We start from the raw sequence: 72,089 nt of genomic DNA on the forward strand, positions 1-72,089 counted from the left end.
GATGACCTCCTGAACAGGCCTTCCTATATTGATCAGGAGTTTGTTAGGTCGATTCCTAGCAATCCAGTCAAGGATATCTTGGCAGAGATTCCTTCTCTCCAGGAGGTTGAAGTAGCTGTCCATAAGCTGAACAATGGAAAGTCTCCTGACCTGAATCGTTTGCATGCGGAGATCTTTAAATGTTCTGGATCCAAGATGATGCAACACTTAGCGGACTTGTTGCAGACTGCTTGGCGGGATGAGTGTATTCCACAGGATTGGCGGGATGCATTGATGGTGGTGCTATACAAGGGGAAGGGTACCAGAGATGAATGTGGAAACTATCAGGGCATCTCTTTGTTGTCAGTAGTCAGTAAGGTGCTCTGTAGGATCATGCTAGACAGAATGCTGGAGCACATTGCTGACGATGTTTTGCCTGAGTCGCAGTGTGGTTTCAGAAGATGTCGAGGAACAGTGGATATGATTTTTACAGCCAGGCAACTGCAGGAGAAATGTATAGAACAGCAAAAGGGTCTGTGTCAGGTGTTCATCGATTTAACCAAGGCCTTTGATACAATCAATAGGTATGCTTTGTGGGAGATTCTGAAAAAGCTTGGCTGTCCTGATAAGTTTGTAACCATCTTAAAGCTCTTCCACGATGATATGAAAGCTGTGATCAACGTTGGGGGAAAGCTGGCTGATCCTATCTCAGTAGAAAATGGTGTTAAGCAGGTAGACATTCCAGCACCCACCCTCTTTGCGTTATATTTCACCATGGTCTTTTGGATGGCATTTGAGGATTGCTCTGATGGTGTCTATATTCGTTACCGAACTACTAGGGGTTGTTCAACATTAGGCACTTCAATGCAAGTACAAAGGTACTCACCAACACGATCCATGACTTGCTCTATGCAGATGACTGTGATCTGGTGGCTCATACGGTGGCTGATATGCAGCATCTTGTGGACGCCTTTGCAGTTGCCTGCAGCACGTTGGGCCTGACTATCAATCTGAAAAAAACTGTCTTAATGTAGCAGCCTGCTCCAGGCATGCCATACTATGAGCCATCAGTTTATATATGATAGCGGTTGTCACTAAGTTTGTATACTTGGGTAGTACACTAAGTATGTCCAGTGCCCTGGATGATGAGGTATCGTTACGGATCAGCAGGGCAAGTGATGCCTTTGGAAAGTTGGACAGGCGTTTGTGAGCTGTCATAGGATCTCGCTGCCAACAAAAATTAAGGTTTATGCTGCATGCATTCTCTCTGCTCTTCTCTATGACTGTTAAACTTAGACAGCATACAGGAAACATTTGAGGCGTCTTGAGCGGTTTCACCAGATGTGCCTACGGCGAATCTTAGGTGTGGGTTGGCAAATGTGTGTCAGTGATGTGGAGGTGCTTGAACGAACCCAATGTCTAAGCATTATCAAACATAGACTGAGATGGAGTGGACATGTGGTGAGGATGTTAGATAGTCGACTCCCCAAACAACTCCTTTATGGCGAGCTTACTGAGGGAAGATGTCTGGCTCAAAAGCCTAAAATGAGATTCAAAGATTGTTTGAGGTCCACCGTAAAAAAATGTGAGATAGATGAAAGAACCTGGAAGAGTCTTGCCTTGAATCGTGGAGAGTGGAGAAGGACCTTGCGGAAAGGTGTGGGGCAACTTTGAGGCAGATCAAACCCAGTATGAGCGGCTGAAACATGATATCTGGAAAAGGAGGGCAGTGGATGGGCGGGGGCGCCAAATTGGTCTGGAGTATGTGGCAGAGTTGGGCTGATAAGCCACCAGACTACTCATCAGCGCAGTGGGCCACAAAACAATCTTGTATTGCCAGATCTAATCTGTGTCAACGGTGTGGGGGGGGGGGAACGTACAAAACAGCAGGTGGTTTGAAGCGGCATTTGATTATACATAGAAGTGACCATCAAGAACGTGCTGCTAGTAGCGCACATGTCTGCACAATGTGTGCCAAAGAATGCCAGAGTTTGGCAGGGCTTAAAAGCCACCTTCGCGCGGCCCATCACTGATTTGTTTTTGTGTTTCTGTATATCTTCTTTTTTTTTTTGCTATATCAAGTAATGGCAATGTTTGAAAACGAATCTGCTGCCATCATCATATGTATGTATGCATGTATGTATTTATGTATGTATGTATGCATGTATGTATTTATGTATGTATGTATGTATGTATGTATGTATGTATGTATGTATGTCTAAAACTTTCGACTTTTGACAGAGGCGACGGATTTTCACAAGATTGGTATCCTTTGGAAGCTCGACCCTTTGGACGATCAACCCCTGGTTAATAACAACTGAAAGATTCCACAGCTAACAAATCCAACCAACAGAAGAAAAAAAATATGGTAAAGAACCAAACGTACATTGAGTATTTGTGACTTTCAATTAAGAAAATGCGTTTGACTTGACAAATAGATGGCGATTCATCAGCAACAACAGAAAGATAACAGCTGAGATGTCACAAAGACGAACATCAGTTTAGGATATTCAAAAGTTTATTTTCTTCTGTTTAATTTCTCTCTTTTATTCTTTTCGTTCATTTATTGTCATTTTTCAATTTTTAAAGTCAGAGAGGAATCTATCCGCTATTATGTAAAATGAACTTTTGTGTGTGTGTGTGTGTATGTGTGTGTGTGTGTGGGAGTTTGTTCACGATGATCTCCGAAACGGCTGGGACTTTTGAGGTTTTTATGAAATTTCACACAAATGTACTTTATGGATCTGGCAGTGTTCTTAGATATGTTTTGTATCAGAATGTCTTTGATAAGTATCGATAATTGAAAAAATCTGATGAAAGAAGGAACAGGCGAGTTTGATTAAAGTTAACATCTTATACGGCCTAACATCTTAGCATTAGTCTTGAAAAGATCAAGATTATAGGTAGGAGGAAAACAATCAGCAGGAAGAGAGTTTCACAACATTGCAGTTCTTGGAAAGAAGTTACTGGAGTAGGAAGGTATTACAATGAGGTATCAAAATAATGACTTGATAGAGATCACTAGACCAAAAAGTCAAACAAGCTGAAACAAAGGAAGCAGGGAATAGATGACAATTCTGAAGAACACATTCTATAATAGTATTTATAAAAAAGACTGAAACCAGCAACATCACGTCTGTGAGAAAAAGGTTTAGAGAAGAAGAAACGAAAGGGCCGGTCAAATTACAGATGCATTGCTCCGCCTTATCAAAAAATCTCAAATAAGACAGAAATTCACTAATCCAAATATAACTATAGTACTACTTCATACATGGTATGACATTAGAGACTGAGACTAGCATAATGTGTGAGAAAGTGTTTAGTTGAACAGAGAGAACCGACTTTATAAGAAGCGGAAAGAGCAATGGATCTATTGTATGGACTCCAAGAAAGATTTGATGGAAAAGCTGTGCAGTTCTAGGAGGTCCATTTTCTCAGACTTTGCTTTCTTTCTTTGAGAATGGGTTAGTTTATTGCTTATTGCCTGAGGCGCCTCTATCAAGGAATGCTAAAAGCTGCCAAGGCATTTTTTTTTTTTACAAATCAGAGTGCTGTTCTAGGGTGCTGGCTCTTTAATCCCACTTTTTGACTTTTGTATCACATCTTCCTGTCGTGAAATGAATAACCCATCCTCCAAAGTGGCCACTCCCCACTTTTATTTTTGGCTTTGACCTCCCCAAATTGTATTGATATAGGAAGGACACCGTCTATTCTCAAACTCCACCCCTATTTCATTTCCTTGCATTTAAGTCCCACTCCCACTTAGTCTTTGGGTTTTTGGTTCTTAAACTAGTAGGAAAACCATGGGTAATATATAGGTCTATGACATAAGAATATTCTTATCACTGTTTTGACTCTCGAGTATATATCCGATACTGTTAGGCACAGTTAATAAATCGAGAACCACATCACTATATAAGAGCATATAAGATATTAACTGATATATACTCGAGAGTCAAAATAACAAAAAGAATATTCCCTAGTAATATACTCTTAGAAAGAGTTGAAAGAGTCTTGTTAACCTACCCATGATTTTTTTAGTTTTATTGAAAAAGAATAAAAAGCCGGTTTGGATTTATTTATTTTTGTTTGCTTTTTCTTTTTCGACGGTGCCGGACGGCGTGGGGATCCGGTTCAATGTTACATTTCATCTAAATAACATCCATTTAAAACCATTGTGGATAATTTGAGTAAGTTTGAATTGGAACAAATACACAGGAGACATTGCCAAGGCTGCTGCAAAGAAGTTGCGCGCTCTCTCTCTACAGTACTAGAAACCTACTCACACCTGCCAAAAATCCCTACAAAAATCACCATCCGCCTCTGTATGAAGTATCGTTTCTACATCTGGGTTGGTGCATCAACCACTAGCTTCTCCCTATTAGACAAGGTTCCAAAAAAGATTGTTTCTAATCTAATACGTTTCGCACTGTCTCTTTACTGCAATGTTGCATCCCGGTTCTTGTTTTACAAGTACTTTAATAGAATCTGTTCTGATGAACTTTTAGCACTGTTGTCCCCTCGATGTAAATACCCTCAACTAACCCGACAAGCAAGAACATCCAACCTCTTCACTCTTGAGATCCCTGCATGCAACGGCCCTGCTGTTTTAACAGCTTCGATGACCATGGCTCTCCAAATTATAGAATTATCGAGAAGACAAGTAAAGGTGGTAGTTTTCTGTTGTTTTCCGTCTTGATTCGGTGGTGTATTTCCCCTCCCCCCATGAGCTAAACACGGCCCCAGATATCAACCAGGAAATTTCTACGACTCGGCATGGTACATACAGCGCCTAGCCTTCCCAAATGGTCACTCATCTGGTACTGGCCATACTTATCATCGCTTAACTTCAGTGATCTGGTGAGAACAGGTGTATCAATGTGATTGTGCTATATTTGTGAAGTCCCTAGATGCCAGAAAACCTTCCTCTTTAATATTTTTCCCCCCTTGAACTGCTAGACTTTGGAATTCCCTTCTTGGTTTCTGCTTACCTGACTGTACTAACATACACAGATTTAAATGTAATGCAAACAAACATCTTGCTGCTCAACTCCCTATCTAGAGTGTCTCTGATTTACAGTAGTCCCTTATGTCTCAGTGGAAATGAGTCTTGTTTGAGGTAAAATGAGAATAAAAATAAAATTAAAAAAAAAAAGATCCCATAGAGTAAATGTGGTATTGTGGTAAATACTGAAATAAAAGTGTTAGACAAATGGTTAAAGGGAGAAAACAGAAGTGTTTCGACGAATAAGTCAAAATGTGCCTGTTTAAGAGTAAAATAGACAGAAGATGACCACTGACCCATTCTCACAGCCCACACTTCTGAGAGCCTTGTGCCTTACTTATAAATTATATTCATTCTTTTTGTAAAAAAAAAAAAAAAAAAAAGCATTCAAATTATAATATTTATTCCTACTTACAGGAAACCGATTGATCGTTATTCAGATATTAGCTTGTATATCAACCCTCGCGTTGGTACCATATCAAATTTTTGACCCGATTTATTTTCTATATGGCAACAGGGTGCTTGTTGCTGATAGATTAACTACACTCATCTATATGATCAGTTGCATTGATTATAACCCCCACATCTTCATCCGATTGTTTGACTAACTTCACTAATTCTGCCGTTGACATAGTCTACTCCTGTTAATGTTATGCCAACATTGTCCAGCCGCTGATTAATTAACTGCACATGTCCAGCTATTGACTCGACCAGCCCAGGTGCCATTTAACTGTGGACGCATCTTGATCATCACGCTTGACAAGTCCTAATCCAAAACCATGAACCACCTAATCAGTCCCTTACGATTTATCTGTTTTACTCAGAACAAACTCTGTTCTTTTCAGGACAATTAATAAATCACGACACAAACCATCTATTTGTTTTTCTCAGAACTAATTCTGGATTTTCACAAAGTTAGAATACATTGTGGTGTTATAATATACAATTTCTCTTATTTTTTTACTGTCCCCCTACTCTCTCTCTCTCTCTCTCTCTCTCTCTCTCTCTCTCTCTTTCAACTATTTACATCATTCCATTGCTCTTACCACTTCTCTTATCATTCGCTCTTTACTTATGTTATTCATCATTCAATCTCTTCCAAATCTGTTTAAGTGGATGATGTCATTCTTTGTGATGTCATCCAAAGTGCACGAATACAAACAGACAAGATAACAACAAGATCCACACAATTTTGTGTTTACCCTCGTCACCAAAGCTAGACCATTATTGAAATAGTTTTTACCCTGTTGACTGAGGTTGTCGCTAGTTCTGTGCCGTTCTAGGAGGTTCACTACCCACTCAGGCCATTACCTTCTGCCTTTTGAGTGGAAATCCCGACGGGGCTGCCCAAGAAATTATTTAGGCCACCGTGCTCCTCATTTAGGGGTGTTGGCTTGACTCTCCCTCTCCCCCAACCGTCCGATCTTCCGACCTTGTGTCACATCTTCCTGTAGCGGAAAGGAAGTAAATAATGGTTTTATGGAATAATAGGTTATTTTTAAAACGTGACGATTCCCATCCCGTTAATGCTGACCAACATTGAAAAGAAAGACCAGTAATGAGTTTGCTTCTATGTATAAATGACTATTTAAAGTAAATTAGCCGCTATCTAAAAAAAAAAAAAAAAAAAAAAAAAAAAAAAAAGCGGAACATTAACCGGGATCCTATTTTGTGACCTTCTGTAGTAAGTGTGACGTCACAGGAAAAAAAAGAAAAAAATCTAGGAGTGTGTAAACGTATAAACATCGAAAGCCGGTGGTCGCAGAATAATTTTCAATCAGTCGGCTGATAACGAAGCTTTCTCTTAACTTCGTAAGTATAACATATTTTGTTAATATCACTCTTTATTTTAAACAAACTCGATAAAAAAAACAAAAAATACATTGTATAGTAATGCCGACTTAAGATAATTTTTAAAGTTTACATCAAAACTTGAGAAATGGACCAGGAATCAGGACCAAACTAGTAAAGTTTTCTTGTGCAGAAAGGCTCAAAACCAGCTTCGAAACCTAGTAGGTGATGCTCCCCCCCCCCCGCAACTTCTTTCCCATAGAAGAGATGCTGTCTCTGCTCTATCATGAGCGGTTGGTGCTCTCGTCTGAGCTTTAATCTATTGTCCCCACTTAGCCAAACAATTACGAAAAAAAACAAAAAAAACACTCGTCTAGTTACAACCACTATCACCAATTTCCCCCTACTCTCTGTGTCTAAATCTAAACGCAATTTCTATGAACAAAGTTTCTTTCCTAGAACTGCCGACCTGTTGAACTCTATTCCGCTGGCCTGCTTTCCAGATGGCTACAATCTGGTCGTCTTTAAGTCCAATGTAAACAAGTTCTTGTTGAGCAGCCTCTCCCTAAATAATCCGCTCCTACCCCATTTCCACCACTATTATGTTGTTGTCTCTGTGTCTACCGTACACTCATTAATCCTTATCCTCGAATGGCCTCCGGGCATAAAACGTTTATTCGGTTCTAAAAACATACAGTGTGAACAAGAAAAATGGCAGCGAATTGCCCCATAAACATGTGAAGTTTGGAAAATGAGTTAAAACTAAAAATACACAAAATACGGCAATCTTGACTAAAGTCGTACGCTACGTGTATTTGGCTATAGGGGCCTCACTTTTGTACGTCAGCCTCTTTTGGTTTTAACTCCAGTTCCGTCTCTTTGTTTAAATTCTTCGTCAGCTGATGATCGTGGTGTCGGTGAAAAGTCCCTTCTGCTTAATGCTGACTAGTTTTACAATATTCTGTTATTCTGAAAAATAGCCAAGTTCGTTTGCATATTTTAAAACTGGTAAACATTAATCAGAAGTGACTTTTCCAGGACATGCATCGTGAAGCAAGCACAGCCACAGCAGCGATCAGCTGATGAATAACGTAAACAAAGACGAACAGAACTTGATTTTCAACTGATTTTAAATTTAATTTTGCTAGTAAATTCCTTTTAATATTTTTAGAAGAAAACTATTAAGTAATTTTAACTGAAGGATTAATTCCTATTTTAGTCACATAAATTAAAGTGAAATGAGTTTTAGCTTTATCCATAAACATTTTTGTTATTTAAAGTAAAAATAAATAAAATAAATTACAAGGTAGCAAGTTTCTTCATACACGTGATCGTGAAATGCCGAAATAAAAAAAAATCATCTGTGAAAATGTAGTTGACATTTTGGTACAAGGAGTGGAGTAGTACTGAAGTGGACATCCAGAGGATTTTAGTTCTATTTACGTAGTCAGTCCCGATTATCGATGGAAATTTCTGGGTCAATCCTAGAAACGGCCGAAGCAGAAGCACTTGAAAGCCAATTTTAACCCTAATCTAACGGTTCACATGCTTAGTGTCGTCTGCCTTTTTACATTTTTTTTCTCTGCTTTTAAATCGTAAACTGTTTTTTTTTTGTTTGTTTGCATTTCTGAGACTAATTTGGGATTCTCTGTCAATACTAGACTGAGTGACTATATAAACACTGAAATTTCATGGGTCGTTATTATAAATACCCAACTTATTTATTTTACGTAAAAACATGGTATACGTCAAAGTTACAGACAGCACGTTTCATTGTACACACGAAACGCCAAAATAGAAACTAGTACTGGAAAACATAATCACAATCGATAACGAGTTTAAGGGGAACATAATTGATGTTCATAATTTCTTAATTAAAGCTCTTGGTACTCCTTGGGCATTGAGTTCCATGGCGACCAGCAGAAAAACTTAACGAGTAAATGTTTATTTTAACTACAATAGAACACCGACCAATAAATTTTTTTTTTTTTTTTTTTTTTTTTTTTTAATAGGTTTTCGGAGTCGCTGACAACGAATCTGATATTCAAACCCGTCGCAAATTTACCGTTTGTAGTTAAAGTAAACATTTACTCATTAGCGTTTTCTGCTGGTCGCCATGGAACTCAACGCCCAATGAGTACCAAGCTCTTTAACTAGAAAATTATAAACTTGAATTATAATCTACTTTTCATTTCGGCGTTTCACATGTACGATGAAATTTGCTATTATAAATTGGTGTTTGTAATGTTAGTTTCTACTAAGGCATGGTTTAAGTGAAAATATTTTTTTTTATTTATTCATTTTATTTTATTTTTTGGGTTTGTATTACTGTACACATAGATTCAAAAAAGTTGTCAAAAAAACAAATATATAACAAATAAATGTTATCAAAGGCAAGATAAGTTACTTTTCTACCAAACTGGATATATTTTTTGTGTTTTTATTCAATGTAACATGTTTATTCAGCTTGAAAAACGTACATTGTTTACCGATGTGTTGGAAAATTCAAAATGGCGCCCGAATCTCTCTTTAACACGGTAAGTTTGGGAAAATGTGTTATTAAATTTGACAAAATACTATTAAAAAACCACCGAATATATGTCAAGTTATGTCACGGTAACATATATTGAGTTAATTTTTAACAGTATTTTGTCTAGTTTATTATTTATAACACTTTTCCCCAAACTTATCGTGTTAAAGAGAGATTCGGGCGCCATTTTGAATTTTCCAATACATCGGTAAACACTGTATGCTTTTCGAGCTGAATAAACATGTTAAATTTAATAAAAACACGAAAATTATATCCAGTTTGGTAGAAAAGTAACTTATCTTGATTTTGATAACATTTATTTGTTATATATTTGTTTTTTGACAACTTTTTCGAATCTGTGTTTTTAATATAACCCTTCGTTCCGTGACGGGTACATACATCAAAGATCTGTTTGTATTATTTTTTAATTTTTCTAAATAAGAACCCGCTCTTTTTTCTTTTCTTTTTTTTTTTTTTCTTTTTTTTTTCTTTTTTTTTCTTTTTAATTCAAGATTCAAACTGCCCATTCCCAACTTTTATTGTGACATTTGGTATTCCCAACTTATTTTTTTTAGGATTCCATCTACCCCCAAACTCCACCTCTATTTCATTTCTTCAGAACAAAGTCCCCGTTCCCATTTATTGACCTACTTTTTCTACTATTGACCTACTTATTTTCTCTTTAAAACAAGGGGCCACTTAAAGGGTTGAGAGGGTTCTCTAAACTGATTTTATTTGGTAATTTTTTGTGAATTCAATTAAAATAATTGAGAATTCTTTTAAGTTGGGTAATCTATAGTTTATTTGCTTGTTTTGATTTTATCTTTTTAACAAAAAATATCTGAAAAAGATATTATGCAAAGCATTTTTGTTATTTTAAACAGTTTGCTTTAATAAAAAAAAACTGCTGCCTAAACACACACACACACACACACACACACACACACACACACACACACACACACGAATGATAAAAAAGGAAACCCTAAACTATTTGTAAGTTCAACGTTTCGTCTCCATTTAATTTCACGTCACCTAGATACCAAATATTTTCAAATACATTTGTGTTTTTAATTTGTTTTCTTAAAATCAATCCTTCTGAAAAAGTCTTAAAGGAAGACGAAATGTTGATAAACTAATAAATAATTTAGGTTTCCCTTTTTATGTCCATATATAGGGTATGTATACGAGTCCCCATTTTTGAAGATTTAAAACGACTCTAGGATACCGGTTAAGAAGATGGATAGCTTTTCAGTTAAATGATGAAGAACGTTATAAGAGGATTGAAAGTGATGGACAAAATTTAATTATGGAGACAGTTCAGGACAATTATTTGTTGGCATTAGATTTAAAGACTATTAAGTTATAGTTCACATGGAAGCAATCTCACAGTAATGTGTTTCATAGGAAGTTTTTGGAAAGTAACTCTGTTCATGAAAATCCCATTTGATGTTAGGCATGCAGAGAAAGAAAACTGCCCTTTGACTCTGTTGTTGCACCTCCTTGCGTTGAGTCTGGCAACGGTCAGAGAATGTGATCAGGGGAGTCTAGTCATTGAAGCCGATCGGCTGAGTGCCAACGCCCCCCCCCCCCTGGTGAGCTAATCTTCCACTGAGGGGTTTAAGCAATGGTTCCAAAACAATTATAAGTAGGAAACTCTCTCCTGACCCGGGAATCCTGCTACCCTCAGAGATTGACCGGTTCCATTGATGAGTTTTTGTTTATTATTATTTTTTTTATTTTCTTATTAGTTTGTTCAAGCAATGTAGCCTCCTACTGGATGTCAAACATACATTCGCTAACTCGGATATTCCAACCGAAAGATCTTTTTAAGATTTTGATCGTTCCTTTAAGTGCAATTGTTTGAATCTCTCTTGCGCTTGGTTCACTAGATATATTTGCCAGGTAGTTTTTGAATTTATTTTTCATGAGTCCAGTTGCTCCTATAATAACTGGAATGATAGAGACCTGTAGCAGTCGAAACTTGCTACAATAACAGGTAGGAGCAGATTCTCGAGGCTCGAGATTTGAAATCCATTTTCTCCCTGGCTTGTCCAATCACAAGCCAGCTCTCAATCACGTGACCAAGTACATAAAAGGCGAAATCGGTAACTTTTCCTTCTCTCTCTCCCTGACTTCAGCTGGCAGCAGACATTCGCCTGGCCCTTTGGCCCCAGGCCTAATGTGAGTACAACAAGCCAACATGGCTATCGTCAAAACTTGTTTCCATGTGCGCTTCACACACGTGCTCTTTCCTATCGCAAGGCACAAACCCTTTGCCCCGTCTCTACTATCGGAAGCACGCTTCTACACCATGTAAACACATTAAACATTTTTCTCTCTCTTTCAACAGGCCTGACCTATATCTAATCTTCGTCTTCACACCGGGAACTCTTTTCACAATAACTATAAATACAAGTGCGCACGAACGCTGAACTCTCCTACTGACCTGCTTCTCTCTTGAACACACTACTAACGAGGATGACAAATAAAGTTGTTTTTTTAAATGATAAAATGAAACTTCCTTTCGGTGTATTCATTTTTAACTAAAGGTCTTAAGATTCTGGTTTCTTTTCATATTGTACATAAGGCCTTGATGTTTCGTTTAAGTTCTGCTTAACTCGACGTCATTGCGGACACTAACAGTTGTGGTAGCAGAAGTTTGTAGTGAGATCAAGATGCAAGATTGTGATCAGAGCGAATGACAGAATATGACTGTCTTTAATGACCATCTGTTTTCTCTGCTTCATTGAAATACGGTTTCCTCTTCACTTCCAAAAGCAAGTTAGTTCTTACAAGAAGGGATTCACTTAATATTTTTCAATGAATGAAAATAGTTTTAAACCTAAAATCTAGCAAGTCTTTGCAAAGTTAGAAATTCCTTTAAAACAAGGAAATAAACAGCCAAAAATAAAGGATTAAACATGACACACCTTGGCTAAAGAAAAAAACTATTTCAAGGTTAAAAACCTTTTCTTTTTTGACAGAGGAATCACCACTTATCAAGGCCCGGAGACCACTCGAGCTCGAGGATAAGGGTCTGTTTGTCCGGTAGTCACTGGAACAATAGCATAGTAATCGTTAGTAGTGGAAATTTGATATAATTTATTAAGAGGACAGTTCAATAAGAACTTGTTTATGTTAGACTTGATGATGACCATGTTGTAGTCAGTTGGAAAGCAGACCAGCGGAACAGATCCACAGGCATGCAGTTCTAGGAAAGAAGCTTTGTTCATGGAATCCTTTGCTAAAAAAAACTACTTCAAGGTCAAAAATTTGCCATGATAAGTGTTAGATGGAATAGATTTTGACCCAGAAAACAGCAATTCTTCCCTCTTTGTCAGAAACATCCCTCATGGAATGTGAGGACTAAATAAGGGGAACAAGAGTTACACAGCTGTCAAAAGTAAACCCTGGCTTCCACTTTCTATTCTCCTTTACAAACGTATTTCTAAAAGATGTGAAAACTTAAATCTTATTTTCACTAAAACTTGAAATGTTGCTTTTCTATAAAATAACAAGTTTGTATGACATTAAATACAAATCATATTTGTATTATTTAGCAAATATTTATTGCGTTGGTGAGAGATGTTGGCTTGCCATTTTGTAGTAGGGTTGCTGCATCGGTATCCATTCTACTGATCTTGATATATAATAAAGGCTCACCAAGTTTTTATTAAAATAACAAACGTCTTTTCTACAATTTAAATCCATTTTATTTGAAAAATTTCATCTAGACAAAAAATGGTCCCTTGATGAAAACAAAAATAAAGTAGGTTGGGTTCGTCGACGTATATGTAATATAGAAATGGAATTCAGCTGAGATCTTTTCTCGCCCGGATCCGAGTACGTATAAATAAGTATAATAGTAAGCGACCCTGTTTCCTTTGGAGTATATGATCTGCTTGGATTAGATCTGCTCTCTACTTGCCGGAATTTAGAAGGCAATGATTTGTCACCTCTTGGACGACGGGTCCCTAGTGTTTGCCGGAGTTGGCAAGGTTGTCTGGTTTTCTTATGCATCTATAGTGTTGAGCCATCAGACATATACTTCATATTTTTTGCCGCAACCATGTTCCCTCTGGAGTATATGATCTGCTTAGATCTGCTGTCTACTTGCTGGAATGTAACAGTTGCTTAAAGATTATTTCATACTCCCACCACAATGCTTAAATACCGCCCTGTGCTGTGACTGAACAGACCAAACCTGCGATGATATACATTTACATTAGACCCTCTGCATAATCACTTGCTCAGAGCTGTAGCGACGATCTCTTTTCACATTGTGTTCTGCAGTCTTGAATGTGCTGCCTTAGAATCGTGTGAATGAACATGTATCACTGTCACATTTTCGGAGTTCTGTATTAGCTAACTATTGTGATGTTCCTAAGTTTGATGTATTCCCTAATTAGTTTAGTAGCATTTTGTCTATTGCTGACAGTTTTTATGACCATGGCTTAATAAAGGGGAAAAGAAGCAAGAGATATGAAGTCTTGTCAACATGAAACTCTGACTCTAACTGTTTGTAAAAGGTGCAAAAAAACGGTTGCCATCCTGCATAAAGGTATTTTGTCTGAACAATGCATTAATCACTCTGCAAATGAGAATATGTGAGTGTTCTAGTTGAAATGAATGGCTCTTGTCTTGATGAAGCACCTGGCTTCGACAAACTTCTGGGACTGACCTTTACCCCTGACCTGAAATAGAAGACCTACATCAGATCTGTTGCCAAAGTCACTGGAAAGATGGTGCCATCATTCTATCCCCCCAAAAAGTATCCCCCTTCCAACACCATTCTTTACCTTTACAAGAGTCAAATACAGTGAAGTATCGTTGCCGCATCTGAAGTGGAACTCCTAAGAGCGTCCTTTCCTGTCTCAACAAGGTACAAAACCGTCTTCAAAATTTAGTAAATGATAATCTTTTCACCTCCCCACTCATTTTTCACAGAAGAGATGCGAGTCTATCTCCAATCTATCGATACCTTTATAGTAAGTGTTTGACTGAGCTCCAATCTGATTTCTCTTCGTAGAATGTTCACAACAAATACTCAGCTGAAACAACTACCAACAACTTTCTGCACCCAAAACTAAACAGAAATTCCATGAGCAGAGTTTTCTTTCCTAGAACCGTCCATCTATGGAGTGCAATACCATTTGTCTGCTTCTCAACTGGCTACAACATGGTCGTCTTGAAGTATAATGTGAATAAATTCCTACTGAGTTGTTCATTTAGATAATTTAACTCTATCCAAGTTCCACTGTGTTTGGTCTTGTCCACCATATACCTAACACTTAACCTTTATCCTTGAGGGGCTCCCGGGCCTTGATAAGTGGTGCCCCTCCAAGTAAAAAAAATGTAACTGTTACAGATTGTCATGTCAAGAAGGCTCCAAATAAAAGTTTGTCCTTTACTTTTTTTCATGTGTAATCGCATTTCAATAAATCTACAAGTTTCGTAAACATCAAAAATGAATCTGTACCTTTTTGTTATTTATAATCGGCTTTCAACCTATTGTATTCGACATATAATGTTATTGTTTACGGGGACACAGGGATTAAAAAGCCTGTTGCTTCTGTCTTTGTCTCAATAACGCTTATTGTCAGTAAACGCGTTTAAATAAAACAGTAGTAATTTATCTTTTTTACTTGGTGTGTCATTTTATTTTTCTGTATCTCTGCTATCGAAAAAGCTAACTAGACCAATGGAGTTTATCATGATGGAAGGTTTTCGACTATTCACTTTTTTAAGCAATCATGAACAACTTCATGAAAAAACACTGTTAATTCAATCTCATTTTCAGGTATTTAAACTTTTTTTTTTTTTTTTTTTTTTTTTTTTTTAACAAAATCATGAATTTCAAATAAATTTATAGGGATCATTTTGTAAACGAACACTCACTTCTCTTTCTCCTCCATTAATAACTCTAGCTATACATGCGCATACACTATCCATTGTTTTTTCTTTTCAAAGCTAATTTTTTCTGCAAAACAATTGCAAAAAACCTTGATTCATGTTAAATTCTTTACCTTTATTCGTATCGCTAGACGTCTAAATTCAGATGCAATGACACGTGACCATGAGAAATTTGGTTAAGCTTTTGACATTTTAAATTAAATGCTTCTCTTATGTTGTCCTTTTAGCTCTCTCAATCAATGAATGATATTTATGACAAAAGGTGAAGAGTTTTCTGAGTCAGAACTTATCCTTACAACATTTCTATTTGGATAGTTTTTGACCTTGAAATGCTATTTTTCTGCCCTTAAATGAAGTGGATTCATGCCTTGTCTGAAACAATTTCCATAGAAAAAAAAGTTGGAAAATATAAACCTCGGTTATTTGGTATTTTGTGTGAAGAACCTCACAAAAGAAAACTCTTGTAATCTTGGCACAAGTCTTGTATCATAGATTGATTGCTTTTTTTTGCACATGACTGGTAGACATTTTTTCTCTTATTGGTGAAGCTTTTCTACAAAAGATGTCATTGTAAAAGAAGTAAACCTGTAATCACATCAAAATTGATGGCGGAGGGGGGGGGGTATTTATCTCCAAACTTCTAACCAGAAATGATATAGAGAATTTAGTTCGACGTTAGACATCTTGAATAAAATTGTATTCTTACCAATTAAATTTGGTAAATATACATGGAGAGATGAAAGAGGAACAAACCAAGTAATTTTTTTTTTCTTTTTTTTTTCTTTAATTCAATTTTCACCCCCAAACAAGGTGCAGTGTCACTTTGAAGCAGGGGGTTACTATCGGGGACATAAGTTGCAGGAATATTATGAAGAGAGATGAGTAGCAAGATGTCTGTTCACATTACACTTGAACTTCTGCATGTCAGTACAGTTGGGAAAGCAGAATCCTGGAAGGGAGTTCCAAAGCCTAGCAGTTCTGGGGAAGAAACTATTGTAGTAGAATACTTTCTTACACATAGGGATCTCTACTGTGAAGGGGTGGGATTTAGCTGCTTGTCGGGTTTGTCTGGGGTATTCACGTTGAGGGGAGTACACGTGCTTGTAGTTCGTCAGAGCATTCACCATTAAAGTACTTGTAGAACAGCAGAGGGATGCAACATTTCGTTGATGGGACAGAGGCTGAAGCCTAGATGACAGTTCAGGACCTATCAGGCTTTTGAATCCTGTCAAGGAGTGAGAGACAAGTAGCAGATGCACCAGCCCAAATGTGACAACAGTACTCCACACATGGGCGAATGGTGGCCTTATAGAGGTACAGGATACTTTCAGGCGTAAGTAGTTTTCTAGCACGGTAGAGAGAGCCCACCTTCTTCATAGCAGCCTTGGCAATGCTCTCAATGTATCTATTCCAGTTCATGTTCCCAAGGAGTTTAAAGGAAGTATTTTCATCAACATTTCATCTTTATTTCAAAATTTCCTCAGGATGATTAAATTGGAGAAAATAAGATACCAATACAATATTTGAAGATACACTTGTGAAAAGGATGTCTTTGTTCCATTTCAGAACGAACAAGTCATTGGCATTTCAAAAAATGTATAGCGTTGTGGAGTGAACGAGAATTTTTAATGTCATATAGCTGTTTAGATATTTTAAAAGATATGATGCAATTTCTGTTTTTTTTTGTTGTTTTTTTTTGTTTTTTTAAAATAAATATAGTTGTTGTAATTCAAATGTGGATGCGCAATTGAAATTAAATGAGTGTATTTTTGTTTTGTTATCTATTGACTGATTATATATTTTAACTGGCCTTGGTGCCCGGCGTTGCCTGGGTATTCAGAGTTGTGTGTTGAGCAAAAAAGAAAAGTTGTAGTTAGGCAGGCAGAGTCAAACCCGTGACGTGAAAGTGTGTGTTGGTTGAGCAAAAAAAAAAAATGTGGTAGTAAGCAGGTAGGTTCGAACCCGTATTGCAAAGGAGGAAAAGAATGTGAAAAAAAAAAAGTGATTTCTTTGCTGTTGCGCCCATCACCAAACCGGAAGTGCCTTAGGTTTAAATTAAGGCTAGACAATCGAAAAGAGACGATGACTTTAAAAAATATTGGCGAAAAAGTAACCCCTCCCCTCCCTGTAGAAAAGCGCCCAGTTGACCATTAATGTTTTTGGCCAATTTTTCGATATTTGTCATCCCAAGGGTCAAGTGTCCAAATGATACAGATCTCATGAAAATCCGTTGCCTCTGTCGAAAGGTTTTGCAAACATACATACACTTAAACAGACAAGTGAGATTTATATTATAGATTCTTATAGGTAATATTTTTTTTTTTGCAACATCTTTATATCGAAGCTTCTATTTTAGTCCCTCTCTCAACCCATTTTTTTATCTGTTGCTTTCCCCCCCTCCTTCCCAATTTTTCATATCCCTCTTTCACCTTTACCTAGCTCATTTCTCCTTGCTCAAAATAGATTCATCTCTTTATATAATTAATAACATTGTAAATGGCTGTAGTAAGTAACTTGGACCAGTTGAGCCACAAATAATTTTTTTTTTAAATCTTATATATTACTAGCAGTTCAGCCCGGTTTTGCTCAGACCCTATATACTGTTCATGTATGTATGTGTATATATATATATATATATATATATATATATATATATATATATATATATACACACAGTACATAGGGCCTGAGTAAAGCTGAACTGCTAGTAATATATAAGATTTAAAAGAAATTATTTTTTGTGGATCAACTGGTCCAAGTTACTTACTACAGCATTTACGATGTTATTAATTATATATATATATATATATATATATATATATATTAAAAAGTTTGACTCTTGTCCAGGTAACCTACAATTTCAAGTGTTTAGACCCAAAATTGGCGAAGGAGTTTGGGAAAGTCTGCAAAGGTCAACTCTTTCAACTTTGACTTCTTGGCAGCCAAATTTTCACCCCAAAACTGATTAAAATGCTTGCTGCATGTCTGAATCTTCTTTATGTAAAATTTTAAATGTTTAGACTCAAAATTGGCTGAATTGTTTGCTAGAGACCGCAATGGTCAAATCTTTTGAACTTTGATCCTGTAGCAGCCAAATGTTTGGCCAAAAACTGATTAAAAACTTGCCCTATGTCTGAATACACTTTATGTAAAATTTGAAATGTTTATACCAAAAATTGACTAAGTAATTTGGTAGAGATCGCAGAGGTCAAATTTTTTAAAACTCTGACTTGAATTTTGACCTTTTAACATTTATTGTTTTGGGCTTAAATCAAATTAAAAGTTTGATTCATGTCCAAGTAATCTACATATAAAATCAAGTGTTTAGACCAAAAATTGACTGAGTTTGGTAGAGTTTTCAAAGGTCAGATCGTTGAACACTGTTGCTGCTGCTACTACTACTCTCTATTCTATTCTATTCTGGTACTAGTTTGCCCCTTTGTCTGTCCTCCACCCACCGTCTTTCAGTGTAAACAATTATCTAACAAAACTTCTAATTTTATTTTTACTCTTATTTATTTTTAATTTCTTTTTTTAATTTTTTGTTTTCAGATTCTTATAAATTCGAAATTCATGATGGCTGAAAACAACCCAGTAGAAGAAGCAACACCTGCTCACGAAAACAACAGCAAATTTGTAAAGCACTTGAAAAGCATCCCTGTAGTGGACTCTACATGGGTCCAGTTGTCTGCCTATTACGCAATGGCTAAGGACTACAACAGAGTGTTGAGATTTGGTTTGACCACGGCTGAAAGCGGGGCCATGAAGGTGCTTCACACTGCCCAACCAATGCTTGACAAATATCAGGATCAAAGTAAGCAAGAATATTTTTGTTTCAAAATCTTTCAGATGAGGTTCAATCATTTCTATTTAGATTAGTCTGGGTGCCCGGCATTGCCTGGGTGTTTGTAGGTGTGTGTTGAGCAAAATTTAAAAAAAAAAAAAAGTTGTAGTAGGCAGGCAGGCTCGAACCCATGACGCAAAGGCAGAAAAGAGGCTCGAACCCGAAACGCGCCAGAGGAAAAAGAAGTGAAAGAAAAAAAAAAGTCTTATTGATGCACCTACCACTGTTGTGACATCCCGTGCAGTCGAAATAACATCTTTTATGCAATGTCATTGACACAAGGTTTGAATAACTTGCAAAAATGTCAGCAAAAAAAAACAACTTTTTTTAGCATGCTCTTGTTTTGTCTGCCATGATCAGGTGGAAGCTTTAAGTAATTTGTAATTGTATTCTTAGGACAACACAACAAATAAAAGTTGTAATAATCAGTCGTAAGCTGTCATATTTAAGGGTTCTTGATAAAGTGCAGAAACGTATCTGTAATTTGATTGATTTCCCCCCACCCTTTCTTCTTCTTTGCAACCTCTTTCTCACAAACGTGATGTCGCTAGTCTCAGTCTTTATCAATACTATTATGACATATGTTCTTTAAAATTGTCTGATCTATTTCCTGCTTCCTTTGTTCCTGCTCGTTTGACTTGTTGGTCTAGTGCTCTTCATCAATTCGGCTGTTTTAATACCTCATTGTAATACAGCTTCTGATTCCAGTAGCTTCTTTTCAAAAACTGCAAAACTTGTGGAACTCTTTTCCTGCAGACTGTTTTCCTCCTGCCTATAACCTTGGTCTTTTCAAGACTAAAGTCAATAGGTGTCTCTAGTTTTTACAATAATCATCTTTTGTTCTTGCTAGCTCTTTACATGAAGTTGCTTCATGCTTTGTCTGGGGCGATTTTCATTTTACAAAATGTAATGGTTTTCTGAAGGTTGAAGTGTCAAATTACAAATGACTCGAGACTTGTGCTGAATGTATGCATTTTCTCAGTTTGATATGAGCAGAACAGTTGAAAGCACCAACAGGGTAAGCAAATTTAATGTAGATTGTGTTCTCTATTGTGTACCTTCACTAATTGACAGTTGCTGCCAGATGGAATGTTCAGCAACAATGTTGGGTTCAGGCTGCAAGATTAGTGATAAACAATTTTTTTTTTAACATTTTTTATTTTAGTATACTGCCTATGGAAGCGAAGCCACCACTGTCAACCTAGGCAAGGCTCTATCAGACATGCGTGATGTATGGAAGCGAAACACGCTCAATGAGGGTTGAGGAGATGCGTTGCATGGAGAGAACTGATATGAGAATGCTATGATATAGATGTGTAATGTGAGTCTTAAAGACAGGCTTAGATCTGAAAACCTCAAAGAAAGATTGAATCTGGGCAGTATAGGGAGATGTGTTCAGAAGAATAGATTTTGATGATAATCCCACATTAAGAGAATAGATCAGAGGTGATGAGTTGGATGTAGAAGAGTTGAGGTAGCAGAGTCAGTTCAATGGTAGACCAAGGAATAAAATGATAAAAAATTAACTTGATGGATAAAGATCTGACCAGAGCTAGGTGAGTTTGGAAGTCAATTTCATAAAACTGTCCAACACATGCCAGCATGTAAAACAGATGTTAAACAGAATATGATAATGATAAATGTAGCCATATAACACTTAGCATAGCAAACATTTCTTCAGCATCGTTTTGATATGAACAAACAAGTAAAATCGGTGATGGTAGCCTCCATACTGATACAGCCTGTTGTGTAGTATACTTCTGTAATACAATCCTCTATCTGTATAAGAGCCAAGTACGTCCTAAAATGGAGTACTGTTGCCACATCTGGGCAGGAGCTGTTCAGCGCTCCTTATCCAGCCTTGTTAGAGTTTCAAACCAGCTTTGAAATCTAGTAGGTTATGCCCTTTTCTCGTTCTTGCAACCTTTTTCCCTACAGAAGAGGCGTTGCGAGTCTGTCTCTGCTCTATCATTATTTTCATGGCAAGTGCTCGTCTGAGCTTCAATTTATGGTCCCTCCTTGCCGAACTTTCACATAAAAACACTCAACTAGCTACAACCACTATTAACAATTTCCCCCACTCTCTATCTGTGCCTAAATCTAAACGCAGATTTTATATACAAAGCTTCTTTCCTAGAACTACCCGCCTGTTCCACTGGTCTGCTTCCCAGCGACTACAATATTGTAGCCTGTAAGTTCAATGTAAACAAATTCTTTTTGAGCTGCCCTATTAAATCATCAGAATTCTTCCCAATCTACGTTATTAACCACTACTACACTACCACCTTACATCATTCATTAACCCTTATCCTCGAGTGGTTTTCGGGCCTTGATAAGTGGTGATTTCCTTGTGTAAAAAAAAAAAAACTTACACGAATTAATCTCACACGAGTTTAACTATAGATAATGATAGAACGATAAAACACGATCAAAGAGAGCTAACTCCTTTTCTGTTCAGGCAGAGTTACTTCCCCTTTTTTAACCCTGTTATATGAAAGTTCTTGTATGAAAATAGGTAAACAACACGAAATGGATGCTGGCTAGCGCCATTTATAACATCCACATACTGGATTGACAAGGCAACAATGAAAACTATAGAACTGAAGTTGAATTATAAAAAATAAGCTTTAGATTTTTAAAACAGGGTTATGTTTACAGCTTCAAAAACGTCACTACATAGGAATGTTGTTTTAAAGCGTCGATAATGTAAACACGGTTTTTTTGTCTCACATTTTCATTATTTTTGTATGATGTAAAAATTTTTTAAAGATATTAGTTTATTTGAAGCTTCTTTTTAAATGATAAAAAAGTTAGGATGATAATAAATTAACTTACAGTTACATCGTGTTACATATAGTGGGGGGGAGGTTAAAACTGTGGCACGCATTGGAGGTACCTAGTGTTACAAGTCTCATAAATTTAAGTATGGTTCTTTTACTCCATTTTATTTGTATATTTTTTCTATTGCTTTCTTTTTTGTATTTTTTCACCTTGTGTTATAAATCAAATCGATTCCCGTTTTTGTTTTTCTTTCAGTAACAAAAGTTGATAATTTTGCTTCTGACCAATTAACAAAAATTGAAGAGAAATATCCAGTTATTAAGAAAACTCCAGAAGAGGCAAGTTATGTCCCCTTTCTTTTTTCTTTTTTTTTTTTCCAATTAAAAAAAAAAAATCAGAATAACCTTTTTATATTTTTAATTTAAAATATTAATTTATTTTTTATAACTGTTTAAAACTTTTTCCCCTTCTTTGTATCTAAAACTGTTTTTTAGGTTTAAAAATATGGTGCTTAAGATAATCGACAGATCAATTTTTTTTTTAAATAGCTATTGTGATGTCGAATGTAGTAATATATCTAAAAATTATGATAGCTTATCGAGTAGAACAACTACTATTGTGTTTTTAGTTTAAAAACGTATATCGCTATAAGCTACAAACATCTGTAATCTAAATTTTGCGTTCTCAGTTATGTCCCCTGTGTGTGAACGTCCTCTGTCTACTTTATAACATCTAAGAAAAATGCAATTTTACCCAATTTTCTGTAGAAATTATTTTTAACTATAAATAATTTTCTACTCCATGAATTTTCGTAATTTTTGGATATAGTACTATTTCCGTCATGGCAATTAAGTATGCAATATTTTTTTGCTTAAAACGACATTATTTAAAAAACAAAAAATCAATCTATCAACTCTATCTTAAGCACCAAAAATAATCATACTTTGAGAAATTGTATTTTCATTATTTAATTTTCTGTCTTTATCAGCTTGTTGCTGGAGGCAAAGAAATTTACAGCCATTATGTTCAACCAGCTGTAGATAAGGTAGGTAAATTTTAAAGTTTTAATATTAAAATTTTTTTACTTGGTTATATTAATGAAATTACTAATTAAAAACAAACAAACAAAAATAAAAACTGGCTGTTAAGACACAAGTAATGAGCTCACGGGAAATGAAGAAAATAGATTAACTGTTTGTTCTCCCTCTTTTTGGTATTGAGAGAGGAATATAATCTATATTGTCAGAATAATCTTTTTATATTTTTAATTTAAAACATTAATTTCTTTTTTATATGTATATAATATTCTGCTTGTTCCTTCGTTAGTTAGTCCTTATGTTACGATTTGAAAAGGGCAAAATATAATTTTTGAAGACCAAACTGCTTAAAAAAAAAACAAAGTTTTGCTTTTAAAAAAGCAATGCTGGACAAGAATATGAGTGGCCTCCATTTGATGTAGACCTGTTTTTTGACGATAATTGGGTGGAAGTCCTAAGTAATTCACAATTATATTTTGCGTATTATCTACATGGAGAATTGTACCTTCAACATTCAAAATATTGTAACTTACAATTGAATTTTATTAGGTACTTTATCCACTGTGATATTGGTTTTTGCATTCAAAATTCTATGCAGGTTTCCGAGTTTGTCGGGATAATTTCCACGTTTGATGGAATAATGAAGCTCAGAGGTTACATCAATTAAAACACTGAAATAACACTCAAGATGAGAACAGTATTCTGAAGAATCAAAATAAGAATAATCAATCCTCATCTCTTAAATTCATGTGCTATCTTCTATATAAGATAAGGTGTTTCTTAAACATTCAATTACAAAGCAGACTCTTCGATAACATCAAGAAAAAATAATGAATAATATTATAAGAAAAAGTTAATAACTTTACATTTATTAGAAAACATTTTTCTGAGGAAGGATATTTTATTTGAAAAATTGATAACAAAAATCAAAAAAAATTTAATAAAAATATTTGCCTGTTCATTATTTCTAAGTATTTTTTTTTTTTTTTTTTTCAAATTTATTTATATTTATTTACAATTCTACTTAGGTAAACTCTGTCAAGGAATTTAGCTGTTCAACATTGAATTCCATGAAACAGTTGGGCTTGCATGAAACCGGAAAAGAATTTGGTAAAAAACAGATGCAGAAAGCTACAGAATTTACTCAGAGCCAACTGATGTGGTTATTGCAGACTGACTATGGCCAACAATTATTGCATCAAGTGGAAATGTATTTGTCAATGTCAGAAGATGCAGTGGACAAATATTTACCTCCAGCTGAAGATGAAAATGTTGATGGTGAGTTTTAATAAGTGTTGTAGTTTGCTTGAAGCATTATGGTCATACTATCGTCAGATTTTTCTGGACAGTTAATGTAAAACACTAAAATGTGCCAAAATGCTGAAATTGCAGCAGCCAACCTCATTTAAGAAAATATTTATTTGCTATCATTAGTTAAATAATAATTAGTTAAATAATAAACAAACTAAATATTTATCTTGATTTTGAACAAAAAAATCATAAAAGAAAATCGTATCAGACAAATCAAAAAATATTTTTGTTTGCTATCAGTTGTTTGTTGTTCAAATAAATATTTATAAAACTTACCTTACACTTTTTCCCCCTTAATTTAAATTTTAATGTCATAAAAATTGTTCAATAATTATTGTATTTTCTTGGTAACAACAAAAAATTATTGATTTATTTATTGCGGACTATTATCCTCATCTTATTTAGTTGGAAGATCAGATAATAAATAAACGTGAATTTATAAGACCATAAAATCCAACCCTGATCGCTCTTCAGGGCCCATGGCACAGTGGATAGACGTTGAATCTCTACAGTTCCAGGTGAGCATTGTCTGAAGATAGCATTGTCTGAAGATAGCAGAGGCTTACTTGACCAAAACGTGGTAAGACGACAAATATGGAAGGCAGTAATTGTTGAGGATGTAGTTAGGAGATGCACAGTTTCTATCCCATCGCGATTACCACCTGACGAAGGCCAGAGGAATAGTTGGCCGAAACGTCATGAAATTACGACTAAAAAAGATGATAATAGTCCGCAATAAAAAAATAAATAATACTTCTCTCAATAATGAATTCCAATTAAATAATATAAAAAATTATTGCTTTCATTTTTCAATTAATTTTTTCATTGAATTAGCTTTGTAGGAACAAAAATGTCTTTCATTAAAAATATTATCAGTGTTTATACAACAAGAACCCATAAAACTTCCGGCATTTTATGTAAACTTCCTAGCAAATTCTGTCGATAGTGCAGTTCTTATTCTGTATAAGTACCAATATTTGTGTTAAAGGCTGCTATAATGCATTAATTTGGACTGCTCAAATAAATAATGCCCAGCTATGAATTAAGAAGGCCAGACTGAACCCACAAATTAATAAGGTTGAATTAACTTGACACACATGCCTCTATAATATTTATACTCAATTCAAATAAATTATTGGTATTTCTACACTATCAGAAAGAAATTTCGGAAATTGTAATACTGAATTTCACATCAAAACAATGGTATTTATGTATTCCTCATATTTTTAAGATGCTTATATCCAAAAATCGATAAGGTAGAAAATTATTTATAACAAAATAGAAATTGAAGTAAACAATCGTATTTGCTTATATAAGACACAGTTCAAAAGAGGTGATTTTTCGTTTCGATTTAAACAATTTTTCACCTGCTAACACGATTAAAATTACTTTTTTTAATAATTCAGTAATATTCAGGTAATTTCGACTGCATAATTTGGAAGCTAACATTGTAATTTATTAGAATTGACAAAGAAAATCATTTTTATTTGAAAACTCCATTTATCGACTACAAAATTTCATTCTGATAGTGTAGAGGTGTTAACTTATTTTATCAGTTTCGATGACGGCATTCTGACAATAACAAGATATGTAAACAAATTCTGATCACAACAATTCTTCCGTTGAAAAAAGGTGTATCTTGAAATACTATTTCAACAACATTTACATCCATCTATAATTTCAAATTAATGCAGTGTGACACAGAAATTCTTTATATATATATATATATATATATATATATATGCATGCTAGATTTTTTACTTATGAAAAAACAAGCAAAAGCTATAGTGCCTTATACTAAATTGATGGTTGAATATAATTACATTTGCTCTTTTTAAATTTCATAGAAAAAATAGTCACGATCTCTATAAACAATGAGAAATATGCTAACTAAATAAGAATAATGTCTTTTCATAATTTTTTAGTTAAAGACGTGCTAATAACACTAAGTTATCATTCTTCTTTAGTTGGCCTCTTTTTCGACTTGTTTACATGGCGACTATATTTTCCTGACTTCATTTCAGCATTTCATGGAACTTTACATAATTTAGTTTTTAATGTTGTTTTTTTTTTTTTCTAAAACATAGTTTAAGTAATATATATATAAGTTGATTATGAGTAAGGCTCTAACCTATATAATTTATTTAATATAAATTGACTGAAGAGAGAGAAAGGTAACCTGTGAACTCTTATGACTCTTCAGTATATCTTTCTAGCTAACTAAACATTAGTTTCATTAAGATAAATAATAATGAGTATATTTTAAGAAAAGTCTTCATAATTTATTCTTTCATATTAATGACTATCAAGTAATGACTATCAATATAAACAAAATTATTGCAGATATAGAGAGAAAATAACAATAAAATTACAAATGAATAACGGCAAACATTAATTATAGACTATTTAAAAAAAGTTATGCAAATTAGACTGATATTTGAATGGCTTTCAACTCTGTTTATTTTTCAAAATATTGGTTTAAAAATACATAGCCAAATACAAACTCCTGAGAAATATAAAATGTGTGTATATATACCCATAAACTGTTTTGCTGTATCACAGCTCTTCAATGCACCTAGAAAAGTTGGTGCCTCCAGCTGAAATCTAAACTCTATCATCTAGCTGACATTTTATGCTTCTAATCCTTACGGTTACATCCGGCACCTGCTGAATGTAAGCAAAATCTCAGTATAAACATTATCGATTGCTAGAGAGTTCAATTGTTTTTACCCAATGAGCAATACCTTTAGCTAATGGCAGTGATTTTTTTTTTTTTTTTTTTTTTTTTTTTTTACAAGAGGTCTACCCAAGAGCAAGGGAAGCAAGTGTCATCCACAGACACTGTTTTGCAGTATCACAGCTCTTCAGTGCAAAAGAAATCAATCTTTTTTTTATAAGAGCCTTATATATATTTATTTCTTATTGGAAGAAGCTGAAGTGATAAATGTTTATTGAGCTAAATACTAGGAGTGCTGTTTACACTTTGGGCGGTTTTTATGGTGGAGGAGAGAAAGATAGGAAATAAAACACTGGGAAGGGGAGTAGGAGAAAAGCAGGAGGGGTGGTAATGGAGGAAAAGTTTAAAGAAAATATATAGAAGAAAGAATAGTGAGAGAGGCAGGCAGTGAAAAAGAGTAAAAGATGATAATTGTTGCAAATAAGATGCTATAAAAAGTAAAGTGAAGTAGATATCTCTGCAATAGAGAGCTGTTACATGATTTAACACTTTGACTGCTCCAAATTATTACTGTAAAAAAAAAAGCACTTGTATTTAGTTCAATAAACACTTGAATTTTACACTTAAAACAATTTCAGATTTTAATTCGATTTAAACGATAGAAAAAAAGATATGAAGTTATCGATTATCAAGATTTATATTCCCCTTCCCCAATGGATGCTTAGCTCCAATATTAAAATATTTGTCATTTCATAACGTCAGTAGTGTAAGCTAATTTTAAAGTTTTCTTTTTGCAATCAATATTTTTTACTGATTTCAGTTTGCTATCAATTCTATATAAATAAAACAGGCGCGTTTGTCTGTGTGTAAATATCTAACCAATAAATTCTTAAACTACTGGTCACATAACACTGAAATTAACAGGAAATAATATTCGTACATCAAGAATGATTTATGAGTAAACTCTGTTTTTGATGGATGAATAACGCATACAGAAATCAACTAGTTGAAATACAAACTGTTCATTACATTGCAGACATATTTGTATTTTTTGCCTTCACATGCACAAATTCAAATCATTTCTTCAAGTCGTTTAATATTAAATCTTTCTTGCTTATCTCCTGATAGCTACATTAGTAGGAGATCTGGCTGGAGCATTAAATATTTGGGTTTCGATTCTAGCTGATGGTACTCAAATCATTTTATTTTTTTATTTTTAAACTTTTGAAATTGCTACTATACAAGGTGTCCACAAAGTCTGGCTACATAATGCAGCCAGACTTTGTGGGCACCGTGTAGATTATGCAGCCAGACTTTGTGAACACCCTGTATATTAGTAATAATATCCAATAGAGAATTAGCTCTGTAAAAATAAATACAAAATATGCATGAATTAAAATATATTAAGCATATTTTACAACCTGGCAGGGCTGGATTCTCCCCAACCCCACTTCGTCCCGCTAGTATTGAATAAAACTTTATCCTTTACCACTAGGCTGACAACATAAAAAATTATAAGTTATTAATATTAATTGAAGAAAAAAATTATATATAAAATTTGTTTTTGAAAAGGGGTGAGGGTTCTTCCCCCAAATTATTAAAGATGTCTGGTATTTTTTTCATTAATATTTAACAATAAGTGCCCTATTGATTTGATATATGAAAGATATCTTGAAAAACAGATTTTGTGAAGATTCAACCTCCAGAAGAATGTAACTTACAGCTAAATTTTACCAACTACTTTAGCCACTATGCCATGGGTCAGTAAATAAAGGGTTCCATTAGAAATTCTGTACAGATTTTTGAGTCTGACAGAAAGATTCCAGAGTTCAATAAGATACACCTAAAGAAGTGTGTGTGTGTGTGTGTGTGTGTGTGTGTGTGTGTGTGTGTGAGAGAGAGAGAGAGTGAGAGTGAGAGTGAGTGAGTGAGTGAGAGAAACAGCATTAACCCTATTTGGGTGTAACTGGCTTCCTCCAAAAGACAAAGTTCCATGGGAGTATGAAATTCACAAGCTGTCCCCAGTCACATGTCGAAAGAAGATTGGAGGTTACATCGACCGAAATAACACTCAAGATGAGAACAGTAGTCGCGATAATATGGATTATCAATCCTCTAAAAGATTCAGAAACCTAAATAATTTGCTTTTTAAATTTTTTGTAGAATCTAAGCGAGAAATGAATATGGCACGAGTTGGAACTTTATCGAAGACGATCACAAGACGTGTGTATTCGAAAGCCATTAAAGATTTGAGAAATGTTCATGCAAATACAAAAGAAGCCGTGGAAAAACTTCTCGCATCGGTTGGTCTGGTAAGCTTTTCTTTCAACTCTACCTATGCGATTAATGGTAGAATTTTTCTAAAATTCTTGTACTCTTTGAAAAAGAAGCAATTTTATTTAAAGAAAAAAAATGAGTTGTCTTAATTCGTTAAGATTAACATTTTATTTAAATCAAATTCATTTTTACTTGATTTCTCAGTTAACCCAAGTATTCTTGTGGTTTAAGTTTTATCTTCTGTTATAACTTGGTGGGATAAAATGTTACACAAAAATAATTGAAATAAAAAGAAATGCAAAGAGTTAAATTTCTTATGAATAATAATTTAATTTTCATTCAATTTCTAGGGCTGATTATAAACATAATGATAAAAAGTGAATTTACTCGGAACAATAAAATTGTCGCTCTAGAAAAGATGACCTGATTCCATTTGTTTGATCAAAACAGGTTTTCTGTTTTGTGTTGCAGACCATCTACTAGTTGTGCAGTTGTGTAGAAATCCCAAGAGCGATAAGAGCCTTCTATCATGTCTGAAAGTGACACACTGTTCAACAAGTGAGATCGCAGATGAAATGTTGTATCACTCATGCTCTCTATCGATTCAAGTTATAACAGGACCATTGCCAGCACCTTCAAAATGTAAATCTGGACAGTTCAATGCTTGAGGGTACAGCTCAAAGTTTCTAGCCATGATTATGATATTGTGGTTTCAAGTGGTTCGGTCAGCTTGAAAGTCAACACAAAAGTATACCTGGATGTGCTGAACTGTGATGATCCCTTGATACAATCAGGTGGCTGCTGGCAGACCCTGGGCATAGCAGCAGGACTCGGCGCTAGCCCACAAGTCCAATGCAACGCAGACTTGGCTTAAGGAGTTCTATGACTTTGTACTCTTCTCTCGTTGCCCCCCCTCCTCCCCCAACCTGAACCCGCTGGATTACTTTGTTTCGTCATATGTAGAGAACATTACCAAAATAATCTCCCACACACCAAAGCCGACCTAATTACCACCATTCACTGAACTCCCACCAGCGCTTGTGGAAAAGGCATGCTTCCAGTTCCGGACCCGTATCAATGCAGTGATTGAGGCTGAAGGCGGCTACATTAATTAGATGTTGACCCTACTATATAATGAAGTTACCTGAACTGATTTTTATCAATAAAAGTTTTAAAATAAAGCTGTAGGTGTTTTCTTTAGTGCAACAATTTTATCGATCCAACTTGGAGTTTGAAATAAAAAAAGCAATAATAAGAACTGAAAAAATGTTTTGTTTCAAAGTTCTACAATAATTAGATAAAAACAAAAATGTCTTGTAATTTCTTTAGTTATATATTCAAAATGTGAAACTGGGTATTAATAACGAATGTATTGAATGCAAAAAAAAAATATATATATATATATATATTGAGAAAGATATGTCTGAACCCTCAATTTACATCATATAGAAAGTCCCCAATGAGATAACTATAACAATCAATCGAAAACTTGCATCAGCTCAATATCTAGTAGGTTGGTAGTCTTGAGGCATCGTGATCAAATGGCAAATGTTGAATTTATTTTTTGACATGCAACTGAATCATATTTTTTTAAACAAATTCCAATAATTATAGCCAAAAGAATAATGGTAAATTTCTTTTTAATTTGATTAATGAAAACTATAGAATAAACAGACAAACTGTTAAAAACACGTTTTTAGATGCAAATAAAAAAATAATTTTTTTTCTTATTTCGGATTTAGAATCCTTTGTCAGGGAAAGATTTAAGTTTTGTTGGTCTTTTTTGTTTCCTTCGAAGTAAGCCCATCCTTGTGCTGTTATCGATGTCGCGTTGGCTGGTTAATGCATGTAAAACTCTCTCCATCGATTCAGCACGGCCGTAGCCGAGATTGAACTCACTGCATGAGTTTGTAGTGTAATTCAAATCTTGTCGGTAGCTGAATACTTGATGCTTCGCCAAGGGTATTTTTTATCGTGATGCCATCACTAGACTGGATGCCTACTACAGCTTTAGAGAGTCCCATCTACCCTCGAAAGAAGGATAGACTGCGCCAGTTTCTCAACCTTGTCTTTTTATGAGGAACTCTCTAGTTTTATTTATTAAGCCAGAAAGATGTGCATTTGCCCGCATTACCTCAATAACAAAACATGAGGATGGACTTTTTACTTCCGAGTTGGGGTCGAGAGAAAAGACTAACAACTAACTCTTTCTCTGACGAAGGATTTTAAATTCAAAATTAATTAGAAAAATAGACAATCTTTTTTATTTGCATCTAAAAGCGAGTTTTTAAAACGGTTTTTCTGTCTTCTATAATTTTCATTTTTCAAGATGCTTCTACTAGCTGTCACACTTTCAACTTTTAATTTCATTTTTTTCTTTTTTTTTTTTTTTTTGTTGTTGTTTCAGATTGAAACTGTGCAGAACAATTATGATTCCACTAAACAAACAATCCAAAATCTTCGTGAAAAGTTGGTTTCAACATGGAGTGACATCACTTCTGAAGAAGATCCCTCGGTAGGCAAACCTGATGAAGAGAAAACTGTAAGTCTGCCAATACTTTATAAAATAAGAATGTTTGATATTCTTAGGTTTTTATAGCCATTCGTGTCTCCACTTCAACATGAATGCCACCATCTTATGTGTGTATTTTCTTGAATACATATTGTTGGAATATAAAGAGAAGTGTGTGTGGTGGGGGAGATAAAGATAAGTGTGGGGAGATGGGGGAAGAGGTAAAGAAACTAAGAAGAAAGGAATGGTTGCATTTACTGTTGAATATGGGTTGCTCGTTCTGTATTATAAGCGGACTCTATTTCTATCAACAGCAACATGCTATACCCTTCTGCCATCTTCAATTTAAACCTCTTTCCTACAGATGTTGCAAGCCTGTCTCTGCTCTATCATTATTTTTATGACAGGTGCTTGTCTGAACGCCAATCTATCATCCCCCCTCCTTGCCAAACTTTTACTAAAAACACTCGACTAGCTACAATCATTATATACGATTTTCTCCTACTCTCTTTTTCAAACAAAAATAAGAATCACAATGAGCTAATCAATAAATTTGACAATTGTTGACAAATTATCATAAATGGTAACTTTGAATAAACAAATTTCAGTGAGTGATTTTTGTGTGTGGCATTTCAAATGAGTTTTTTTTTTTTTTTTTGTAAAATTTCAATGTGGGATTACTATTACTATAGTTAAAATCCTTTCAGAATTAAATTTTCTAGAAACCATGACAGCGAAACCTTAGCAGCTAAAAAAAAAAGATTTCTGATGACTGTTTTTAAAATTTGCCTCCACTCAGAGGCTCCAAATGTTAGCTATCTTGTCTTTTTGAGGATGTTCATGATTCAGTTTTAGATATTTGTTTTGATTTAAAAACATTTTCTGTTTGTAGAATCATGATTTAGCAATTACTTTGCTCCGACGACTGACCCATCAGGTCAAAGAGACTGTGAACAAGATTCATAGCACAATGCCAGAAACTCCAGCAGTTGTGAAACAGTTGGCAGAAGAATCCTATCACTACACAGAAAGCCTCTATAATGAGGTCAAGCAGGTAAGTCAAAATGAATAGCTGGGATTATAGCTTGTGTATATTTATCTTGGAAAGACACTATCCACTTCCAAACTCTATTCCCATTTAAAGATCATTTTGCTCTAAAAAACAAATTTACAGTCTAGTCTAAAAAAGGATTAGAAAGCTGTTACTAATCTGTCCTTGGGTTTATTTGGTTTCTGTATTTTTATTCATTTTGAAATCTTTTGTTGTTCCACGTTTTTTTATGGAAAGGCATTTGTGCATGGTAGCCCAACTGGCAAATTCATCGAGAGCAAAACGTTATGAAAAATTTGAGTGATAGCAAATAATCGAAACTGACAGCAAAAATTACAAAAAATGATCAACTAGAATTTAAGAAAAGAAATTTTATTTATATTTTTTATTTTATTTTTATGACATTTTTACCATAAATTGAATGGCATTTTTTGTCTTCATCTTAGAAATTTGAGTTATCTCCCTTGATTAGTTTAAAATGGTAGCATTTAAGGACCACACGTAATATTCTTCATAACGTTTTGCTAACATTTTATCTAACAGTGATTTTTACTGATCGGACTTTTATGCACTACTGCCAATTGTAAATAAAAAATCTGTGATTGAATCTGCAGCCTTTAGATCATTAGACTCTTGTGTAGAAAGACATCTGAGACAACAAAACAACCATGTCTGGTCATGCAAACAATTCATTTTTGCTGACCAATCAATGATATTTTTAGCAGGTGTATTTCTTCGATTCAAGCAGTTAGTTTGGTGACTAGCCTGCCATTAAGTGCTAGTCGATTTACTCCCCATAGCAAAATTACTCCCCATAGCAATAACTGATGTTTGATGAAATAGATGTTTGTGAAGATCTTCAACCTTGCACAAGCTGAATTTGAAACCTGATATTCATGTCAATTTCTTTAGGTTTTTAATTTTATTTAATTTATTCTTATTTGATTTATTGTTATTTTAATTTTTATCGCTTTTCTTTTTCTTTTTTCTCTGCAGGCAAAGAATTTCCAAGAAGTATCCACTGTATTGTATTCAAAGAGTGCTGAATCCGTTCTTGGTCTACAACAAGTATTACAGACTTTAATCAATACTCCAATGTCTTATGTGGTAAGCTTAACATTCTTTGCAAATACTTATCATCATTATTGGTTAACATTCGTCTTACATAATGAGTTGGCCAGCTTTCAGAAATTGACTTCCAAACTAACTTATCTCTGGTCAGGTTGTTATTTAACCTACATAACCTGTAATGCAACAGAATTTCTTTGGAAGTCATTTTCTTAGTTAAGACAAGATTCTTATAGGCTGGATGCTCTTATCAAAACACGATCTCTACATGATTTCCTACCTCGATCAAAGAGTGCTTTACCTACCCTTTTTTTTATGATTTAAAAAAAAAAAAATCTGAACCTTATAAATAAGGGGAGAGGGATTTCCATGGCATTTCCTTATCTTATTTATATGCAAAAGTGTTTAGGCTCTGGAAGACTTGATCACATCTATTAATTGGCTATACTTATATGCCTGGTTATTTTTAAAGTGTCTCCCAACATAAACGGAAAAAAACTAACCAAAAATATATTTTCCAAAACTTTCAAAGACTAGAATTGATTCATAAAATTTGAAGAGAAAATTAATTTAAACTTAACCATAAAAGAAAAAAAAAATTATAATGCTTAACTGGTTCTAGTAGCTTCACAAAATACCTAAAAAGTATGAAGAATTTAAAGATTTCTATTATATGACCGCTTGATATGTTTTAAGAAGAATATAACTTGGATTTACTTAAATTCTTAAAGGTTAGTGTTGTATCGGTAAAAACTATATCAGGATATTGCCTATATGCTGGTTACCACAGGATAGCAAATTGACCTGTAGGAAGCTAAAGATTAATTCATGCATTTTCGCTGTCTGTCTGTCTGTCACTCATTTTTTTTTTTTAATTGAATATCTCAACTTTTAGAATTAACAATACTGTTTAATAAAATTGAGTTAAATTTTAGAAGTTTGTCACCTTTTTCTTTGTTTGAAACAAGGCAAGTAAAAAGGATACAGACATAGTGACCCTACAACAATATGGTCATCTCTAACAAACATATCTCGCAACTCTACACCTTTCATCTGCAAAATAATGACAACAATAAAAATGTATTGTTCTTAACAACACTATCAATGTTCTATGAAAGAAAAAAAGCTAGGCAAAATAAGATACCTATTTTTTTTTATTTTTTTATAGAATGTGTATACATATAATTAAAATTAAAAACATTCTAGCAGCTGTTCAAACTTCTTTTTCTTCAATATATTCTTGAAAATTTTAAGAAATTCACACACCTACAATTTTGTAAATAAATATATATATATTTAAAAATTATTGAAATTCTTTTTTTATTGTCATTATTCTTTTACTATATGGACTCGTGCCTTCAGTGTCCCCCATGGACTGCATTGTCATAAACCTCAAACAGTTAGTTTCATTATTTTTATATTAGAACATGTTAACATAATAGAAAGCTCAATATATTAGATAGAGCAATTAAAAAAAGAAAAATTGAAAATAAAAATTAATAACTGATTATTTGTTTTTGTTCTTACTTTAACTCTTTTATTCTATTTAATTTTATGAAAAAAATATAAACTTTTTGTGAACTAAAGTTCACAAAACGTTTATATATTTACAAATTTATGCTAACCAATAATACATTTGTATTAATGTGTATCCTCTGATAAAAACTGCCTATCTTTTGAAAATTCATGAGTTAAGGATTTTTCTTTATTAAAATTCCTTGTTTGAATTTTTTATTGATTAATAAATATTGAAATTTATTCAATTATTTTCATTATCAATTTTTCTTTATGTAAAGGCCTGCCCATAAGCTGTTGAGACTTTGAGAATTTGTTTTTTATGCACTTTTTTCCACTGATGAGCTGCCTAGCTGGTATAATTATAATTAAGAGCTATCATATACTTAAATCCCTGCTATGGGCTGAAACAGTTGTATGCAAGTTTTACCAATAAAACCCTTTCTTTTTTAAATGAATTATAAGAAATAGATATATATATATATATATATATATATATATATATATATATCATACAAGTATGAAAAGCACTTTGTATGAGTTTGTTCCCTATGAACTCTGATACGGCTGAGCCTACTTTTTTTTTTTTTTCTTCATACAAATGTGTTAAGATTGTTACCTACTAGAAAACACAGGAAATAATAATTGAAGATTATTATGAATTCCTGATAATCAATGATCATCATTAATTCAGAAATTGTATTTTGTAAATGATATTTTGGGAATGTTGATATTCTTATTAGAGTAGAAGTCAGGGATATTGTTTATAGTTAGAATTGAGGTTAACAAAACAATTTTGTAAGGAATTTGAAAATCTATGGACCAAGTTAGCTGACAACATTATATTCACATGTTTGCAAACATGATGAGGGATGTCATAGGAATTAAGTTAATGTAATATAGTTAAGTTTATGGTAGTTGACTCTTCAAGATGCTGAAAGCGACGTCGAAGGGAAATCTCCATGATGTAGTAACATGGCATTTGTGATTCTAAGAAAGTATTGCAGCCTTGACAAAGTATTCCGGCCATGAATAAGTATTCCAGCCATGAATAAGTATTCCAGCCGTGAATAATAAATGTATGTTTGTCTTTTAAACCTGGTCTTTTAAACCCAGATATGTAATTGTCATCACCAATGCAAAGAATATTGTCCTCCCCTCATATATGTGCTCTCCATATGCAACATATACACCATTTGGTGCCTTTATATTACATATCCCCATTTTGATACCCCGCTTATACCACAAATGTACTTTGTGTCTGATAAGTGATAAGATGTGTCTTAGATAAGTTTGGGATTGGAATGCTTCTGATAAAAATCGAAAAAAATCTAATCAAAGAAGGAACAGTCTGATTCTGACCAGTTAACACCCTTATACAACCTGACATCACAAGTGTATTTGAGAACTTGTATCACTGCACAAGCAGAAGGGCCTAGCGTATGAAATCAACCGTATGTTCTTTGATAAGACCGAGACACATACAAAATGAATGTTTTTGTTTTGCCACTGTCGGGACGTATGTGAAGCTTCCTCCTGGTGTACCATGGTGGGTCTCTGACTAAAGCAGGCAATCAATCGATTTGATTGAAAAATGGGCAATTTCATTGATTTTTGATTAATAATAAAAGTATTGGAAGTGTGGAACATGCGTTAATCCTCATTCAATCCCGGGCAACGTCAGGTTTTCCCAGCTTGTGTATGTATATATGTATATATTGTATTTGGCTTTCAAGCGCATTTGATCCATATTTTATTTTATTCAAATTAAAACGTTTCTATATGAACTCTCATTCTTTGACGTTATTCTCGCATTGGCTATGCACAGTTCAAACATTTCAAAATACAACCGCTAGAAACAACACGCGGCTCTTTACAGACTCCTTTCTCCAAATTTACAACATGGCAAGGAAGAAAAGAAAAAAAGAAATAACACTGAAGATGGAGGAAACTTCTGAAATATATTTGTGATAAATGTCAAACAAGTAAAAAATTTGTTTATTTTCCTAATATTACGTTGTATTTGGCTTTCAAGCGCACTTGATGCATATTTTCTTATATATATAAGAGTTTAATGATTAAAGTTAAATTCTGTAGATTAAAATATATTCAAGTTAAGAATTAATTTTTTGAAATAAGGAATATATGGAGAAGAATTATATTTATTTCCTTAATCCATAGATTTTCAATGATGGATCATATTATCAGAGGAAATGAAATGCAATTAGCAAAATGTTCAGCTATGAATAAACAAATATTTTGCGTATCAGCACATGTATTGAAAATGTTATTTAAAAGTTATTTAAATGGTGCTTAAAAGTTATAGAAAAAGGATATCATACAACCTGGGCAGTCCAATATCAGAATGAGTTCAATAGTTTCCGGGATATTACTGCCAGGTCAGACAAGTAGTCACCCAAAGCTTTATCTTTTTGGCTAGGATTGTTCTGAAAGTATTACCTCAATGATTACATTGTTTTTATCTGACAGGACAATTCACTTGATTTCTAATCTGTGACTTATATATATAAGAACAAGTAGCTAATAAAACATGTTAAAAAAACACTTTGAAAAAGAGTTAAAAACATACTTAATTTTAAAAAGGAAGCACAAAATAAGTGGATAGTCCTTAATCCGCGAAGTTTCAAAGAAATACTTTCCTTCTTATCAGAGGGTAGGAATCAGCAAAATGCGGGTTCGGATTTTGCTTGCTGATCTCTACCTCGATTTAATGAAACTACAAGTCATAGATCTTACTTGGTAAAAAATAGTGAAGCAGAGGGAATAGGGGGAAGAAAAAGGTGATTTCACGTGAATATATATATGTGGAAATTATATTAGATACTATTTAGATTTGAAGTAAAAAAAAACAAAAAAAACAAAAAAAAAAAAAGAACTTTTTTTAAATCTGGGAAATTTAATTTCATATGCTAAAAGCAAGATGATTAGCATTTGTATTATGTAAATATAAGTTTGAGTTAAGATTTTGAATGAGCATTTATTCATTTTATTTAAACTTATTTGTTTCATCCTTTTGGAAAATTTATGAATTTGATTCTTAATATTAAATTTGTTTCCTCTTAAACAACTTATTTCATAAACTTTAAAAAATTTTCTCTTGTAATTCAGCAAAAGTTGCCAACAACAGAACTAGAGATGGAGCCAGTGACCTCTTTTGAAAAATCTGAACCTAGCTTGTCTGAATCCCAAGAAAGTACATCATCAGTTGAAAAAGGCACGGAAGAAAGAAAAATGGAGGAGAAAGAAACTGATGACTCGTCAATAACTAAAGAAAACAATTCCTCATAAGTTGTTAATTTTACAAATGATTACCGTTTATTGTAATATCCCCTTCCCCTGAAAATAAAATTGAATATTCAACAATTTTGCATTAATTTATAAATTTCATAATGAATATTTTAAATACTTTGTAATTTTTTTTTATTAATAAAATTATTTTTGTTAATTTAATAATAGCGTTTTTATTTTTATAGCTTTGATGATATAATAGGATAAACAAGACTGTAAAACCTTGTAGAGCAGTACAATAGAACCCCAGGATATGGTGGCTCTAGAATACGGTTTTTCAGGTTACGATGTGGAATATATTTTCCAGCCCCTGGTCACAGTATTTGCCCCACCTTATAGTGTTATTTATATTATTTGATTATATACATGTGTATTATATCACAGCTAACGAGATAAAGAAGGCCTGTTAACTGAAAAATGCTTGCAGGCAATGTAGGTAAGATTTGTCGAACTGTTGCTGTTGATACTATATGATGGCATTTTTAAAAAGAGCATTAAAACATGTTAAAAAAGAATAGAAAGGAACCCAATTCGATTAATAATGAAACTGAACTATATTCAATATCAATATTATCTATGTAAAATTACGTAATTTTAAAGCAATAACCAATCTTTCATGACTGAGACAACTTTTATTTTTGTTCCTATCCAGAGTGGCCCTTATTGGGGAGCTGGATTTTCCTCACAATATAATATGTTGAAATATTTAAATAACTATTACTTTTAATACAGAAATTACAATTAAAGTTTTGGTTTGCTGTTCTTCTATGTTCATTTTTTCCCATGTTTTTCATCAAAATCTGAAGCATATTTTCATCAGTTACATGATTAGGAATCCTATACTCCGCTATAGTCTTCATTTTCATATCGGTGCAGAATACATGAATACGGAAATGAAGTTCACATAACTACTAAAAGACAATTATACCATAATATGAACATTGGTTAAAAACTAAGAAAATATAGTAAACATCTACGATATTAAATCGAGGTGGTAATGAATTTGGGAGGGGACATTATTATTATTTCACTCACTAGGAGTTGTCTCACAGGCCATCATTAGTGATTGCTCACTGGCAGTAACCTGTGGTATTCGCTGGAGACCGAGTGACAAGTCTCCCTAGATTTCCAATGTTCTCCACCTCTTGACTACTAGTGCAGATGATTGCATGTAACAGCCGTTTGCCATTGATTTCTTGTTGGCATCGACCATTCGTGTTTCCTGCAGTTTGCGTGACAAAATGCCTCCCCAAGGTATCAGATTTGAACTGCACACTTCACTGGAGGACTGGTTAGTACTCTCCCACTTCGGACTTTCCATCCTCCCTTACCCTTCACAATTAGTTGGTGTGGCGCCAGTCAATGTCCTCTACAGTTTTTTTTTTTGTTTTGTTTTTTTTCACTTCACAGGGAACGTGGACCTTGCGTAAATGGGTTTTAATTTAATGGCTACTCCCTGAGGTTTTCTTTCACTTTCTTTTTGTAATTAAGCATGTATTTTATTTTTTAATTTATTTCTTTAATTAAATTTGATTCAAACTTTTATTTCGTGCTCGTTTTTATTTTATTTTCATTTATTTTTATTATTATATTATATTTTCCACACTAATATTTTTTTTTTTTTTTTTTTTTTTTACATTTATTTTTTCACATATTCAAATAATGTTTTTGGCTTCAAATAGTACCTTCAAAAAAGTTTTCGTGATTAAATAAACCAATGAAAACCTTTTGCATGTGCACTTTTTAGGGGGCAACTATTAAATTCAAACCCGTTTACGCAGGGTCCACGTTCTGCATGTGGTACTTTTTTTTTTTTTTTTTTTTTTTTTTTATATAATAATGGTGCTTGTGCAGTGTATGCACCGTGCTATATTTTAGATAGGATTTTCAAGTTTTTTATGGTATCTTTTTTGTGTTTGTATGTCTCTGGAGAGGATAGAGAATTTTCCATTTCAGTCATGTAAATTATTTACAGTTAAAGTGTTATAAAACAAACAAACAAAAACTTAAGTTTTAAATATATTTCAAAGAAATAAATTACACCCGGTGCCAAAATATCAAATTCATCGATTGTTTTAGTTAAAAAAAAAAAAAACAAGACAAAAAAAACTGTTGTGAAAAATGCTTCTAACTTTAAAATATTTGAAAATACTCAATGAAAAGTTTTATTTATTATTAAAAGAACGGACTGAAAAATAATCTCATATTTAAATTTTTTTTTATATTATATTTTCACTCCAAACAAGGCACGTTGCCACTTTGATGTAGGGGTCTACTATCAGGGACATAAGCTACTATGTAGGAAGTTGGGCAGCAAGATGTCGGTTCACGTTACATTTGAACTTCTGCATGTCAGTACAGTTGGGGAAGCAGGGACTCGGAAGGGAATTCCAAAGGTTCTGGGGAAGAAACTACTGGAGTAGAAGGCTCTCTTATATCTAGGGATCTCTGAAGGGGTGGGATTTAGCTGTTTGTTGGTATTTACGTCGAGGAGGGGTACATGCTTACAGTTCGTCAGAGCATTCGCCATTAAAATACTTGTAGAACAAGCAAAGGGATGCAACATTTCATCGATGGGACAGAGGCTGAAGCTTAGATCACAGTTCAGGACCTATCAGGTTGGCGACTCTTTTGAACCTTGTCTAGGAGCGAGAGACTAGTAGCAGATGCACCAGCCCAAATATGACAACAATACTCCATACAGGGGCGAATGGTGGCCTTATAGAGGTACAGGATACTTTCGGGCGTTAGTAGCTTTCTAGCATGGTAGAGAGAACCTACCTTTTTCGCAGCAGTCCTGGCGATACTCTCAATGTAATTGTTCCAACTCATGTTTTCTGTGAACGTTAGGCCGAGGAGTTTAAAAGATGTACTTTCAGATTAAGAGTCTTTGGCCATTGCTATTGGTGGTAGAGAAGGTTTCTTGTAATTATTGAAGGAAACAAGTTTAGTCTTGGCAGCATTGGATGTGACCATCCATTTTTGTCCCCATTCCACTACAGATTGGAGGTCATCCTCTAGTGTTTCTGCCATTTCTTTAGATATGTGTTCATTTGTTTTCCTGCCGTGTCTGTTATAGAGCGTGGTGTCATCAGCATATATACCCATCTCAGAGACAATTTTGTCAGGGAGGTCATTTATGAATATTAGGAATAATAGAGGTCCAAGGATAGACCCTTGAGTCACTCCTGCATTTATATCATATTGTTTAGATGTACGACCGTCGAGGACAACCTGGATTTTTCTCTTATCTAAGAAGGATTTAATTATGTTAAGTATTCTTCCAGTGATACCGTATGATCTGATTTTCCTGAGAAGACCTTCATGCCATATCCTGTCAAAAGCCTTAGATATATCTAGAGCTACCGCCCTACCCTCCCCTGCTTTGTCCAGTGAATGGTATATACATTCAGAGATTACAGTTAGGATGTCTGCTGTGGAACAGGCTTGCCTAAATCCATATTGTTGGTCAGTCAGAAGTTTAGCATCTATAAGGTGATGAACTAGAGCTTGGTTAATTATGAACTCAAATATTTTGGCAAAAAGTGGGAGGAGGCTAATGGCGTTATAATTTACTGGGTCGGTTCTTTCGCCAGAATTCTTGAAAACTGATACCACAGAAGCAGTTTTCCAGCAGTCCGGAAAGCAAAATTCATTAAGGCATTTGTTGTAAAGTTTGGAGAGAACTGGAGCTACTTTGGGCGAGCACTTTTTTAATAGCACAGCCAGGATGAGATCAGGTCCACATGCTTTTGAAGTGTCAAAATTTTTTATGATAGCATGCACCTGAGAAGGGGTGATTTTCATATTGTCTAGTGTGGCGTCTATCCGCAAAGGAAAGTCAGGGAGGGGGTGGTTAGCAGGGTCCAATGTGGAGTTTGAGGCGAACCAACTGGCAAGCATGTTAGCCTTCTCAGTTGCAGAGCAAACAACCTTGTGATTGTTGGATAGTGGGGGAATTGTTGATTGCCTATTATTTACTACACTGTTGTAGGTTTTCCAGAAGTTGCGGGTTCCTAATTTCTGTGCTTCGATGTGTTTTTTGGTGGTTTCAGTAAATTCTCTCTTAGCTGTCGCTATTTCTTTCTTACAGTTACTTCTGGCTTCTATATACTTCTGTCTGTTTGAACTGGACTTATGTCGGTTAAATCTGCCGTATGCATGCTGCCTTTGTGCAATGGCAGCTGCACAAGTCGAAGTAAACCATTGGGGGGGGGGGCTTGCTATAAAATTTCCGCATGGGAACATGTGCTTCAATTGCTGTTTTGAACCATTCAGTGGTTTCATTTGTGCACTGTTGAGCAGGAAGTGAAAAATTATTTCGCCATGGGGTGTCTATGATGAGATCCCTGATGGCTTCCCAGTCAGCCTTTTTATAATATCTCGTTGCTTTGAGCAATGGCTCTTCAGTTTTAGCTCTAGAGTTTAGGGTGATTTCAACTATTATCACTGTATGATCAGCATTCCCAAGTGGGCTGTGGGCATTTGTAATACAATCATCGGGAACTGTAGTCAAAAACAGATCTTAAAGTGATGCATGTTGTTCATGCTGGTCTGGGAAACGGGTTGGAAACTTAACTATCTGTGATAGGGAATGAGATATAAAGAAGCTATGTGTTGTGGTAGCAGCTGCGTCTGTGCGAGTAGAAAATCCAAGCCAGTTGCTGTGGTGGACATTGAAGTCACCAAGTACATGCACTTGTGCGCTAGTGTCGAGGGAAAGTGCTGTATCTATGCTGTCAGAGACTTTATTTATTAGGGTACAGTCCTGGGTCAAGGGAGATATCCGGGCATATTAATGTAGTTAGAGGAGATGGAGGAATGTAGGTTAGTCTCACTTAGTGCTAAGATATCTGGGGTGTTTGTTAGGAGAAATGCTTCAACATCATTAAAATTAGTTCTAAGCCCACGGATGTTTGTAATGCAAGCCTCTTAAAATAAATAAAATGAAATATTCGACTGCCTTCAATAGAAATAAAAGTTTCTTCGATAGAAATAAAAGTTTGAAATAAAGTTCACTTATCTTTATATTTTGTTAGATTAAAATTATCCCAATGTGCAATTATAATAATTGTAATAATTATCCAAATGAAGAATTATTTTTTCTCAGCTCATGAAAAATAATTTTTATAGTCACGTGGTTGAACACCGGAAACTTTAGGCACCTTTATCTACATATTGATCTGGTAATGACGTCACGCTGTCATGTTCACCGGTCTACTCTCTCAGTAGCCGTGATTATATACTGTACTGTATTTTATTCCTAATTTTTAGTGCCGTATCTCGGGGTTCTACTGCATATAAAAAATTACAAATGGCACCAAGAAAAATATAAGGATTATGCAGATTATGCTTAATAATACAATCAAACAATAAAAATGTTTAGATTTTCTTTTGTTATTAATATTGATATTATTGTTCTTTTATTAATTATAAAATAAAATTTAATATTGCAAAATCCAACATGGCTACCGCTAGACCCGGACTTAGATCTGGTATACATATTAACCTTTTTCCATGACTAGCCCTCTTTCTTACAAGTCATACTAAGTTAATCAATAAAGTTGCTATTAATTGTTGGACTGCTGTCTTTTAATTCTACAGGCCCTGTTTCGTCAAATCACTACTTGCTTCACGTTGTCTAGATCAGAGGTCTTCAAAATTTTCCAATGGGGAGAGCATATTGCTGACTCTTTAGCTACAAGAACAAAAAATAAAAATGACCTGGACCTGTGTTATGCTGTTGTGTTAATTAGCTTTGCTTTTTAATGAAACCCGTTCTCTAAAACCTCATTCTTTTAAGCATCTAAACAAAAAGAAAAATCACTACACTATTTTCACACATTTACATTTTTTTTAAATTAAACTTTACACATTTAAACTTACATTTTTTTAAATTAAATTTTACACATTTACATTTTTTTAAATTAAACAAAAAGAAAAATCACTACACTATTTTCACACATTTACATTTTTAAAATTTGTTTTCTATAAGAGCTTCATGGAATGAATTAAAGACTTTGGCAGTCCGGATTTGGCCTGCATGCTATATGGTTTGGAGACCCCTGGTCTGGATTATGAGGACTATCGTCGTGCATTGATCATCAGATTTATACCACGAAAGAGAAGAGCTTATTTTTATGTAATACTAGCTGTACCTGGCCACGCGTTGCTGTGGCTCGGTTTGTTAAAATGGAACACATTCCTCAAGAAAATTGCATTTTGTTCGTTTATTTATTTTTATTATTTTTTGCAATTTTTTTAATCAATAAAAGTTATTTTTTTCCCCCAAAAAAAGATTAATTTTTTACCATAAATTGTTAGGTGAAAGTTTTTTTTTCAGGAAAACTTGCACTTTTTTTTTTTTTGAAATTTGGCAGTAAACGTTTCTCTTTGAAAACGGAATTTTTATTATAAAAAAAACAGATGACTGCTTTACATGAACACTGTAAATAGTTAGGTGACAGTAGAGAAAAGTTTAATTCTTTTTTTCAAGAGAATGTACAAATTATTTTTGTTCAGAAAATAAACAGAAAAATACTTCCATCATTAATTATGCAAAAAAATAAATAAAATGTTGATTTAGTGTTTCAACATTATGCTTATAAATTACGATAAAACTTGCTGAGTATGCGCTGTTTTATGGTTGTTGTAAAAATGGAACGGAAACTTAAATTTCGCTCCGTTTTAATCTTTCTTAATTTTTTAATTGTGCCCCCCCCCAAACGAATATAATCAAAACAGTAACATTCAACAATTGTACTTTATGTATATAAAACACAAAATATTTAAAAAAAAAAAAAAAAAAAAAAAGTTAATAACGCAAGGGAAATAATTCCATTTTTAAATGAAAAAGTCAGTTTGGTATATCTTTTTGTTATTTTTTACATAAGTCCAGCTTAGCATTCACATTGGAAATGTCGACATTTATAGGTTGTCGGGTATGTTTACAATGAATAAACACTCCAATCTACCCATGTTAAGAACGGCTTTCGGAATAGACACCCCTAACCTTGTCAGCATACCTGAAAAGCTATAAAAGTTGACATGTCGAATGTGAACGATGAGTTGGGCGTAATGTAAAAATGTACCAAATTTAAAAGGGAATGAAATTCAAATTTCCATTCCATTTTTACAACCGTAAAGCAGAGCATTCTTTGCAAATTTTACTTAACTTACTGTATTAATGCTATTTTGTTTTAAGCAAAAAAAAAAAAAAAAAAAAAAATTTAGGTTTAATAACCTATAAATTCCTAAACTCATTTCACCCTAAATAATTTAGGTGACTGAAATAGGAATCTAATTGAATCTTTAATTTCCTGAATAGTATGCGAGAAATTCATTAACACGGACTTTAGGGTCTTTTTTCGGAATGTTCCTGTAAAAATTATTTTTTATTGTTACCAATTACGATGCTTTATTTATATAAAAAAAGCAAAAATAATTCTTGTTTTTTATTTACTACTGAAAACCATAACTTTAGTAAAGGTATTTTTTGTTTAAACAAAATAAAACATTTTCACTAAGAGTTAAGTAAAAATAATTAGTTCCTTATATTCTGCGATCATTATTTGATAAATACTGAAATTTTCATTACAATTGGTTAATTTCCTGAATTTTGGCGAATTTTTAAGTAAAAGGGAGGGGTCAAAATGTTTATACACATTGAGCGTCGGCATTCATTTTGTCTGTACCTACAATTTTTCGATGAATATTTGATAGGAAAGCGACCACGTGTGGTTAATTTAAACTAAATTTCAATCACATGGTTACATTATCAATAATCATGTGATTAAACCCATTGAAAATTTACCGATATTGTAAACACATTATGTGTAGTGACAAGACCAAAATATACTTTTAGTGATATCAAAAAAAAAAAAACCCGCGAGATCAGGAGAAAGAAATCTCCAGAAAATCGCTAGATTTTTAACTTTTATCGTCTGAAATTTTCAAAAATCGCTAATTCCCCGCCCCCACTCCATATTTTAATTTCCTACCATAAAAAAAATTATAAATATAGTATATTCAATATATAAAATGTTCCATGTTTTCTCACTATATATTTCTGGAATTATATTGAAGTGGTTAGCTCCCCAGAAGGCTTACATATTTTATCAGCTAGTTTTACCTGTTTTTTCAGAGAGGGTATTTTTAGAAACAAATCATAAACTCAAACTTTTTATAATAAAAATTAAATTGAAATATACTGCAAATTAAACATCACAATAATGGTGCAACCTATTTTGAAATTAGAAAAATAAAAAACAAAAAAACTTTGTTTTAGCATGTTAAAAGTATTTAGGTTAATAGATAATTAAATTCTACTGTATTGGTATAAGTTTTTTTTTTTTTTTTTTTTGCTGTTGTTTCTTGCTTTTTACAATTTTCGACTAAATACTTCTAAATTAAACGGGGTTGCTTAGATTGTATTTTAAACTAAACTTCGGAGGTTGGAATGCCCCCTCCCCACCTAAAATGTACTTGGAAAAATCGATTTTATAGCGAGATTTAAGAACAGTTAGCCAAAAAAGAAAGGTGAAAAACAAAACAAATAATCAATAAATAATTGTTAACAAAGGCAATAAATGCTACTTTTTTTTACTTACATGAATGAGTTTATTTTATGTTTTAAAGTATTTTCAAGCGCTTTTCTTTATTTTTTTAATCTAAAATTGCGGGTGTGTGGGTGCCAAATATCTCCAGATTTGCTAGATTGCAAACGAAATCTCCAGATCTAGCAGGAAAACCGCTAAATTGGAAACACTGGTGACATGACGGGAAGCGGTAATAAATAATTGTCCCCAAATAAAAAAAATGCCCTATCGATACAAAGAAAACCACCTATTTATTATAGAAAAATTAAGTATAATGTTATAATTTAAAAGAAATATATAAAAACACACATGGATATAGTAAACATATACCAAAATGTGGAAGCCATCTGTCCAGTGGTTCTTTAGACTATTAATTGCGAACGAACCAAGAGTTACATATATATATATATATATAATAAAAATTACAATTAAATTTACCAAAATGATCCAAGATGGTAAAACTAAAGTATATTATAAATATTAAAGAATTAATATTTATAAAGTAATCTCAACCAGATGTAAAAGCTCGATAAAACCAAATAGGAGATAGAGCTTATAATAAGAGCAAATAGTTAATAAAACATGTTAAAAAACACTTTGAAAAAGAGTTAAAAACATATTTAATCTGAAAAGAAGAAAAACTGTCAAATTGTTAATTATATACATATATGTATATATATATATATATATATAATTAACAATTTGACAGTTTTTTTCTTTTTCTTAAATAAATGAATAAAATTAAAAAAATAAAAATAATTACTTTGAGTAAAAGTTATGTCGCGTATGTGTAGAAAAAAAAACTTAATGCAGCTTATAATTAAAATGTTTTAGACTGGCTCAGCTATTAAGTTCTGGGCAATTTTGGTTTGACGATATTCACTCCAATGGCAAACAGAGTGGAGTCACTTGGCTACTGACCTCAAGTGACCTATGCCAGTTACAAGGTCAGCCAACTCACTTTTCAACCAAATTTATTTTTATGAGAAAAAACAATTTGTTTACATGATGCATGTTAGTTTTTTTTTTTTTTTCTTTCAGAAACCCAAAGTTTCATATCCACCCCTTTTCGATTTTGAGTACATAATGAGAACCAGCATGTTTTTTTTTTTTAATGAAAATTGCTCCAGACAGGACATGAAACCACTTGATGTAAAGAGCTAAAAATAAAAAAAAAACACTACTTCAAGGTTAAAAATTAGCCAATGATAAGTAGATAGATTCCAACCCAGAAAACAATTTTTCCCCCTTTGTCAGAAACATCACTCATGATGATTAAAGAAAGAAATAAGGGAAGTGAGAGTCAGAGTCTAATTGTTACTCTCCTTCACACACACACACACACACACACACATGAACTAATAACTCTTTATTTACCAAGATGAACCCTGTAGATTTTTTTCCAAGGTTGTCACCACTTATCAAGGCCCAGAAGCCACTCGTGGATAAGGGTTATTGCGTATACAGTACGTTTAATGTTGAGATTTGATAAAGTGTCTACTTAAGGGGGCGGTTCATCAGGAATTTGTTTATGTTGGACTTGAAGACATCCAAGTTGTAGTCAGGTGGGAAACAGGCAGACGGAACAGAGTTCCACAGGCATATACTTCTAAGGAAGAAGCTTTGTTCATGGAATCTACGTTTTGGTTTTGACACAGATAAAGAGTGGGGAAAATTTTTGACAGTGGTTTCAACTAGACAGGTGTTTTTCATGAAAGATCGGTGAGGGGGGGGACCAAGGATTGGAGCTCAGACGGGCACCTGCCATGGAAGTAACGATAAAACAAAGACAGGCTCGCAACATCTCTTCTGTGTGAGAGAGGTTGCAGGGAAGAGAAAAGGGCATCCCCCACTAAGCCTATTTTGTACTCTGTCAAGGCAGGATAGAGTGTTTTTAGCAGCTCCTGCCAGATGTGGCAACAGTAATCCATCCTTGGATTTTATATAAGTAGAGAATTGCATCAGTAGTGAGATATCTTCTGGAGTGGTAGAAGGATCCTACCATTTTTCCAGCAACCTTGGCAATAGACTTGATGTACGTGTTCCATTTCAGGTCAGGAGTAAGGTCGAGCCCAGAAGCTTATCAAAGCATGGAGCTTCCCCTAGTTGAGAGCCATCCATTTCAATTGATGCCAGATGGGGATCAGAACGTTGATGTAAAGATAGGAGCTTGATTTTAGATGCATTAAAAGTAATCAGCCACCTCTTCCCCCACTGTACCATGCACTCAAGATCAGAGGAGAGAGAACTTTGTCATTTACGCCTTTGATGTGTTGCCATAAACAGTTGTGTCATCAGCATAGATGTCAACGAATGATTTAAGTATGTGTTTTGGGAGATCATTGATGTAGATCAGGAAAAGAGTTGGGCCCAGGATGGACCCCTGAGGAACTCCAGCATTAATACTGAGGGCCTCTGATTTCTGCCCTTCAACCACTACTCTTATGAGCCTATCAGAGAGAAATGATTTAATGTTGATCTTGTTAAGAGAAGGAAACTGATGTAAAATCCATGCTCTAAAAAATGCCTTATTAGTCATCCTAAAATCAAGAGTGAGTGATGTGTCATAGAAGTGCACAACACTGCTATCTGTTTGTACACGTACACAAAATGTACTTTCGACTTTCTGCAACTCTTATCGCCCCTACTCAGTCTCTTAATCCTTATTTTCAAGAGTAATGTTTCCGGCAACTGGCATCAACTATGTTCCACTGGCAATTCCTAACTGTTGTCAAGCGAACCCTCATCACCTAAACTATTGTAAAACCCCCTTGCTAATTCTAAATAGACTGTACCTACTTTGAAAATATTTTATTAAATAAAATATCGCTATTTCTACTAAAGGAACTTCGTCCATGTCTGTGAGTTCGGTTCCTACGGACTCAAAAATGGCTGGGTCGATTTTTGTGAAATTTCACACAAAGGTACTTTATGTGTCTGGCAGTGTTCTTAAATAGTTTGTTTTGTATCAGAATGTCTTCAATAAATATCGATAATCGAAACAATCTGATGAAAGAACAAACAGACGATTTTTACCGAAGTTAACATCTTACACAGCTTAACTTCACAAGTGCATTTGAGAAGTTTTATTACCATACAAGCCGAAAGGCCCAAGATATAAAATCAACAGTTGGTCCTTTGATATAACAGATGTATTCAAAATTAATGTTTCTGTTTAAAGCACAATTTCACAATATTTGATTTTTTTCATTGTAAAATTTAATTCAAGCCATTATCACCACACAAGCAGTAAGGCTAGGCATATAAAATGAACAGTAGGTTCTTTGATATGACAAGCGTGCATTCGAAATGAATGTTTCTGTTTAGAGCACAATTGAAGCATACTTAACTTTTGCATTTTAAACTTTAATGCAAGCCATTATATACAAAAATAATTTGATAAAATCCACAGTAAGTTCTCTACAGTGCAATGTGATGTATTATGAACTTAGTCACTGCAAGAGGCATGTAAAGCTTCCACCAGGTGCATCATGATAGGTCCCCAATTAGAGTAGGCAATCAATCAATTTGATTAAAAAATGGGCCATTTCATTGCTTTCAATGAGAATAAAAAATATGAGAGTGTGAATCATTCAATCCTGGGCAACGTCAGGTCACCCTGCTAGTAATCTATATAATAATACTGTAAAGTATTTCATGTTCGTATGTATGTTACCACCTTTTACACACATTTTTTAAAATGTAATCGTCCTGTCAGCGAAGTAGTGATTTCTAATATTTGATGCAGTATCTTCAGACAGCCTAATCTAGTTGCACCAGATTCCCTAACAGATACTACCACTCCGGACCTGGGAGCAATGGTAACTAAAGAGCAACTCCACATTCCCCACAGCACCCAAATGGGGGCTCATCACTAGATGCTTTTTAAAGTCATACTTAGGATCAAACCTTTATATGGTTCCTTCTGTAAGGAGCCAATTTTAGAATGGTTGTTTAGTTCTCTCACCAGGGTCGGAAAGTGAAATTGAGAAGTCAGCATCCCCAAGGTGGGACACTGACTTGCAAAAAGTACCTGGCCAGCCTCGTCGGCATTCCCTGGTAAAGGCACCTCACACAATTAGCAATAAAGTAACCGCTTCTCAAACAGAGAAGGCAAAGCCTGGGAGGGTGGACCGCCTAGAAATGTACAGAACTAAACTCCCACCGCAAAATCAAGAGGGACCAGATCATTACAGAAATGGTCTAATCTAGGTTGATTTTCGGGAGCCCAAGAGAAAAATCCCAAGACCAATGTCAATAATAACAGAATCAAGTTGGCAAAAACGATGCCGGTTCATTTAAATTTATGTTTTTAATTAAAGAAATGAAACAACAAAGTATAAAGTTCAAATAATTTTAATATAAACATTTTTAAAATAATTTTTTCTTTAGCGAAAAAGTAATTGGCTTTAAAAGGAAGCATGATGGTTTCTTGATAAAGGCTGCAGTTCTTCGAAGAATAAAGTTGATACTTTAGCCAAAGAGCAACATAATGGCTATTGTAAATACATTAAGTCCAATCAGAGGAACTGAAAACAAAGAAAATCACTGTTATAAAATGCAATATCAGTTTGTCATAAAATTTTAAGTGACATTGATTATAAAATGGTGATTGAGAGCATTTGAACACAAGTTTCTAATATATATGCACTGTATTTTTAAATGAATACGAACACATATACAGGGTGACCCCCAAAAAACAAAAGCTAAATGTAGGCCATCTAGAATATATGCTGTAGAACGGAGAAAAAAAGGCCAAAGACCCTAGTGTTTTGATGTGATGTTTTGAATATAATGAACTAGTTATGACCAAAGTTTCATTTCATTCAGACAAAACACTAAGAAACGGGGCCTAATTAGAGTTGGGGCCCTTTTTTTTGGGGGGGGGCACCCTGTATATACAGGTTTGTGAAAATGTATACTTTTCCATATATTTTTTATTTATGTTTACCAATCTTTTTTTTTTTTAATCAGAAGCTCGATGTTTAAAATATAACAGAGCATATAGAAATAAATAATAATTTTGTTAGATTCTAAAGTCTAATACTTTATTCATCTTATTAATCATTTTTCCAGTTACGAGACCTTTTTTAACCACTATCTGCTATGAACTGTCATCTTGTCTTATGAAGAAAAGAAATGAGCTTTTCTTCATAAGACAAACTACACACGAGTTGTCACAATTTTATTAATACACATACAACATATACCTGTCCCAAGATGGGTAAAACTAATTTCCAAAAACAGTTTTACATTCCTTTTATTCCTTTACAAAGATTCATAGGCCCCATTCAGTCTTTGTAAGGGTAGCTACTAGTGATAGGACAATTCTAATATTTATCCCCAATTCCGATACAATTACTGATTCTGATACAATTACCGATTCTGTTCGAAATTACTGATTCCGATTCTTTTAAATTTCTAAATAGAGTTGTTTTTTGGAGAATTACCACAAAAAACATGAAATATGTACATATAATTTCCTAAACGTATAAATACACTTATGGAGGCGATCTGTAGATTTTAGTTTTTCTGACAGTTTAAAATAAAAAATAAAAATACATTTATCATTTCATCATTAACACGAGCCATGGAAAATTAAGTTTTAACCGAAAACAAATAAAAACAATGAAAAGAAACATTATGGATAAAAGAATATTGGCACAATTTTTTCCAATTCTGATATCCCAAAAAAGTAACGATTTTTTTGATTCCTGATTTAGATTAATTACCCCAACACTAGTTGATATGCACGTAATTTTGAAGCAATGGTTGTGAAATCACATACAACATCTCTCCTGAGTCAGCACTGTATGATTCCAGCGGCAAGGAGAAGCCCAGAATGACTGGAAACAATGCCAAGATAAAGTACTGACCAAGCTCAACGATATTAAACTTCAGTGATTTAACGAGAATCAGTGTGTCAATGTGATTATGCAATATATTATGAAGATTAAAGACATGATAGAATGATATTAAACCTATGTCTAGAATCCTTATTCCAATTATGATCAAAATCCATTACACACATTTTGATTCTAGAACATGTTTAAAGCTTAAGCTAAAGGAGTCTTAAGAAATTTAAATTCAGAACATTTTGCATAATTGGTGTCTAAATTAAATTTGATGTAAATCTGAAATACTTAAATTTTCAAATGGCAGACTCTTTCCATATTATGCTCCCTAAAGAGTCTTTAAAACAATATTTCAAAGAAACTAAAATTTGAGGAATGTTTATTAATTGATGTCTAATATGTATTCTTACAATTTCACAGAAGTAGGAGATATTTGAATTTTCACAAACCTTCACCTTTTACATAAAATATAATATAGTCCATATAATACCTTACACTCAGCAGCTGTGTTCCAAAATTCATAATGATCAGTTAATTACTTTAGGAGTGAATCATATACATATGAATATATAACATAGACACATACTTAACTTTATATATAGTAAGATACACACACTGTATACAACACACACAAAATATAAGATATATAATGTTAAACTTGCATGAATATTTCATCACATAGATCCAAAAAATTGCTCTTGTAATGTCATTTTTCCGTTATTTCTGAATTCATTCAGTTTATTTTTAAAACTCTGTACCCTAGAGCTCTTTTTTTAAAACTTGATTCGGTACATTCAAAAATATTTGATTTCAGAAAAATATCTAATTGCTCAATAGATTTATGTCTTACCTTTCAATAAATTTCTAGTGTGAAGAGAGATATTGAAAAAAAATGGGGTATTAGATGGGAGGGAGGGTGTTCCATATTTAAAAATCGCTTTAATTATTTTAGGGGTACAAATTACATCTACTCTCATTCTTCTCACTAGTAAAGTAGTTAAACCTAAACATTCTAAACTCAATTTTTCTTTTGTCGCAAATCATTTATTCGTTCAGTCAATTTTCTTGTTATGCCTCCTACTTTTGAGATATTCAAATTTAAATGCTGGAAAAGACCTTGATTGAGGTTCAACTAGCAAATAAATAAGGTGAGGGGATATTTACTTCTCATTACAGTCCGAATAGATCTGATCAGATTGAGGATTTGAGCTTTCATTCCAGGCTCTTCTCCAAATCCCCGCTGATCCACCGTTGACCATCCAACTGAAAAGGAAAATCAAAGAAATTATTCAAATGTCTGAAAATCAATTTTAATTACATGCATCTGAACTCACTTGTTTCAATGATTAGTTTTAGTATCATTCTAATTTTTAGTTAAGATATAAGTTTAAGAATAAAAATTATTAAGGAAATAAAAAATTATCAAATGAAATAAATATTCTAACAAAAACATTCCCCTCTTACAGTTGCAATATTTTTGCTACTAAGTGTTGAATTTGCTCATAAACAGCCGATTTTGACAATTTCTTGTTGAAGTACACTACTCAACTCCTCCAAGCAAGAAGTAATACGTTGACATGATATTCAAGAAATAATTCCTTTTTCTTGTATTATACACCATTTTAATTGATTTCTTTCCAAAACGTTTGAATCATCTCCCTCGACTTTCATAATGATGTTGACAATGGTTGCAAAATTCTGCCTAATGATAAACATTGAATATTTTCTATATATATAAAAGGCAAAATGTGTGTGACTATTTCGTGTATGTCTCGCAAAGGCTTCTTTCGTACGCGCTCCCGGGGTCGTTACTATCGGTTAAAACTGTTTATATACCCCCTATATCATAATATCTAGGATTTGGGAACATGGGTCATCTCTAGATTTATTTACGTCGACTTTTGAGATTCGCGCTATTTCGCTCTGTCCCCTGTTTGTCCTGCATTTTAGTATAAATACAGTGAAATTAAATTAAAACGCTGTTCTCGGCTTTCGCGCTGCTTTCCCCTCTTCCCACCATCATCTGGGAGAAGTGAAAACTAAAAATAACGATCCCGCAATGACCTCATTTAGTGTCTTCCTGTCACTCAAACCTCTTTTACTAGCTTTATAAGCCCTAACTTAACACGCTAATCAATTACTCTCACTCGTGGTCGAGATGGTTAAGTAGTTGGCTTTGGTTTCCACCTCCGCGTCAAGGCTTCCGGGTTCAATCCCTCTTCCCGATCAAAACTATTTTTTTTTTCTTTTACACCTTTAAACACCCGGGCAACGGTTTTTTTTATTACTTCGCTTATTCTTTAGTTTTCACCTCCCCCCATACACAGGTTTATTTATGCCATTTTTTTTCCGTTTTGGTTTTGGATTTTTTTTTTTACATCGTCTTTTTTATAATATTTAAGCAGGGTTATTAATTACCCCCCCCCCCATACACACACCTACAAACACCCGGGCAACGCCGGGTACCCCCCGCTAGTCTAATATATAAAAGGCAAAATGTATGTCTGTGTGTGCGTGTTTGTATGTCTCCCAAAAACTTTCGATAGACGCGTCGCACTGCGATATAATTGGTCGCATTAGAAAGATCAATCTCTCGGTCGACAAATAATGAAAAATTGACAAAAAAGTTTAATTCTTTGACCGTCGAGTGGGCCGTTTTTTGCAAGGAGGAGTCAGTTTTTGCATTGACATTTTTGCAAAGTTATTCTTGCCTCGCGATCTCAACATACATTTAAAACATGTTATTTTGAAGGCTTGTGACATCACAAGTGCGCCGTGGCCGAGTCGGTTAACACATTTTTTCAGTTCCTTTTCCTCTTTTTGCATTATAGATTTGAGCCTAGCTACTGCGGCTAATTTTTTTTGTGTGCTCGCATGGGCACGCGCTATTATTTTAATTATTTTTTTTTAGGGTTGCGAGGTGGTTGCTCAACACTGGATACCCATGCTAGTATTTAATAAAAGCGTAACTAGTGGATTAATTTCTGTAAATTATGATTCAACAGTATTTTTTTTTAACTCCATTAAAAGTAGACACTTCATAATGGTTTCTTGCTATTTTCTTTTCAACAGCCATATTTCATCAAGGTGCACTATTGGAAAAGTGCTGAAACATTTGTTATTTTTTTTTTTTTTTTTTGACACAGAACGGCAACGTGCTTTGAATTTAGCAGTTATGATTAATGGAAAGAAAAGTAAAAAAAAAAAATAAATAAATAATGAAACTATATTTAAGAAATCAAAAGATATGAAAACACCTTTTATTCAACCATGATTTTATGTTTTTACTTATTTGACTAACTTGTCAAGCTGCAAAATCCCACTTTTTCGCTTCTCCCCCCTCCCCTTGATGCTGGAGAGCCTTCTACTCTAATAACTTTTTTCCCTCAAAGTGCTGGACTTTGGAATTCCCTCCATGTATCCTGCTTCCCAACTATTCTAACATGCAGAAGTTTGCTGCTCAACTCCCTACCTAGTGTGCCCCTGTAGGCATAATCCCTAATTCACGGTAGTCTCTTACATCTCGGCGGCAATTTGTCTTGTTTAGGATAAATACAAATTTAAAAATAAAAAATAATTCCAACATTTCTGTTTATACTAGCCTGGGTGTCCGGCGTTGCCCTGGTGTTCGGCGGTGTGTGTTAAGCAATAAAAAAAAATTGTGGTAGTAGGCAGGCTCGAACCCGTATCGTGAAGAAGGAAGAGAAAGTAAAAAAAAAAAAAAAAAAGTTGCGTCCATCGGCAAACCGGAAGTGGCAAAAATTTAAATTAAGGCTAGTCAATAGAAAATATTGGCAAAAAAAGCGACCCCTCCTTGTAGAAAAGTGCCCAGTTGCGAATGAAGGAATTAATGTTCCTATTCAATTTTTCGATATTTGTCGCCCAAAGCCTCAAAACGATATTATCTTGTGAAAATTTGTCGCCTCTGTCAAAAGTTTTAGGCAGACATACATACATTTAAACAGACAGGTGAGATTTATATTATAGATTTAATTCTCAGTATGGATTGTAGTCAACACTTTAGCGAAACTATGATTCATGCTGCTATAAGAGTTTCACTCAATACAAATGTGGGAATTTAATTTAAAAGGTTCATTGAATTTTTATTTGAGCCCTCTTAAAAAGAAAATACAAAGTTTACCACATCTAAATAAAAAAATATGCATATTGTAATTTGTTTTTAATATATTTTGATTCAATAATATACATTTTTACTCGTCTTTTTCACCGAAAAAAAAAAAAAAAAAGAAAAAGAAAAGGCATAAAAAAAATCTTATATAAAACATTGACTAACAAATGGAACCCAAAGCTTAATTTTTTTTTTAAATAGCCATATTTGAAACATATCCTAAAATCGTTTTTTGGGTTTGTTTTACAATCCAGAGATTCAAAAGATTGGTAAAAAATTTAATTTTTTTTTTTTTTTACAAAGCAGTCACCACTTGCTGGAACATTCTAACTCGAGGTAGATAAAGGCAAAAGTATCCATGCATTAATATAGGAGGGGAGACTAACTTCAAATACTTTCCTAAACTGGGAATGGAGCAACGGACTTATATTAAGTAGATATTAATAAGTCCTCTCACCTATGGAGAGTAGATAATGCATGTGGATGTGTTATTGGCAGCCCCAGTAACTCTCGCTTCTCCTTTTTTGTCCTTCAGTTCTCATTTTCAATGAGTGATTTTTCTGACAAAGGGTGAAGAAAAAGCTGTTTTCCAGGTCGGTATTACTTTGTGAGCAGTAGCATGAGATGTTGGAAATTTTCTGTTTCTTGTCTATCCTTTGGTCATGTCACTAGTAAGGGTGCTGGAGGTAAACGTTTCATCTGGGCTGACGTTATCCACCTGATAGTCAGGGATCCGAACCTTGGATTAACAACTAAGGAGGCTGTTCTATCAGCAGGTGCAAAGTACCAGGGCTGCTGTATTGCCATTTGGTGAATGGATTCTGGACCATGCAGTAGTTTCTGGTAGGGCCTCTCGATGCCATACTAGTAGGTAATTGTTACGGCTTTACCTTATCATTTGCTGCAAGAAAAAAAAATACATTTCCTGTCTTTTTCCCTCTTACTTTCCCTCTCTGTCCTGCTCCAACCAAGTCTATCAACCTGTTCCACAAATCCCAAACCTCAACATGACAACTCTCCAGCAAAAAAAAACACGAATAAACCTAGAACCCCATCCTCCAACATAGACTCCTACTACCATATCTCCTTCTCCAACATCAAGGGGTCTACGTTCCAACCTTCGAGAGATGGAAACACAATTACAGGAGACGAAACCGGACATATTCTTTCTAAGTGAAACTGGCATAGGGCCAACCACTTCCCTAGATGAGTTCATAATTAAAGTATACTCTAACTTAACATCTAAATCTGACCCCCCAAGATCGCCATGGGCATGGAATATGTGCCTACATCAAAGATGGCTTTCCATGTGGTAGGGCTTTCTCCAGAGAAGACCCTAATTTACCTTATATGTGCTCCCGGGTTGCACTTGCTTACACCATTGCATTTATATTTGCTCTCTATCGCCTCCACAACAGTGGGGTTACTATCTTTAAGAGCATATCTGAGAAAATTGACCACATCCTGTCTGCTCATCTTTTGGCTAACATTCACATTTGCAGTGACTTCAATGTCCATAATGTGGAATGGCTGACCCACTCAAATAAGACCGATGATGAGGGGAGGTTTTGTCATGATTTTGCCATTGCCTATGACCTCACTCAGATTGTTCACAAACCCACCTGTGTGCCCGATACTACCGGTCAGTATGCAAACCTTCTAGACATTTTTTCTCACAACTTCCCCTGAGCTATGTTCATGTTCTGTTTTATCTCTTCTGGGATCCTCTGACCACTCCGTTAAAATTTAATGTAATAAGTCTTCAGATGTATCTCTTCACCGTACTGTATACCGATACTCTATGGTTGACAGAGATAGCTTCCGTACATTCATATCTGATCTACCTCTGCATTCCATGTTTAAAAAGGATGTGTCCTCTATAGTATCAGATCTGACCGAATGGTTAACTGTAGGCATAGGCCGATTCATACCATCCAAAAAATTCCAACAAAAACCTAACAGCCATAGTTACCAACGTAATAGATGTACTGAGACTAAAGCTGCTTTCAGGACTGCCAGCAACCACTGTAAAAGAGTAATAAAAAATGCAAGAGAGCTATATGCTCAGTCTGTTAAATCCAAAGTAGCTGAGCAGCGGTTTGGCTCCCACCAGTTTTGGCAAATAGCAAACAGGATCCTGAACAGAAGCATGCGTTCTATCCCAACCATCATCAATGGACTTGAGGTCATCTCGTCAGCATCAGACAAGGCCAGACTATTTGCCAAGAACTTTGCAGTTAATTCTACCCTAAGCGACGAAGGCCATCAACTCCCCATATTTCCTCCTATAACAGACAACACGCTATGCAACATACAAATATCTGTGTGAGGTCGCCAAGCTAATCAAGAACCTTGATTCCAGTAAAGCAACTGGCCCTGAGGGCATTCCAATTATAGTGCTGAAAAAGCTTCAACCAGAACTTGCCCCCATACTTAGAAAACTGTTTAAGCGTTGCCTTAAGGAGAAGTGCTTTCCAACATCCTGGAAAACCTCATCAGTATGCCCTGTATTTAATTCAGGTGAAAAGTCATCTCCCTCTCAGTACAGACTAATAAGTCTCCTGTGTGTCATGACTAAGTTGTTGGAATCTATATTAAATAAAGAAGTATTAAACTACCTCAACAGAAACAACCTTCTTAGTGACACACAATATGGTTTCCGCACCGCAAGATCTACAGCAAATGTGCTAACGGTTATATCTTATAGGATTAGTGAATCTCTTGACAAAGGCTTCCTTTCCAGGGCAATTGCTCTTGACATATCAAAGGCCTTCGATAAGGTATGGCATAAGGGCCTACTTCACAAGATTTCCAGCTACGGTATTACTGGAAATGTTTTCTCAATTATTAAATCATTTCTCTTTGATAGGTTCATAAGAGTAGTGGTTGATGGGCAGAAATCAGAGGCCCACAGTATTAATGCTGGAGTCCCTCAGAGGTCCATCCTGGGCCCAACTCTCTTCCTGATCTATATCAATGATCTCTCAAAACATATACTTAAATCATTTGTTGACATCTATGCTGATGACACAACCATCTAATGGCAACACATCAAAGGCGTAAATAACAAAGTTCTCTCTAATTCTCTCTCCTCTGATCTTGAGCACATGGTACAATGGGGGAAGAGGTGGCTGGTTACTTTTAATGCATCTAAAACAAAGCTTCTATCTTTACATCATCAATGCTCTGATCCCCATCTGGCATCAATTGAAATGGATAGCTCTCGTCTTGGGAAGGCTCCATGTTTTGACAAGCTTCTGGGTTTGACCTTTACTCCTGATCTGAAATGGAACATGTACATTAGGTCTGTTGCCAAGGATGCTGGGAAAATGGTGAGATCCTCCTACTGCTCCAGAAGATGTCTCACTACTGATGCAATTCTCTATCTGTATAAAAGCTAAGTACGTCCAAGGATGGAGTACTGCTGCCACATCTGGGCAGGAGCTGCTAAAAGCAGCCTATCCTGTCTTGACAGAGTACAAAATAGACTTTGTGGCTTAGTGGGGGATGCCCTTTTCTCTTCCCTGCAGCCTCTCTCCCACAGAAGAGATGTTGCAAGCCTGTCTTTGTTTTATCATTATTTCCATATCAAGTGCTTGTCTGAGCTCCAATCTCTCGCCTCCCCCCCTCACCAATCTTTCACGAAAAATACCCGTCTAGCTGAAACTACTGTCATTAACTTTCCCCACTCTTTATCTGTGCCTAAATCCAAACGTAGAGTCCATGAGTAGAGCTTCTTTCTTAGAAGTGCACAACTGTGGAACTCTCTTCCGTTTGCCTGTTTCCCACCTGACTACAACTTGAATGTCTTCAAGTCCAATATAAACAAATTCCTGACAAACCGCTCTCTTAAGACACCCTATCAAATATCCAATACTAATGATTACTACGATACTATCTCATTGATTACTGTACACAAAATAACCCTTATCCCCGAGTGGCTTCTGGGCCTTGATAAGTGGTGACCTCCATGTAAAAAAAAAAAAAGAAAAAAAGCGGTCTCCAATCGCATGTATATCACAGTCGGTGGGGGGGGGTGACAATGTTAAGTTTTTGCAATTATTGCAGAAAGGTGTTGACTTCCTCCTACATACAGCGCTTGGTATTCCAAAATAGTCACCCATCTGGTACTGACCAGGCTCAACGTTGCTTAACTTCAGGGATTTAACAAGAACCAATGATTAGGCTATATACTTTAAACTTCATTCCAATTGACACTAGCTGTGCATTAGATTAAAAAGTCACGTCTGTTAAAACACAAAAAATGTGTTCCTCTTCATTATTGTAGCAAAATTCGAAAATTGAAATATCGAATTTCAAGTGAAACCAATGGTATTTACTAAATTGTCAGGTCACAATAATGTAAATATCCCAAAATTATGAAAAACGATAATATAAAATATTCATTATTAATGAAAATAGTTCTCGAAAATATTTCAAGTGTGTACATAAATTAATAGCATGAAGTCAGGGGACCTAACCGAGACCGCCGAGATACTCGGCGGCCTCGACCTAACTCGGTCCGTCTTGTTACTAAAAGGTGGATGTTACGCAATCATCTATTTGTACAAAGTACATGTTTTATGCAATAATATTTAACTAATTGTGGCATGACAATTAGGTAACATTGCTTATTGTTGAAATTGATAAAAATAGTTAGTAGTTATTGTTGTTTTGGATGAAAACTCATTTTTTTCAGCTGTTGTATTTCACTACAATAATGAAGAAGAACCAAAAAATGTTATCCGATAAGTAGAGGAGTAACTTATATTGCTTTTGGGGGATAAATGTAACTATCGGAATACCCTGGCTAAATCACCGCTAAAAAAAGTCGTCCGCATCCATCAAACTCAAAGACCGAACCGGAAACTCGGAAACGTAAATGAAACGAAATTTATTTATTTTGCTGCACTTATTTATTTATTTATTTTAATTTAGGTACGCATTTACCAGAAAAGATGTATTTCCCCCGTTTACTGTTTGTTGATTTATTTGGATCGAAAATGTAACGTTTAAGAAAGATAACGAAATAGTAATTCGTTCTTAATGAAATAACGGGAAATACATCTTTTCTGATAAATGCGTATCTGAGCTAAACTAAATAAAAATATAATAAGTGCAGCTGCAGCATGCTCCATAGTAAGCATTTATTCGTACATATATTTCACATGAATTTAAATTTAATGTGTTGTGTTATTTACTTCTTTAGTGGGTACTGGTCGCGGTAAGAGTTCCCTGCCGAACACCCTCCAAAAACAATGATGTCTCCCGTTTCTCGCGCAGCCGCAAAGGACATGTTTTAGTTGCCATAGTAACAACACTTTTTATCGACATTGTTTTACTGTTTAAAGACATTACTACACATTTATTAATAATATCTCACTTTTAATCACTTTTATCGACTTTTTAAAACTTTTTTTTTTACTCTTTTTAAATAACAACGTTAATGTTTATGAATATTGAAATAAAACATTACTACACATTTATTAATATCTTTTTTTTTCTTTACTGTTTATGTGTCAATTTTATCGACTTTTTCTTTTCTTATATTGAATATTGAAATAGAAGACATTACTACACATTTATTAATAATATCTTTTTTTTTTTTTTTACTGTTTTACTGTTTGTGTCACTTTTATCGACTTTTTCTTTTATGAAACTTATCGGCGGTTCTTGAAATTTACTTACCACAAAACTTGTCGGCGGTTCTTGAAATTTACTTACCACAAAATGATGATAGAATAATAAATTTACTTACGTTTAATCAATGTTATTTTCTTTTTTAAATAGCATTTTCTTTTTAAATGACGACGTTTTTACTGTTTATGAATATTAAAAGAAAAATAATTACTAAACATTTATTAATAAGAAAATGGGTGCTAGTGCACTTATGATCCGCGCTATATTTTAAATCGTATTTCTAATGTCTTTAAACAGTAAAACAATGTCGATAAAAAGTGTTGTTACTATGGCAAAACGTAAGTAAATTTATTATTCTATCATCATTTTGTGGTAAGTAAATTTCAAGAACCGCCGACAAGTTTTGTGGTAAGTAAATTTCAAGAACCGCCGATAAGTTTCATAAAAGAAAAAGTCGATAAAAGTGACACAAACAGTAAAACAGTAAAAAAAAAAAAAAAAGATATTATTAATAAATGTGTAGTAATGTCTTCTATTTCAATATTCAATATAAGAAAAGAAAAAGTCGATAAAATTGACACATAAACAGTAAAAAAAAAAGTCGATAAAATTGACACATAAACAGTAAAGAAAAAAAAAGATATTAATAAATGTGTAGTAATGTTTTATTTCAATATTCATAAACATTAACGTTGTCATTTAAAAAGAGTAATAAAAAATTTTTATAAAGTCGATAAAAGTGATTAAAAGTGAGATATTATTAATAAATGTGTAGTAATGTCTTTAAACAGTAAAACAATGTCGATAAAAAGTGTTGTTACTATGGCAACTAAAACATGTCCTTTGCGGCTGCGCGAGAAACGGGAGACATCATTGTTTTTGGAGGGTGTTCGGCAGGGAACTCTTACCGCGACCAGTACCCTTTAGTGTTATATATATTTTATTTCGTTATTTATTTCGTTCCATTTTCAGTGAATTTTATTTAAGCACGCATGAAAAAAAAAAAAAAGAATCAACAATTTTAGTAAGAAAACAATTGTCCAACCTGCAAAGGGACTTTATTCCGAAAGCCGTTCTTAACATATGGAGGTTGAAAAATAAAATACCTTTCGGAATAAACACTCCTAACCTCATGTTAAGAACGGCTTTCGGAATAAACACTCTTTGCAGGTTGGACAACCAGTGAGTGCACATTGACCGAAATAGTAATGAATTGGGTTTTTATTACTGTACACATAGATTCGAAAAAGTTGTCAAAAAACAAATATATAACAAATAAATGTTATCAAAGGCAAGATAAGTTACTTTTCTACTAAACTGGATACATTTTTTTGTTTTTATTCAGCTCGAAAAAACATGCAGTGTTTACCGATGTATTGGAAAATTCAAAATGGCGCCCGACACTCCCTTTAACACGGTAAGTTTGGGAAAAGGTGTTATAAATAATAAACTAAACAAAATACTATTAAAAAAACACCGAATATATGTCAACTTATGTCACGGTAACATATAATGAGCGAATTTCTAACAGTATTTTGTCTAGTTTATTATTTATAACATCTTTTCCTGAACTTACCGTGTTAAAGAGAGTGTCGGGCGCTTTTCGAGCTGAATAAACATGTTAAATTGAATAAAAACACGAAAATTATATCCAGTTTGGTAGAAAAGTAATTTATCTTGCCTTTGATAACATTTATTTGTTATATATTTGTTTTTTGACAACTTTTTCGAATCTATGTGTACAGTAATACAAACCTCATTTATTTGTTGTATTTTTTTCACTACTTAAAAATTCCCAAATATTCTAACAGCCACTATAGTATAATTGAACCAGGTTCAATGGAGCGTGTTATAGAATTCCGGTTGTTTTATTGCATTTTTGGCCAAGATCAAAGTGTAGTATATGTTCTTCAGATGCGGCATTTCCATTTCTCGTTCTCTTTCAGTGGAGGAGAAATCCTTCACGACTGAGACAATTTCTATTTTTGTACCTGTTCTCCACGTTAAAAAACGACCCTGGTGTCTAACTCTGTCTCGTGGGGAGGCATTGTAAATAGGTACAATAATTGCGAACGTCAGCACGGAACACAATAACGTTATTAACTTTGTATAAATAAACCGTAGTTAACAAGAAAAAAATGTCACCTGAAATATCCGTTCGAAGAATTGATTACTTACTTTTTGCCAAGAATCTTTCTTCGTTGAGAATACAGACAGCATTTAAACATAATAAAGCTGCTTCGAGTAATGAATACAATGTGAAAGCCATGTTGGCAGAAGAGAAAGAGCACACAGGAAATAGAAAATCCGGTGCGCATTAAAAATTTCCCCATTAAAAACTTAGCCCAAAGTGAAAAAAAAAAGTAATAAGAACTAATTAAGCTAATTACTTTATTTTCACTTTAAAATAATACCAAAATAATATTACGTGCACCTGAGCAAATTTTTAATGCATTAATCTGAATATTGTAGACTTTATTTATATAGAAAATAAAACGGATAATATAAAATAGTATTTTTTCTTTTTACACCGTATCAATTACTTCCTGTTTATGAAACGATCCCTAATCGCATTTTCATTGAAACTCGTGTTTTCTTTTCTCTCTCTTTGCTAACTAATTAGGATTCTAAAACCGTTTGTATCTGTAAAAATATATTTACAAAACAGAAAAAAATTATAAAAAAACAACACTTTTTTAAAGGCAGATAATTAAGTAAGTGATTATATTGATGTGATAAAATTATTAGAATGTTTTTGTTTTGCATTTTTGTGTAAAAAACTAAGTAAATGTAAGACAATATGTCTGATATAAAACATTTCTCCGACTTATGGAATGTTCTTGAAGACCCAGAATCGGAAATATCTACTGCAAAAGAGACAGTCTTTTCTATAAGCAAATCATATCTTTTCGCGACAGTTCTACATAACATTGCCGAAGACGTGACCACCACTTGCCAATGTCGTCCCTCTTGTCGCATCGATTTAGTTTCCGCATTTCTTCGATTGTGTCCCAATGATTACTCTTTGACGTCTGGCCTGAAAGAATCGGATACGGAAAAAGACGATGCTTATCACGAAGAAGAATATTTCAAGGATCTACTTCGTATCGAATCGCATGCTGACATCAAAGAATTTGTGGATCGCGAGTTTTATGACTATACGGGAGAAGATTTTCCAAAAGCTGCCGTCAGGGCCACTGCTGTATTTAAATTCTTCACCGTGTTTTTTCGACGATCGTCGCCAAAGGATTTCTCTTCCCCTAAACTTTTTCTAGAATTAACTGCACGATTGGTTGCAAAAGCGGGTGCACATGCAACAACGCACGAAACCAATCCTCCCTGGACAAACGATTCCTCGGTTCGAGCAGCGAACGATTTACTACAATCTCTGTCACTTTGTTGCTCACGTAACAGTCTATCGGAACTCTTAGTCTGGAGCCCCTTCTCATCTGAAACTGAATTTCTGGAAAGTTTCCGGTACGCAGATTCCATTTTTGGTAAAGTTCTTTCTTCCAATCAATCGCGCCTAATCAAAGATAAATGGCCGAAAAACCCACATGTGAAGTCGACATTTTGTTGGTGTTTGATGCAGGTCAAATATCCGTATTTAAGCTTTTATCTTGACCAGATTTTGCCTCACGTGCTTTTGTTTGTTGATGATTTCATAACTGAGCACAAAATGACCGGTTTGAAATGCTTGGCTCATATCATTGCGAACGTTAGCAAAGAAGAACTGCGTTGGTACAACCGACATGCTGTCATCTTTGATGCTCTGAAGCATCAACTGTACACACAGGAACAGGACGTGTTGAGAAATGTTCTGCTTTCTTTGCTATCCATTCTCTCAGTCATCGAGGAAAATCCCCGAAGCTCCCAGAACACAGACTACAATCATTACGATGAAATATTCGAATTAATACTTTACAACGCAGAGATGGAGAACAACCTGGCGTTTCGTAGGATCTACACGAGTTTTATCCCAACGCTTATAGAAACAATGGGAATCACATGCGTTCGACATATGAAGGCTTTGCTGCGCGTTATCGAGACTTATTTGGAAATTCATGATGGACCACACGAGACTGCAAGACTAAATATCCTCTGTAGTTTGCAGAAAATTCTTGAGGTGGCTTGGCCTCGAGTTGTGCCCCACTTAGATTTCCTTGTTAAGGTGCTGTTGAAACTGCTTTATGATGTTTCTGTCGAAGATGTCATGATTACATCAGAACCAGCAAAAAAGAAATTAGTCGACAAAATTACAGAGTTATTATGTACTTTAAAAAAACTTAATGCCCAAAGAATCGAAGAATTATTGACTGCTGTCAGTGGTAATGTAATTGATGTAGCAGACTTTCAGTTTGTTGTGGAATCAGTAATTACGACAAAGGTTTAAATAAATATCAAGAGAAATTGGTATTTTTTTTTTTACGAGAGTACCCAGTGTAGTATAAACACCCCCAACCTCTCCATGCTAAGAACGGCTTTCAGAAATATACACCCACAACCTCCCTATGTTAAAAATAGCTTTCGCAGTTGAAGTGCTTTTTCCGAAAACTGTCCTTAACATGTGGAGGTTGGGGGTGTTTATACTACGCTAGGTATTCTCATAAAAAAATACCAAGAAATTTCTGCTGCCATAAAAGAAAGAAAAATTCTTTTTTCTTCTTCTATCCTGAATTTATGTATTTTTACAAATTTTATTTTAGTTCTTGTCCAGAATTCCCCTTATATTACAAAAGAAAACTAAAGGAAAATGTATGATGCATCAGTGACGAAAAAAAATTGTATTGCAAAAATTACGTAAATTGATCAAGTAGTTTTATTTTTAAAGAAGAAAACAAAATCATATGGTTAACCGAGGAGCGATTTTGAAAACAGACTGAACAAAGGAAATAACTTTAAATAATTCAAAATGCAAGATTTTAGAAAGCCATTTTTAACATGGGGAAAAATGCAAATTTCTTAAAAATGATTTTTGTTTATAAAAATAAAACCACTTGATCAATTTACATGGTTTTTGGAATACAATATTTTCTTTCCATCATGGGTACGTACTGACACACCCAAAGAACTTTCTACTCCTTCTTTTTCAACCTTTGACCTTCTGCCATCCAAATAAATCTTTTGTTTTAAAAGAAGTTTTGTTATTTATTTCGTGTTGCATGTTCAACAACAGTTATTTTATTAGGGGTGGTAACAATCAACCCCCTAAAGTTTGTTTTTTTTAATGAAAGGGGAATTCTGGAAAAGCACCTTCATTTTAGTTAAATCCTATCTCAGACAGTCAAATTATTTAGAGTGAAATGGTTTTCAACATTAATACAAAATAACTTATTAATTCTAGGAGAATCCTAAAAATGTTGCTTAGTATTGTCAACCTGAGCTACTATAGTTTGGGGGCATCTGTTCCCACTATGTTACTCTTATTTTTTATTATTGGAATCCTTTAAGATGAGTAATTTGTATATTTATTTATTTATTTGCAACAACAACTATCGAAGGCAGTAATTACTGGAAGTACAGTTAAGAGACTCAGCATTCCTATCCTTGTCGCGGTTAAACACCTGATGAAGGCCAGAGAAATAGTTAGCCCAAACTTCATGAAGATGATGATAACAGCCTGCAAATAAATAAATAAATATGTCACTGTTGTGTCAAAAAACACAAAAAATATAATTTCTGAATAAATGACACTGGTTTTTGGAGGGACCCTTTTTAAGTTTCCAGTTTAAAAGAAGATTTTTTGGGAGATCCAGTTTTAAAGAACGATTTTTAATGAAAACTGTCTTTAATGTACCTTTATTATTCTAAGGTGTAGCTGTTTCGTGGGAGGAAGGGATGTCTGCTTATATTGCGCCAAGGTTCATATTTACGGCACATCAGCCTTTTTGAGGGGTTTATAAAAACAAAGCAGAAGAACATACTTTACTATATCTTCTTCACATTTCTTGCCGTGTCCTCAAATGGTTTGTGTCCTGATGTCGGCACACCTGGAACAAAAGCTCTCGCATGGATAGAACTGACGCAAGTCTCATTTCTCTGGACAATTGGAACTTTATTCAGTTTTAATGTCATGTTCCTGTTATGCTCATCCTTAGAAGAAGTGTGGGAAGTTTTCTATTGATTTATCTATCATACATTGCTACCTCTCTTGTCACTCTCATGAGAAGTCTTCCATCTTCTTTGAATAACTGACAGCTGTCAAACTCTCAAACTCGAACTAAACTGACTAGAAAAACACATATGCATCCCTATTTATTTTAAGGTGTGTGTGGGGCTTTGACCCTTGTTAATCGGCTTGCACTCAAAATACATTCATGACCCCTTGCTGCATGCAAGTGTACATGTTGTCAAGTGAAATCAATTGGTTTGATCTATTTCACCGGTAACCCTTTAAACCCCATCGGACTCAATGCCATCCCGCATTAATCGCACTATTCATATCAAAGACTTCATAACGGTATGAAGTAATTATCTGTTTGATGCACAGTTAGCAATTAATAGGATTAGTATTTAATGCAAAAATGAGCATAAAATTAACCATATTCAATCATCAATTTGGCATAAAGCACTCATTTTAAATCAACAATCTATAATATTTGCCCAGTTTTAACAGGCTAAAATGTTTTATATATATATATATATATAAAATATTGGGAATCTAACCACTCCCTATCCTTTTTTTAATCCTTCATTTTTAATTTACTTTTTCATTTTTCATTTGTTTTCCCAATTTCATGAACACTTTGTACTAAAACTTTTGTTGCATTTATAACTAGTTTTCATATAATGCAGTTTCAACTTATGCCAACACCAGCAAATTCATAGCTTCATTATAATATTCATTTGCTAATATCTTTCCTGAGATGAAAAGAATGCATTCTTTGAAACACAGCACATTAAGGAAATCTTAATATTTCTTTTGGAAGTATCCTGTTGAACAATAAATTCTCGTTAAATATAATTTACAGTCTGAAATGGTGTTATATATATATATATATATTAGTGGCCCTGCAAGGAGATAACTGAAGCAGCAAAACTGAAACTGGCTTGCAGGACATTCTATATACAAATGTAGGCAAATTTGGGCATATTTTATTAGTTTGAAAACATGGATTCTTTTTTACCAATTGTCATAAAATGTTAACCATAGAATAGTATTATAATCTTAAAAAAATGTGCAAATTTTCATGCAATTTTGTCACATAGAACCAAAGATAATAGCATTTCAATTTGGCTACAAGTAATATATATATATATATATATGATTGTTGATTTATTGATTTTTTATTAGCAATTCTGTAGTATTTTTTCTTGTTTCTTTTTGCTCCCTGAGCGCTCATAAGAGAGACGTTATCTGCCCTTTGTTTACATTTTAGTCGCCCCATATTTTTAGAACGTATTATTTGTAATTATTAATTTATAATTTAAATATTTTATCTAAATATTATTACGTGCATAAAAGTAAGTTATCTATATATATAAAAGTGAAAATGTTTGTGTGTGTGTGTGCGTTTTCATGTATGTCCAAGAAAGTATTTCTTCCTCTTGCTTTTTGCTTGGGTTGCTTCTTCTTAAAAAAAACTTTTTATATCACGTCTAAATGATAATATCTCCGAGTTAACAACGAGGGTCGCCTGTCTATTTAATTTGCTCGACTTTGAAAAGATAAAGAGTCAACATTTTTTGCTCGCCGCATTTGGATTAGGCTTTTTCGTATAATAAAAGCGGAACTAAATAAGGCAGTTGTGTTCCGGTCGGGATCGCCGGAAACGTCCGAAAGCAATCAGCTTTGATCAATGTGGAATTTTTCCTTATATCAGACAACTGCTATTGAATTTGGACAATCCCCTTGTTATGGGGAGCTGGCCCCCCCCCCCGAACATCTTGGGGAAACAAAAAAAAATAAAAATAGAAAAGTGTTCCCGCAGTAAATAAAATACTACCCCGCAGTCAAAGTCATTAAAACGTGTTTCCATTAGTATTTCGTGGTGGCCCACTGGTTAACGTCGCCCGTTTTTTTTCACACTTTAATTTCCAACTTCGACTCAAGGGTTCGGGTTTGATCCTTCATACTTGCCTACGAAAACTTTTTTTAAAATTTTACCCCCCCCCTTCCCCGACACAAACACCCAGAGTTTTGATTTACCCAAAACCAGACACACCTCCAAACACCCAGACAACGCTGGGTACCCCCCCCACTAGTATATTATATATATATATATATATATAAAAATAATATATATATATATATCTAAATATATAAATAAATAATATATATATATATATATATATATATATATATACTAGCAGGGGTGCCCAGCGTTGCTCGGGTGTTTGGAGGTGTATGCTGTGCAAAAAAAGCAAAAAAACAAAAAAAATGGTTAATTTTTTAAAACTTTGACCCCTATTATGACCCCTTAAAATTTATTGTTTCGGGCTCAAATCACTTTATTAAGTTAGATCCATGTTCAAGGAACCTATATCTAAAATTTCAAGTGTCTAGACCCAAAATTGTCGGAGGAGTTTGGTAGAGTTCTTAAAGGTCAAATCGTTGAAATTTGACCCCTTAACAGCCAAATTTCTGGCTGACACCCGTCACATCGATTTTCCCAAATCTCAGTACCCGGTATTTCAAATTTCGAGTCTATAGACTAAAAATTGACAGAGTTACTGCGTAGGGAAATGTACACAGACAGACAGACACACAGACAGACAGACACGTTCACTTTTATATATATATATATATATATATATATACCATCTTTTTTAGCAATTTTATATCTTCCAAATCTCAATGACTATTGATCAGAATTTAACAAATGAAGGCTCGTTGGAAAGGTAATGACATGAATTGTGTAGTGGCTATGTGACATTTGCCCTTAAGGTCGAATATTAAAGCGATCATCCCTCATCCAGAACCTATTCTTGCACATTTTTACAGTATAAAATGTTTCAATAATAATCATTTGTTTCCCTAGTTTTGCATATGAATTACAAAATATCTGATATTTCCCCCAAACTTCTGGCCTTGATGAAGGGAAGCATAAAACTTGCTGCCATGGTTTCAAATGCTCTGAAATAACAGCAATGGAAGACTTGATTCCAAATATTTCTCATATATTATATTTCCTCTCTTTGTTTTTCATACATAAAGTAAATTTCACAGTGTATAAAAATTATTTGATATTGGAGATATTCATAATCGTACCCTATTTCTAAAAAAAGGGAGATATAACATATGAGAAATATAATGAATCAAGTC

The 72,089-nt window shown here is 34.1% G+C and overlaps 3 protein-coding genes across 3 annotated transcripts; 2 read left to right on the forward strand and 1 right to left on the reverse strand.

Moving 5' to 3' along the window:
* Window positions 1-6,660: 6,660 nt before the first annotated feature.
* LOC145268197 (perilipin-3-like) lies at window positions 6,661-38,768 on the forward strand. Its single transcript, XM_080123459.1, has 10 exons — window positions 6,661-6,796; window positions 18,774-19,035; window positions 22,102-22,184; window positions 22,835-22,891; window positions 23,912-24,161; window positions 29,035-29,183; window positions 31,556-31,690; window positions 32,553-32,714; window positions 33,708-33,818; window positions 38,424-38,768. Exons 2-10 carry the CDS (start codon window positions 18,795-18,797, stop codon window positions 38,601-38,603), a joined length of 1,368 nt encoding a protein of 455 aa, XP_079979585.1. The 5' UTR covers window positions 6,661-6,796; window positions 18,774-18,794; the 3' UTR covers window positions 38,604-38,768.
* Window positions 38,769-51,540: 12,772 nt separating this feature from the next.
* On the reverse strand, window positions 51,541-65,154 carry LOC145268209 (immediate early response 3-interacting protein 1-like). Its single transcript, XM_080123487.1, has 3 exons — window positions 65,003-65,154; window positions 54,220-54,318; window positions 51,541-51,729 (listed from the first exon to the last, which is right to left on the reverse strand). The coding sequence occupies exons 1-3, from the start codon at window positions 65,091-65,093 to the stop codon at window positions 51,674-51,676; spliced, it is 246 nt and encodes an 81-aa protein (XP_079979613.1). The 5' UTR covers window positions 65,094-65,154; the 3' UTR covers window positions 51,541-51,673.
* A 207-nt stretch (window positions 65,155-65,361) lies between these two features.
* On the forward strand, window positions 65,362-67,962 carry LOC145268205 (TELO2-interacting protein 2-like). The gene has a single exon (XM_080123472.1). It carries the CDS (start codon window positions 65,625-65,627, stop codon window positions 67,215-67,217), a length of 1,593 nt encoding a protein of 530 aa, XP_079979598.1. The 5' UTR covers window positions 65,362-65,624; the 3' UTR covers window positions 67,218-67,962.
* The last annotated feature ends 4,127 nt before the right edge of the window (window positions 67,963-72,089 follow it).

This window comes from Euprymna scolopes, chromosome 4 (assembly GCF_053919585.1).
Source record: "Euprymna scolopes isolate OS-2025 chromosome 4, ASM5391958v1, whole genome shotgun sequence".
NCBI classification, from domain to species: Eukaryota; Metazoa; Mollusca; class Cephalopoda; order Sepiida; family Sepiolidae; genus Euprymna; species Euprymna scolopes.

Bases quoted from the DNA above. Each gene is read 5' to 3' on its own strand.
- LOC145268197 (XM_080123459.1), top strand. From the start codon at position 18,795: ATGATGGCTGAAAACAACCCAGTAGAAGAAGCAACACCTGCTCACGAA. The intron at 19,036-22,101 runs GTAAGCAAGAAT...TTTTTCTTTCAG, and splicing joins TGACAAATATCAGGATCAAA to TAACAAAAGTTGATAATTTT. The intron at 31,691-32,552 runs GTAAGTCTGCCA...TTCTGTTTGTAG, and splicing joins AACCTGATGAAGAGAAAACT to AATCATGATTTAGCAATTAC.
- LOC145268209 (XM_080123487.1), bottom strand. From the start codon at position 65,093: ATGGCTTTCACATTGTATTCATTACTCGAAGCAGCTTTATTATGTTTA. The intron at 54,319-65,002 runs GTAAGTAATCAA...TTTCCTTTTCAG, and splicing joins AGAAAGATTCTTGGCAAAAA to TTGGATGGTCAACGGTGGAT. The intron at 51,730-54,219 runs GTAAATATCCCC...CTTTGTTTTCAG, and splicing joins TATTCGGACTGTAATGAGAA to TTCCTCTGATTGGACTTAAT.
- LOC145268205 (XM_080123472.1), top strand. From the start codon at position 65,625: ATGTCTGATATAAAACATTTCTCCGACTTATGGAATGTTCTTGAAGAC.